We start from the raw sequence: 60,048 nt of genomic DNA, 5'->3' as shown, positions 1-60,048 counted from the left end.
AGAGAAAAGGCACAAACTAAAAGAACGGACAGAGAACGAAATACAAGTCACCATGTACTCACTTGTTAAACTTGCTGGATCTTCTCAACCAGAATGCTTATTAGAAACCCTGCTCCAACACTAATTCTGGACAGGATAGATAGCGCGTATACTGTATGTGCGAATCTTGCCTTGGACACAAGTGGTTCTTAGTATTCTCCGTGCTGAAGAAAGCGAAAAGCCTTCTCTGCTTGTGTGGTACAGTACAGTATCCACCTAGCACCTGTCGGCTGTCTGTCCACGGGTAGGTTCCCGCCACGAGCAGCGTACGGCAATCCCTTCACGGTTTCGTGACACCAGCAGAAACTTTGAATGTTTCATGTGGCATGAAATTCACCCGAACGATCTTGCACTGAAAGACAAACATGAAATGTGACTGCCCCCTGTTATTTCCCCGAATGAACTGCATTTATCTTTTATCGTGATTCCTCAGACAAACTTAAAAGATAGCAAGATCCGGAATTGTCGGTCGCAGTCCACACGTCCACACAATAAATTACCATCTGAAATTCAGTCAGTCCACTTCTGCACAAATCGTGTTGATTGTGTACGTAGCGACGTATGCTTATTTTGCAGACCTTAAATTTCATGAAAAATATATTCACACGGGAGGCAAAATGCAAGTTTTCTTTTCTGAAACAAATTTCATATATCTCTCAATGATGTATCGTTCCAGCGTTTATGTGTGTTTTTTTTTCATATAAAGGGCTTAAAATGGAGATAATCAATGTGTAATATGTAACAAAGATACTGATTTAACAGACTAGGTCTTAAACGTCAATGAATGTGGTTGTTTCGGCTGAGTGAGTGCCAGAGTGACCGCCTTGTTTTCCATAACACAAAAGAACGGGGTATAAATGCCTCCACCCATAACACAACCTGAAAAAAAAAAAAGAAAACAACCCAAAAATGTGATTTCAATAGCTCGGGGTCTCGAGATAACGTCACTCCGCTTGCTCGGGGACAACGGACCATAGAAGGAAAAGCAACTTTTGCCTAAACTGTATATACTTCAGGAATCTTGTCATCTCATCTCGTGACGTCATTCATAGACATTCCAAACTACTAGTAAAGTTGTTGCTTTCTTGATCATGTCACATTCAGTATATTGGAGGGGTTGGCGCAATATCATGATCATTTTGGAATTACATAATTATTATTAGCATCATTACTATCATTATCAATGCTGTCATGGTTAGCAGTGGGCCCTATGTATGTGGTTGCATAATTAGTGGTTAGAAGCAATAGGTCATAACCATACTCTACTTTCGTTATTACTGCTACATTCTTTCAATATTATCATCAGTGTATCTTCACGAGCATTAACATCATTTACTTAGCCACAGAGAATTGACAACTGAAATCCAAAGAGAAGATGTACAATATACAAACTCTATCAAATCACACAGTCATTATATAGTACTTAAAGTCGACAATATAACAGTGTACCCTGATGAACACATCCTTCATGTTTCAATGTCTTCACATTCACCACAGAGGAGAAACTATTTCACAAGAGTATTACATTTTTACCCGTTTTTCATTTCATCATTTAATTCCGTCAAAATCATTTTTGCTTTTTATAGGAAGACAAATGGGGATCACCCTTTGCAAATGACGTCATAGTCAAATGAAAAGAATGGAACGTATAAACAAAGATTCGGATTTTTAATGTCAATCTACTAGTATGTTAAATTTTTGCGAAATGTGAAGTTGTACCGGTCCTTGTGGAAGAAGTGTCACATGCAAATTAGCATCTTTAGCATCACTAACTAAACTATAAACCAAAGGAGATACATGTACTAAGAGAGCCTAGTACCTCCTTGCTTTAAAGGGAAGGTAAACCCAAAGAGCAATGTGGATTGAGTGAAAGCAGCAACATTAGTAGAACACATCAGTGAAAGTTTGAGAAATAATCGGACAATCGATGCAAAAGTTATGAATTTTTAAAGTTTTGGTGTTGGAACCGCTGGATGAGGAGACTACTAGAGGATATGACGTATGAGTGGACAACAATTCAAAGAAAATATAAAGGAAATTCAACAAAAATTCATTTTTCTAGAATTATGAAAGAGCAATGGACCAACCGCTTTCAGAAAGCAGGGGGAATAATTGCTACCCTTAACATAATGTCAATATCAAGTTGATGGAATTTGTAATTTTCATGAAAAATGGATTTTTGTAGAATTTTCTTTATATTTTCTTGGTATTGTTGTCCACTCATACGTCATAACCTCTAGTAGTCTCCTCATCCACCGGTTCCAACACCAAAACTTTAAAAATTCATAACTTTTGCATCGATTGTCCGATTTTCTTCAAACTTTCACTGATGTGTTCTACTAATGTTGCTGCTTTCACTTAATCTACATTGCTCTTGGGGTTTATCTTCCCTTTAACAGAGGGGAAACCCCATGGTATTCCAAGAAGGATAGGGAGCAGACAGCGGAGGAAGAAGACATATTATTAATATTATTATTATTATTATTATTATTATTATTATTATTATTATTATTATTATTATTATTATTATTATTATTATTGTTATCATTATTATTATTATTACTATTATTATTATCGTTATCATTATTATCATCATTATCATTATCATTATTATTCATACTATCAATATTATCATCATCATTATCAGAAAAGGAAGAAAAAATGGAGGAGAAAGAGAAGGAGAGCAGGAGGAGTGAGTACAACAAAAGATATGATTGAGTCTTTAGTTTATATGTAGCGATATATAGGGACTGTGCTTGTGACAACACACGATGATAGTGGAAGCAAGGTGATAACAAAATAAAACGACACCGATAAGATGATTGTGTACATCTCATGCATGTCGATTCTTGGGATATTAGTCTGTCTTCCAAGTTTCTGTTGCTGCTTGGAAAAGGCAATGATTATGACGATATATAATAACATGATAAACGTACATTTTTAAGGAATGAATTAGAAAGTACACTGGAGTAGACCCATATGTAAAGGTACGGTTTACCTTTGGGAGCAGTGATTTAAAAATGCTTGAGTTATCACATTTGATACGCATGTGTATGTCAGTTGTATCATAAAACATAATAATATAGAGCCTAACATAAAGCCTAAAATATAAGGAGATATCACTATTTTTCGCATTAACCATGTAGACAGTAACCTTAGCCTAGAAACAAATTTATTATAACTGTTGTTCACATTTTGTATACAGAATTTTACAATACTATGGGCCAATAAATAGATGCAGTCTTTTAACCATCAAAGTGCGTCCAAATTGCGGCCTGGAACAGAGAATAATAAGAAAACGTTACTCCAAAAACATTATCACGAAGAGGTGATTGAACTTCAGAATTAGGGTCGCGTTTTTCATCTCCAACTTGGTTTTTGGACCCAGTTATCTAAAGATATGAGTCATTCCCAAGTCTGCGAATCTGAGCCCATCGAATAAAAGGCTTGAGGGGAGTGTCAAAACGTGGTATCAGTAACCATGGCAACAAGGAAGGGTCAAAGTCAAAGGTCAGGATCTTCCACTTTTACTGGTGTAGGGTGTTCTACCTTTCGTGGGATTGATACTACATGCGGAGAAAAGGGATCAAGCGCATAACTTCTTCGGATTTCAATTTATTTTGGTATCATTCTCTACCTATCACCTATCACCTATCACGTCGCAACAGGTCACTATTACAGTCTATAATACAATATGTTTAATGTTATATGCTCACCACTCCTGATCTATTTCCCAGGCAAAAATCATCCGATATCTTACACAAAAATAACAACATAGACCTACTTAATATCTGTGCATATTTATGACCGTCTTAACGTGTAGAATGATAATTCTGATCTAGACTTTTAAGTGAAAGAAAATCGACTCGATTTCAATGCGTAAGATGTTTTCATGTTGCGTAATAAACTGTAACATTTAAAATGGCAACCAAGAGAGTTTTAATTTCTTTCTATTGAAACAATTTTCCCATTACAGTAAATAGTATTAAACAGAACATAATAAACATAAATGTATATTCATTACAGTGTGAGAGTATGATTTTAGGCGGGTTATTGGGTTGTCGGCATATCCCATTTTGACTATTAGTTGGAAAATGCGTCATTCCTTTAAGCACTTTACCCTCGATTGGCATGTACGTTTTCTTCGTTTCTTATCTTCAAACTTGCATTTCTTTCTCATCTAATTATCCATTTTTCTTGTATAGGACTAGCTTTGAGGTTATGAGAGGTTTTCGACAGAAAAAAAAATGACAAAAAATACGAACAGCTTAACTACGAGTGGTTCTAATGGAGTTTAAAGAAGATTCAAAGTTTGATGATATTTTGGTCAAATTCTGCATAATTTTTTTATCCATACCTCGGCTGTATTGAACAGGTCAAAGAGCAAAGATAGTGTTTATAACTCATTGTGATTCGGAATGAGTGTAACAACGAAGTCGACCCAGTTCGACGGAACACGTCAGAGCTGATAGAGGGCGCAAACCTAATACCCATGGCAACACAACGATTCGTACGTCTGATACTTTCTTATGTGGACACCGCGCATCAAAATAAGGAAATTCAACATGGTTAGCTCCAAGACTAAGCCGAGTGATAAAAATATTGTTTTACTCAAATCCTAAAAACATTGGTGGATAGATTCCTAGGAAGAAATCTTCTCATCAGTATGAAACTTCTTCTCTTCTTCTTCTTTTTGTTTTACCGTTAGGAAACCAAAACCCCAAGAGAAATGTGTACTGAGTGAAAGCAGCAACACTAGCATTATTAATAGAACATATCAATGAAAGTTGAGGAAAATCGGACAATTGATGTAAAAGTTATGAATTTTAGGAGTTTTGGTGTTGAAACCGTTTATGACATCATGTGTCGACAACAATTATGAAAATATTATGAAGAAAATTCAACATGCTTTCACTTTTCTAGCATAATGAAAGAGCACTTGACTGACCACTTTCATAAAGCAGGGGGATTACCACCCTTAACATATGTCAGTATCAAGTTGATGGAATGTGTAATTATCATGAAAAATAAATTTTTGTGGGATTCCCTTTATACTTCCTTTATATTGTTGTCCACACATGACGTCATGAACTCCAGTAGTCTCCTGATCCAATGGTTCCAACACCAAAACTTTAAAAATACATTTACTTTTGCATTCATTGAAACTGATTGACAAATTGCCCTACATCGACGTAAAAAATAAGTTGCAATAAAAATATCTCGACGGAAGAATTTCATGAATTTTGCATTGATTGTCTGATTTTCCTCAAACTTCACTAATGTGTTCTACTATAATATTGCTGCTTTCACTCAATCCACATTTCTCTTTGCCTGTTAGCTATATTATGTTTTTCATTTTATGTGTGCCCTTCACCGAAACTGTCTCAATCTCATCCAAATCATCCGGACAAATCACTTCCACCATCCAGGCGAAGCTGAGTGGTTACCAAACTGGCATTTCTTATCCTTCACATCGATTTCTATCGATTGTTCCAAATAGTGATATGCTTGTAGGCTAGGCCTCGTCAATAAAGGGCCGTCAGTATTGTTTTTGTATCTTTATGTCCATTAGAAAATGAGCGCATTGCTAGTTTTTGTTGTGATGTACAGACAACCCCTGGCATGTCTTCAAAGATTTTGGTATATAGGTTTTTACTGTTTCTTTTGCTGTGAAATTGAACATAATTTTGAGCGTAAATGTCTGAGAAAAAGAAAATATGGGAACAATCAAGGTGAAATGTTCTTTTTTTTCACACCCTGCATTGTACGACCAAGAAGGTACATTGTACTGAGTGAGCTCGCCTAGTATCTATCTTTGGTATACAACACACACTCTGCCTTCTAATGCCATCTCTCTCTCTCTCTCTCTCACTCTCTCACTATACATGTACTGTGTATAATAATACTTCCGGAAAATATGGGTATAGACACGAACTCGGTTCATTAAACATCGAACAATGCTTGCTTTGTTTCGTAACAAAATAATTACAATTTATTTCTCCGCCAACTGAGGCAAGGCATGTCACGTCGAAACTACATTGTAAAGTACTGGTACATATATGCATTGTCTCTCACAATTTTCACTTATTATTATACACCATGGAGTAAAACACACCGTAGCACATTTCAAGTCTAATCTCTTTCTCTTTCCTTTTTTTTTTTGGTCCCATGCTCGTCAACCAAGCAGCCACACGTAATTCCATACAGTATACATGTAATACATTGGTATTTCCCTCTTAGTTTTACATTAGGTCATTTACATCCCTCCAACCTTAACAATGTTGAAACATCAAGACACAAGAAAGACTAAAAAGGGAGCTAAAAACTCAAAGTGGCTGAAGGATAGCGATGAAATGTTATACATTGTACTTGTGTCATTCGAGTCTGGACACGTCGAAAAAATCAACACCAACATTGGTAGAACAATCTACAATTGGTAACATTGATTGCAACATTCGAAAAAGCATTAATATGACACATGTTATAGTTCTCTGGGTGGCATTTTATGCTATGAAAGATAACTGTGCGCACACACAAAGTTGGTGTGTATACATGTAGGCCTATATAGTTTTGCACCTTTTTTACCCTGTTTACAAACGACTTTCATCAAGCTGTGCACCATTATTTTTACAACAGGAAGGTAAAGGAAGAATCCCTTTCATCTTCCCGTTCATAAACAGCGTGCTCCGCCATGGTTGATTTGTATCATTTGGCGTGTCGTTTTTATAGGTTATGTAGAAAGATATAAGACCATTCATCATTAACAAAAGGATAAATGTTTCTCGCAGGAATTGCCCAAGAAAAGTTAGTGCGACATAAGACAGATCAATGAACATGTAGTGCAATGCTTTGGAAGAAAACACGTCCTGTTGCTTTCCCCCATCTACTCGTACTCGAGTGGTTGGCTCTGATTCAGTTACATGGTATAGCTTGACCCTCGCACGTTACAGACGACACCTTCACGAGCCTTCTGATTACAGCTATGTACAATGATTGTTTGTTTGTGCGTGTGAGTGCGTGCATGAGTAGGCATTTCAGCTCCCGGCATAGGCTGGAAATTCTTTCATTTTGCTACACTTGTATTTAGTCTCATGCAGTTTTGGTCGATTTTCATTGCACGAAAGCATATCACACTATTCTACAAAACAGTTCACCTGCAGTATATTTCGAATAAAACGTACACATGTATATTGCATTATTGTGTTATCCATGCTGTATACTACTTTTCGCATGTGTCCATCGAAGTTCAAGACATTTTAGTTTGGCCAGGATAATCACGCTGGTCAGTGTATCAACAATTCCATGTCTATTACGCCAAAATTGGTTGACGACGTGTGCAGATTACGATACCATTTTCTGCAGTACGGCGCTAGCATGGCTAAAAGTAACAAAAACAAGCAAACTGAACATGGCGATTCCTAACATTCATTCAGTCAGTGCTCTGCTTGACGTCACATTTAAATTACGTCTTGATCTATCATACACACTGTACAAGATGAGAACTACATGATACATCCCATGTAATAACAAAAACTCGACAGAAGCAAACCTATTGAAGCCGCGCATCTGTCGATCCGTTGATCTGTATACTTACATAACGCAATACGTGCAGGCACACGTTCTAAACAGATCATTGATCAACCTGATACTGAAAGTTTAAAACAGAGAGCAATTATGACAAAAAGTGGACAGATTACTGAACCCCAAACAATCCGAACTCTTCCTTTCGATAACTTTCATTCCTGTCGTACATGATAAAAAGATCCCCGTGTAATACTAAGACATGATAGTTTTGCAGCTTATGAAAGGTACATACAGGCTGCTGTAAATAGAACTGACGCTCTGAAACATACACTAAATCATATTACATGTACTATAATGCATTACAACATGGAAAATTTAAAAACCTCTCGCACTCACCAACGCTAAAAGATCAAAATTCTATTTCTTTTTAAACTGGGCATGACTGATCAAAACGGCGTGTTGTTTGTCTGGTTGTACATTTAGTGCCTTTATCAATACATGTATTATGGCTACAGACATCAATTAATAAGTGGTTTGAATCTTGATTTGTAATTTTTGGACTTTCTTCACATGATGACAAGGCCGACATCACCGAAAACAAATGAAACAACCGTCAAAAAGAATCGTAAAAAGGCTGAAACACTGAATATCAGTGGCGGATCCAGAGGGGGGCGCACCGGGCGCGCGCCCCCTCTTTATTTTTGGTTAAAACAAAAGAAATAAAAATAAAAAATGGGGGGGGGGGGGGGGGCTGCGTGCGCCCCCTTTAATTTTGCAAAGGCGCTTGCCTTTACGGAATTCCTGGATCCGCCCCTGAATATGAACTTGGTTTGTACGAGATAAAAAGCAGTCTTAAGCGTAATTCTGTTATAGAATTGCTTTCGTGCTGTAGGCATTATGATGATCTGTATAGTGATACTACCAATGAACTTAGAAATGGGAGATGAACAGACAGAATACAGACTGAGAATCAATCGAAATTATTCGAAATCAATCTCTCCGTTTCATGCTATTGTTGAAACAGATTCGCAGTTAGACATCGCCAGTATTGCTACGAATAATTCCGTTTCATGATATCGTTAAAACAAATTTACAGTTAGACATCGCCGGTATTGCTACGAATAATTCTACATGTTTACTTTGTAATCAATCAAACTTAGCATGTCATGATGACATGACGATCATGAGATGTGATCCTGCAGCATTCATTATGTCAAAACATGGAATGGGCATGTCATTTAATACTTTGGTGAAATCACCAAGCATGAGATGGTAGCGTGCAAGGCATATCATGACCTCGAGACAAGTCATATTCCTCCCTGTCGCCTATGATGTTGTCATAACTCACATTTCTCAATCACTTCCTTTTTTTCATCGTCCTTTCGGCAGTGAGTTCGTTAACCGAATACATCTGTAAACTCCTGTACTCAAACGACTTGAAGATTCTACAATACTTGAGTCTCAGAATCGAGCCTTTCTTGTGAAAGTCTATTCGTACATTACAGATGATCCCTCTCGGGATAGGTATCATTACCAAGAGACAGATATTGCACTGAACTGGCAACGTAATAGTGGAGCGATTTTTGTTTGTCAGAGTCATTCCTCGACGGGGGAAATTCCCTTTCTCTCTGATATGTCCTCTCAGTTTTAAGAATTTCTTCGTACTTCTGATCAAGACTGAGTGCAGATCTAATGTGTTGGTCTGATCGACGCTTCTCTTATCATACTTGTTGCTATAGAAGAGCACCTTAGAATAAAAAAAAAATTGTGTTTGCAGCATGACATGCAAAATTACAACAATTTTGACATCTATAGCTAACTTCTTGCATTTCTATTGCATGTGAGGTAAAATGCGTAATTATTGTACAACCATCAATTATTACTGCACATCTATGTATTAGTTGTATATACATTGAAGGCTGTATACATAAAACTATACTTTATACAATGTGTTGATATCAACTTCCAGCGTGGATACCTTTCACGTTATTTCAGTCCTGTGCTTTACTAAGGCAACAAAATATGGTTAAATGTCATGAAAGTTTTGAGATGAAACTGAAATGATCAGTTAATTAGCGTCAACAAAAAAAATCATGATATAAATAAAACCTCATGAAACTGTACAAACATAACAGTTCGCATATAAGAAGTGCTGTAACGGAAAGACTAAAACTTTCTACAATCTTCACATGATGGGAAGTACAATGTATACCATAACTAATAATTATGTGCAATACACAATGAACATGGATATACCTGTACATTGACAAGAAATCACTTCACTGAAATCTCTTATGTACATGTACTAGTATTTGTTGCGTGCCTGCATTCGTTTAAACCATTCCACCTTTCATCTGCTTTAGCATCATCATCATGTATCACTTTCTTCCCGTGATGTTGCTAATATTGATTGTGGATTAGTTTATGGTTGAGTAGTGTATAATTCGAACGACGCCTTTATGATGATCAAAAAATCAGTCTCTCTGATATCCATAATATCTTGGGTCATCGTACTCGCCCACGATCATATCAATGCCCTTATTGTTTTTCAACCTGCAAAATTCATATGGCAGTGCTACGGCGAGAGAGGCATTTTTCAGTCTATTCATCCTTAGGTGAATTTATGAAAACACGATATGAAAGATAGAGATAAGATATAGATAAGACAAATGAAGACAATGTGTCTGTAATACAAGGCAGTGAATTATATCACGACTCTATGTGTTACTGCGTGTTCTTCCACACATTATACATAGAGACATAATACATCGATCAATTATATAGAGTGTTATGGAGACCAGGACAACAAAATCGACTTGTTCACTGGGGGAAAACAAAATAATGTTCTGTATGGTTTCTTGCATATAGATTGACTATATACGACATGACATTCCCGGTTTTTTTTTTTTCTGTTCAGCATTACGTCCAAGATGGAATAATTTCACGTGAAATGGAAGCAAACCTTCGAGTTATAATCTTTGATAAAACAGAAGTCTAACTCACTATGCCATGAAAAAAAAAAAAACTATTAGCATTTTGTACTTTCCAAGGTTTATCATTCGAGGGCATGTCATAATTATAATCATCACTTTCTTCAAAGCTCAGAGTATACTCCGTGTCACGTGTCATCTCGTGACACGGGTGAACTTTGTATCGCTAACATTATAAAAAGAGCAAACTGTAAAACAAAAAAGAAGAAAAAAAAAACACACACAATATGACGAGGAGAGGAAGTACTGGGAAGAATTACACTGTATTCATTTTCTCTATTGCCGCAAGTGCTACAGAAAGTCAACTCAACTCAACAAAATAATGAATAAAAAAATCAGCATGAGCTCTGCAAAAAACGTCAGTGGACATGCACATATTACTCATGATGATGATGATGAGGATGGCTTCTTGTATAACGCCGGTATCCACCTTTGATAGGCGCTCATGGCTATTGATCTAGAATGTCTCAACTTCAACTGTTCAGCCAATATATAATGTTACTGGTGCGTTACGACCTTCAAGAACTTGTACAATGTCACGGCGACTACTGGCGGAAGGTGGGGGAAAATATATCATAAGACAAAGAAAAAACAATAACAAACAGAACAAAGAGGGCTGGAATGTAAAGGAGTTCTGGTCACGTGGCAGTGGTCCTTGAAGTGGAGTCGTTGAGGAAGAGTTGTCGCACAAGTCTACCCGTGTCCTTGGGACTGGTCACCGTGTAGCTTGTCGTTCTCGGGTCGTGGTAGAGCTCGTAATCATTGCCACCCTGAGGGATTGAGGACGAATCGGACAATGGCAAATAGTATTTAAGCAAAATCATAGCTGCTGTTGTTGAAGGGTTTGTGTGGGATTTTACTTCTGTTTTCTTTTATAAAGTAAAATTTTGACATTTGATGAGCTTTGAATAAGTTTAATGTTTATAACTGAGACTGAATTCGAGTCAAGTCATAACTTGAATCGCTGCTATGACCCTCTCGAGCCGAAGATAGACATGATACACGGCTCTGGATCCCTCGGTGAAAAAGCGCCCTCATAGTAATGTTTTTTTCAGAAGGTGACACAATCGATTTTCAAGATTTTCTTGTACTTCACGTTATACGCTAGTTTCTCCGTTCACTTTTGTTCGTTCAATGTTTACTTCGTGCCAGAAACAAAACTAAATCATTATCACAAACTTTGCAAGAGGAATACAATAATGATTTTCTTCGATAAGGGCTATTTCAACTTACGATAGACATGCAGAGTGAGCAATGACAAACAAGATGTTGAATATTCCTGACACACTTCTACTTGTAATTCAAATTTGGTGGATAATGTTTGACTCATTGAGAATTTCTGGCTAAAAGTATATGGGCAGAGGTGACTCCAAAATAGTGCTATTCACTGCGGAGTTAAGCCCCTAAGTGAATGGTACTTTTGAAGGCACCGAGGCCCATATTTTTTACCAGACAATCGAAAGTAGGCAGAGCATATTTGCTTTATATTTTGGATCAAAAATGTAAACATAAGAAGGCGAAAAAATGAGGCGAGAAGTCACGTGGTGGATACCATATGGAGCGAAGAACGAAGCAGGGCTCTATGTCAGGATTGCTTTGTGGTGACACAATTGCTTTGTTACATCACAGAGTGACAGTATGAAGCAGCGCGAGATGTCAGAATTGCTCTGTGATATCACAATTACTTTGTTACATTAAAGTGACCGTACGAAGCAGCAGCGCGCGATGTCAGTATTGCTTTGTGATGTCACGATTGTTTTGTCCCATTTCAGAATACAGTGACCTTACGAAGCAGCGCGCAATGTCAAATTTGTTCTATGATGTCACAATTACTTTGTTACATTTCATAAAGTGGATGTGACCGTACAAGACTGCAGCGCACGATGTCAAAATTCCTTTGTGATGTCACAATTGCTTTGTAACAGAGTAAGACATTACGAAGAGGCGGGCGATGTCTAAAAATTTTGTTACATTTTACAGTGACCGTACGAAGCGGCGCGCAGTGTCAGAATTGTTCTATGATGTCACAATTACTTTGTTACATTTGATAAAGTGACTGTACAAAGATGCAGCGCACGATGTCAAAACTGCTTTGTGATGTCACAGTTGCTTTGTAACAGAGACAGTACGAAGAAGCAGCGCGCGATGTCAAAATTATTGCTTTGTTACATTTTACGGAGTGCAATGACGTGACCATACGGAGCGGTGCGCGATGTCAGTATTGCTTTGTGATGTCACAATCGCTTTATGAGATCATGTCAGAAATAGTATACCATGGAGAGTGAAACTGGCCAACATTCTGAAATATTCGAAAATAAATATAATCACATGAAGCTCTTTCAGTCAGCACTAGAGGATTCATTTCTTCATCCAGAATATAAAGCAAATATTTCAGCTTAAAAACATAATTTACTATTCCCTAGTCACCAATACAAGACAACACAAAATAACTATAAACTCAAGGCAATAGAACCGTCAAATGAAATGGACATTCAAGCGTGGAAAATAATACTTCTGTCGCAAGTCGGTTCTAGGAGGCCATACATTATAAGTGGGCTAGTATGTTGTTTTGACATCTTGAGTCTAGGCAAGACTAACCTTGGCTGTCATATCGCCAAAGAAGTAGATCTGGTCGAACTCTGACCCCAGGTGATCTAGGCATGATGTCTTGTCCCAGCCAATCGGAAACACATCAAAACTCGTCTGACCTCCTGTGCACAGAATAGATAGATAAATGAACGTTCAATGTCATGGGTGTGAAACAAATTTGATCATACCACTCAGTAACAGCCTTTATCGGTACGCAAATGTTATGAGGTCTAAAAAAAATAGTTCGACGTGTTTAAAATGGCGATGCACTGAAGAACGTGAATGAAACCCAGCGGAGTATCTACCCAACGGAAAAAGAAAATAAAAACATAAATAAATAAAAAAGACCCCAGCTTTTTTTTCCTGTCAGACGATTTGTGGAGAGAAGTGGCAGCAAAATATGTGAAGACTTTTTGTTTGTTTGTCATGACCCAACGTCATTTGGTCAACCCACCCCCTGAGCCAAAAGCTAGATCCCCCCTGAAACCTGCAAACAACCGGCAACCACTGGCGATAATCATGAACAGGAGTTGATTTCAATCTCCACCTTGACAAAGTCACTAGTAAATGCCTTATGCACACATCAGAATACTCGCGATACGCTATCAAAAAGAAGTGTATCAAATTTGTAGGAAAATATAAAACGACGATACAAGGTAACTTACCTATACAGAATACAAGCCCGCTATTTGCAAAGCGTTTCTGCAGTGTGTTCACCATTTTCTCACGAACTTTGTGCGTCTGCGTGAGAGTAGGTATAGAGAGAAAAGAAAGAGTGAGTTAATACAAAGCGTTCTTCAAAATCCTTAATTTACTCTTTCTACACCAGTCCTAGTTAATATCCCACAATAGGAAGGTAATAAGAGGTGACGGCGTCTTCATTGTATACGGGACTATCCACTTTCTATAAGAGGGTCCACGATTCTATAGGAACTTCTGGGTGTAACTAGGGTGGGATTAAGTGGGATAGAGCACACCATAGTGGCGACCTGTTTGAATGACTCCGTGGGAAGGAGAAGGGATAACATATAGCACATGGTAGCGGGTTTGCGAGGTACATAGTATTTCGTAGTGGCTTGATAGTCTCGATATCAAATAAAAAAGGGACTTCCAAAGCCAACACGTGAATATCCCCCCCCCCCCCCCACAAAAAGAAAGAAAAGAAAAAAAGAGAGGGATCCTTGATGAGGTTCATCGATCTGAGATACAAATGAAAAGTTAAATGTTTCTGTAACTTTGACAGCGCCAAAATCGTACATAATCTAGGCTAACGTGCATACATCATGGTGATAAGAAAGACAACTTTTATATAACATCTAAGGGTACACATCTTTAGGGAATATACAGGTGGATTCCAATAATTCAAAGCGATGACACACCTTGTCGTACTCGCAGAAAATTCTCCTGTCCTCGAACGTCAGATTACATCTACCCATCGGTGCGATGTTGATCATTCCTTTCCTGTATTCCACGAAGCAACCCCTGTCGCATGAAAGGAGAATGTATATCAGTACAGAATCTTAACAAAAAGATACATACAACAGATATAGATAAAGGATGTACATGTGATGTACGACAAGACATTGACTATGTTGATGAAGAATAAGCATGTGGATCAATTGGAACATTTCGTTAAAAGATTCATATCGTATGGAATAATATCAATGTGCATTGCCGATTGAATACACGTCATTCGGATTTAGCCTGGGACACTTTGTAGGGTATCACGATCAAACGTTTACAAAAAATCTACTCTTCTTCTTTTTTTTTCACATGCCTTGCGATATGATAGAGGGAATGCATATTACATAACTTGATAACGCCAGAAACCCGAAACGGGTTATTGCGCAACACATCCGCTCCAAACTCCCTAAAAACACAAGTCGATACACGATCTAACCTGGAAACGAACCATCATTGGCTTTACGCTATCATTGTTCCTGGTATATTGGATAAGTGAAGTTCACCTTGAAATAGTAACCTGTGCTATATGAGAGACAAAGAGACACACGCATTGTATTAGGAAATGCTGCATGGTGCGACACATCCGAAAACAACCCCTGAGTAGTTGCATCCCACACCTTGACGGTCTCTTCAAAAGTCACTCTGTCTACTCCTGAGGTCTGTTGGTTACGATGTTGCAGTTACTATGGCAACATCTTTTGAAACTAATAAGATGTTAGTATTGCACACCTTGCGGTCGTTAACGCAGTTGTTGCAATATTCACATTACGCGTAGACATGAAACGGGTCCCTATATGTTATGTAATATTGATATTGTGTACGTAAACTTTTAGCAAAGTTTGACTTAATGAATAACATGACCTCCTTCTTCTTGTCACAAAAAAAAAAACCAACAAAAATAATAAGAACCTCCTTTAAGAAAGATTTGGAAACAATACATATATATCTGATTCATGATAATGTATCTTAAGAAGCATCAACAGGATTCATCTCCTTAATCTGAGCGTTATACAGCATGGGACAAATGCCGTCATTGTAATGTCATCTAGCGATTTAGAAACATTCTTCATCTTGCGAATTTGCTGAAAAATATGTGATCATTTTCTACTGTTGTTTCACAATGTAACAATTCTTGTTCTCGTTTTCACTCTGGATGTACACATGTAGGGTCTACATTATTGTACATAGTCCAACCAGCAATGAGCCTTCCCTTCTTCCTCCTGTATGTATTTTTTTTTTTTTGTCTTTTATCGCCGTAGACGTTAAATCAACAAACACTTAAAATTGTAAATGTTTATAGAACAAACACTCACGGTTCACGCGCACATCACACATGCAAATCGTGCATGGATACTCATGCTTTGGCATTGTATTTACATGGACGTCATCTGTCCTCAACACGAACTTTTCGTGAAATAACAATAGTTTATAGTTTATCTAGAGTGTGACCGATCTTTAGACTTGACAATGGAAATTAATGTTTTGAGCAGCTGGGGGCAAAAGTGCCAGTGTTAACCTATTATACTTTGGTGGTGGAAGCACCTGTGTAATTTACTGACGAGGGTCTACCAGTCTGTTTATACATTGTCTTGAATTGAAGCGGGAGCAGAGTCTTATGAATTGTGTAATGCTTATTAAGCGTAGATATTCAATCTCAGCACTCATTCATTTTCTGGAATCACAACTTTGTGAATCCATATGGCGAACACCTGCTAAACAGGTCCAATATGTTCATCGATGCCTCAAGTTGATAAAAATGTGACCAAAAAACAAAAACAAAAACAAACAAAGAAACCTTGTTTTACGTATATCTTTCAAAAATATATGAAAACAAACCCACCTCTTCACTGGTAGCTGGATATCCGCTAAGTAGTGCAGAACAAAGTTGATAACTTCTTGTAACTTGGCCTCTCCCATCTCCTCTGATATATTCTACAAGGTGTGAACCATACAGGTAAAATGATCTGGTGAAATGTTTATCTTAGTTCGACAGGCTGTCTTCACTGATGATCATCATTAACATTTACAGCTCTAGTTAGTGTCTGTTTATTTGGCATTACGGAATTCGGAAATCCTAAGTCCTCAACCGACAAGAAATATTTCAGTATAAACACTACAATTAATTTACCGGAAATGCCATTTCCTCAACCGTGACAGGCATAACATAGTGTGAATGAAATGCAAATAAAACCAGACAGATGTTAACCGTGAAAATTATGTAGGCAAGCCGCCATTTCATGCCCTGAATTGTAAAAGCTATATATAGAAAAAGCGTGTTATTTCAATTATCTTAATCTGTTCATGTGAAGCTGTTTCTCGGAAACGTTCGTCCTATCCAAGGCTCGCCTGCTCTCTTCGTCAAAGTCACATGATTATTGTTATTTATTGTTTGTCATGCACAGAGTTACAGTACAATAATGACTCGAAATGAGAGGGGATCGACAACCTTATACGATGCTGAAGATTGCGCACTCAGCGTCACCTAACAATTGTCTTATCATTTTCCTTCTTTATTTTTTATTTTTGCACAATCAGCACTCACGCAGAACTATTGTTGACGTCTCTAAAGTGAATTTAGCTCACAAAGACACATTTTCGGAAAACTGTAATCAGACTTTTTTGTTTTAAAATGTATTTTACTTCGGTATGCAAACGGCACACCCATACACAATGTTAAATATAAGTCTTATTCCTGCTATATACATCAAGAGTATAGCTGAAATCAATGTTATAGACAGGTTTTAGATTGTATTGTCGGAAAACAAGATAGACACGTAGGCAGGCTGTCAGGTAATTTGCATATTGAAAATCATCACGATGCCAAAATAGATGGTGATGCTGTGCAGTCAGTGGAATTTTGGAGACATAGGGATGTACGGATTTTGGTAACTTATGCAGCAAGGAAAGCTCTACAGTAAGCCACATTTTACTTTTTAATTCTATTATGATTAAACTGATGGACAATACAGAGAAGACAACATCCGGGGACATTCGTCGTTGCATCACTGACCTTTTCAGCAATCACGTCCCCATTTCGGTAGGCCACTGCGCCGTTCTCAACGAACACATAGTCGAATCTCTGGATGAGTTCGTGCCCGAGTTGGCGCTCGGCGCTCTTGAGGTCGGAGCCCGTGATCAGGCCGATGGGACACTGCTTCTGGAGCTCGATCAGGAGCTCGCGCATCTCCGCGTCTATTTTCTGGGGAGAGATAAATTCAGCGACCATGAAGACAAGAATGAAAACAAACAAACCAAACAACAACAAATACACACACATATCAAAACCAAAATAACACAGAAATCTAACGTGAATGTGAACTAAAAGAAAAAAAAATAAACATCGCCACTATAAAATGAGCAAGCAATAGCAAGCATAAGGTCATTTTTTTTTTTACAACAGTCATAAAACTTTGATCAACTAGACCTATAGCAGATCTATGTTGTAGATGTCCACAGCCACCGTGCTGTACAGACACGCAGGCACGCACACAGGCACGCACACAGGTACGCACACGTAAACACATACATAATACACATACGAAGGTAAAACATCTTTGAGTTTTTAATATGGGTGCATCTACAAGACCCAAGTATCATTCAATGCAATCACTCATCTTTATTTTTGCATTTCTTATTCCTTTAAATTTGCGAGAAAACTACGGAACTGTTTATTTGAATAGACCCCCCCCCCCCGGTAAATTGTGATTGACATGAGAAAAGAGACAAAGAACTTTGCTTAATTTGCAATCATCTGAAAATTCTGAAAAAACCAGAAATTTTCACGTGCATGAAACTTTCGCGAATTTCTAAATAGGGGAGCTAATTTAAGATTCGCGAAAGTAAAATGCACGCGGTAAGTGTTTTTGTCGACAGAATGCATTGAATGCCAGTGACAGTTCTTTCTGGTTTTACCGTACCGTGCATATAATTTGTCTGCCTTTGCTACAAGACATGATGGTAGCAGTGGCTATTGACAACGCCGCAGAATACAAAAAATCGTAGGCACATACATTGTACAGACACGCAAAAACGAAAGCACGCAAAAACGAATGCAGACAAGCATACATCGAATACATACAATACTTCGTCATATACAAGTATAGCAAACTATGCAACAGTCAATCAAATTAATGCAATAATTCTAATATTCAATCGCGATCTTCGAGCCAGCAGTTTATGGTAAAAACGTCAGGAATAAATTTCGCCTAAAAATGTCTAACCTATACTTACATGTATACAATATAAATAAAATCCCTGAAGATACGCAAAATCATGGATAAAAAACCTAAATATTATTGCATTTACGATAACACTTTTAAAAGTGATTAAAATCATGAAAGACTGTTGATAATGAATAAAAATCATAATACTATGACAATGAAGAGAAAACGACTACACATATTAGTATGCAGAGGGAGGAGGAAGAATGGAAGTCAGAAAGAAGGAGCTAACAGCAAAATATCGTTGTGAATAATAATCAGTCCATCTAGTAATATTTCGTGACGGAATTGTAAAATTGTAAAAATACGATTAATTTAGTTCGCGCCCTCTCTCCCCGCTGCACTATACCACACGGTCCGGCAGCGTATCGATCCAGATCCAGATCCAGATCCAGATGCCACGCCAGCGCTTAAAAAAAGTGTGGCGTCGTTTCCTTCAGTTCTTGCTCTTCATCATAACAACTCGTAAAACATGACAAAATGCCAAATCTATCGCCATCTAACACTTGAAAGCAGCGAAAATGTTGGTGGGGAAAATATTTTTGTTCTAAATTACTTGTCTCGTCATACATGTGTATGTAGATCATGGTATTGCCGTATACTAGTACACTGTCTTGTAATGTTATGCATTTCCCTGTGAGTTACTACAGTGTGGTACGAAGAATAACAGGTTGGGTACGTGTGAAGGTCGTCTGAAAGTCACGGAAGCTTTTTCCAGCGCCGTGATGACGTAGTGACACACCCACTATTTCGCCCCCAACATCAGCCAATCAGCGTCCCGCACACCCATCAGCCCGTAACCGAGATTGCGCCTTGTCGCACGCTCTGGCTGCTCTGTGGCTTTTGTAAACTAATCGGTGTTTTCAGTATATCCGTGTCCAGAAAATTCCAATGCCTATTAACACAGCATACGTCAATAGCAAGTTTGAAAGCAACATGTTTTGCTTGGATTTAGACTTGGAATGTCCAGAAATATGCAGAAGAAAAACGCACTTGAGCTCTTCCGAGTTCGTCTCAAAATATCACGCTCTTTGGTTTCTCCTGTCTATTTTCCAGAGTGATAAAAACAATTTAGTTAATTCTTACGATAGTTATGATGACAGTTGTGTGCTGCTGATAAAAATCCAATCCTTGTTTTTCAAGCAACATTGAGCCACTCAACATCCTACATAAATGATAAAGGACTGAGACACATCTCAACCGATGTATGTCAAGTACCCTGCATCACAAGGAGGATTTTTATAATACAATTGTACACTGTACAAGTAGGCCCTACAAGTATTATGTTACTTTGCATGTTTTTCCGTTCTTGCTCTGTACTGTTCATTGTATATCATTTTGAATTACATGGTCACGAGAAAAATGAATCCTAACTCAGATTAAGCAGGTTCTATGCGTGTCAATCAAGGAATTTCAAAATAAACCTGTGCAGCATCTGTTGATTATCAACACGCAGCACCATGTAGTCATCCTTCATGACATAAGCAGTGTATTTTACGAGGAAGTCTCATGCGGAGTCATGCGGAGTCATGCGGAGCATTGAAAACCCTGTCTTATGGAGGAAAGGAATTTGTCTCTTGTTGTGTTGGCATCATACTTAAGAATTTGTGACGTCTACGATGCACACAATTAGGATTTCCTCCGTGTGTGTTTATGTTTCAATTTGTAAAGAGGCACGGAAAGTTGAATCTGAATCAAGACTTGAAGATGGAGTATAATTACACTTTGTACATTGGAAATTAAGATAAGCAGGAAGAGATGAGGTATACAAACTATTGTAAGAAGGGAGCTTTGAATGTTAGAGAATGGAGCACTGGTAATCCGTATACACGGAAAAGAAAGGAAAGAGAAGAAAAACAAGGAGGCAGCTGGCCAAGTTTCCGTTGAAAATTACTCTCCATCCCACACACATTAAAACAGGCGTAGTACAATGTACACATACGTAAACACACACACACTCTCTCTCCCGATTGGCTGTGGTGAAATGGAATCCATAAATCATGATACGGTAGGTGGGAGAGGAAGCAGATGTTCACTGTGTAAACATGATTTGCCGTCACGTAATATTATCATATTATTTTGGTCAAATTAGTGACAATCTCAGATAAGTAACAATTTTCACGATTATTCCTATGATCATTGCGCATTCCGGTATCAGTCAAAGAACTTTTTTTTTTTTAAAAGGATGTGATATTTAATATAAGCACCTTAGTAATTAAGCCTCTATTATAATTTGTTGCCGAACTGCGCAGTCATTTTCAGAGCTAGATGTTCAAAACGATAGTGAATGCTGCTATATACCTCGTGCAACAGGAAATAAACATCTCAGACAACTCGAAGGCAAGAAAAGAACATAGATAATTTCATGATTCGGTAATCAACTGATAATTTCATGATTCGGTAATCAACTGACATTCATCATTAAACAACGATATTTGCACGGGTTCGTGATGATCCTGATTCATGGCCTGTGGCAAATCTCTTCTATTAATATTATATCTCATAACTAAATGTCTGTATTATACGTTACAACTTATAATTTTATTCTCACCTTGCGTACTTGAGTGATCGTACCATCCATGTCGAAGAGACAAATCCTCTTTAGACTTCTCCTTCCCATAGTCATTTATCTATTTATAATTTAATCCTGAAAAAAAGAATCTCTCTGGCTTTATGGCAGTTACGGAAGAGCAGTAGTAGCTAGGTGTGGGCAACAATTCATGGAACCTCAGCCAAAACTGCAGACGAGATAGATGTTGAGTTCGAATATATTCCACAATTCCTCCACCGCTTTGAATTGCCTCCACGCTAAAGCGCTGCCAATGAAACGCGTAGGGACGAGTTGCCGTACCGATCGCGGCAGAGCTCCGAAAATTCTGCGTCCACAGAGTACACCAGCGCACTGCCTTCGTCAGTCGCGGCGGATATCGGCAAATTTCGTAGTCATACCAGGCGGTAAAAACGAAATGCTTGCCTTTGAGTAGTGTCACAGGAGTAATGATAATGGATCCATGGAAGAAATAGCATAGTCTGATGCACTTTTACATCATTGTCTGCCCAACTTTACCAGCGATGCTCGCTTCCTGTGGTCTCCACCCGCTACCAGCAGCCAGTCGTATGCGTCGGAATGAACGCTCGCCGCGAAAGGCGAAATCATCTGGGTCAGGTACACTGGCGTGGTATACGACCACGCAGTCCTGCGTTCCGACCGAACGGATTTCTAGTACATGACTGCACACCGCCGCGGCGCGCGCCCTTCACACTGACAATAAAACAAACGTTGATTTCGCGCGCGCCGCTTTCTTCACGGAACAGGTTCCAGGCTGTGATATTATTTTTCTGCTACAGTACATTGTAACATGTCATATTGACCAAGTATTTTGCGCGGCATACTCATTTTTTAATGATGAAAACATTAAAATTCAAAGTGAATTATTCATCAGTTTTATAATTTCAGTGGAAATTCAGAAATCCACGTAAAATGCATGCAAGTCACGCAGTGCATCTACACGTCTACAACGAAAACTGCCACGAACAAAGACAACGCATCCAACCGTGTTGTGCGCTGCTGGTTGTATTGTTATGACGTAATTTAGAATCCCCTAAATTGATGACGTTGCCTGCTTCGGATATTTTGACTGGTGTGTAGGCGTTGTTTATGTCCGACGTCAAGTATACCTTGCATGATAGGGCAAAAAGTATGACCTGTTTTATACGGAAACTGCGAATCAAAACAGTCACTTTAAACATAGGCCCTACTATTACGGTATGTAAAGTCTTAAATTGCATATCGAGTTTTATGTGCGCTTGGAGAGTGATAGTTATGGACTCAAACCCTCTGATAGTGATATCGACAATATGAAAGTAGTGATGATGATGATGATGGTAATAGTAATATCATTATTATCATTATTATCACTGTTATTATCATTATTATTAATATCATCAATATTATCATCATCATCATTAAAAAACAACTCTGAAGAACGTACCAGCCTCAATAAAAAAAGTCTGCATGCACTTTTATATCAGCACATTGACAAACACACACACACACACACACACACACACACACACACACACACACACACACACACACACACACACACACACACACACACAAGCAACACACGTAAATACAAGCACCTTCCATGATAACATGTTCTAACTACACGGCAATTCTCACAAATCATGTATGTATGTATATTCCATGGAATTATTTCACACACCTTGGCTTTATAGTTACAATCATGAGGTGAGACAACTTTATATGAAATCACAGTGCACAAGCCAATTATATCTGATACATCTCAATTTATTTAATTCATTGCAAGCAATATATCAAGATCAATTCCTTTCAATGAAAATGCAAACCAGATTACAGAATGGATCACAAATTAGTAAGGTTTAATCTACTCTATATACCAATACAAAATTGGTCTTAGACTTGGTCTCTTCATTGTCTTCTTTGCCATAATTCATTCTGTGTACCAAACAAATCACACTGTCATATCTGGAATGTAGAATTCATTACAGGGTACAATATGAAATACATCAAGATCCAATTCTGAAATTTCTTGCAGCTCATGTGTTCTACACCAAATGCTTTAATTATGTGTTTATCCGTTAAATCGATCAAACTTGAATTACAAAATATTCAGCACAGAGAAACAACATAAAATGGAACAATTTCGAGTTCTGTGAACATATTGGTATTCTTCCTACATTGTAATAGTTTTTGAAGATTAACATGGAGTAAGAAAATAAAGCTTTACCCTGCAAGTTGAATCAAGGTTGCATTCTTACATTCTTATAAACTGGTATCACAAAGTGTGTAGGGGCTGTATTAATGGACTGCCATTTTACCACTCACATGGCAGTGTTTATGTTGTGTTTGTCTGTTGCAAAATCCCTGTAAGTTGGACTTATTTTTTTTTTTGTATTGTTGCAATGTCCTACTGTGTATGTATCATTCCTGTATTTTTTGTAAATGCTTTTTATCAGGATGTGGAAAATAAATGAAATGAAATGAAAATGAAATGGCATTTCTTACAGAATCATGCATTCAACAGCAATCATATTCCTACCAATCCTCTGCTTTTCATCTTTTCTTCGTCTTCGAAAGTTAAATAGAATTAATTCATGCCTCATGAATTATGCTAAAGATCAACATTCTCTCACAAAGTACATAGTACCTAGTATAATGCATAATAGAAAGACTGACTATGGATGAGCTACATCATACGTTAATCAATCAACTCCAAGACCATCACATTTCTGGTGGTCTATTTTGTATAATTTTTACAATTTATTTTTCATGTTTCATAAGGTAGCATAAAATAAATGTATTCTCTTTCATTTGAGCTCATTGCTGTTAATGTATAATCATTTGTATCAGTTTCAGAGATCTAATATAAAGGCCTCAAGATTCCTAAATGTGAAAATTGAACTGTTAAATGGGTGATGCAGTTCAGAGAAGCAAAGTTTTGTTTTAAATTGTAATTTGTTTGTTTTTTGAACCTGGGCGATTAAGTGTTTCCAAGTATTTTTTAGAATTTATTATAACTATATATATATATATTTTTTTTTTTTGTTGGCAAAATAGAAAAGGCAGAACATCTAAAAATACTAATTCTATAAGGAGAGAGAGAGAGAGAAAATAGATAATTTCTGCAGCAAAATCACCCAGAGACTTGATGGGTGAAGGATGCACTGGAGAAAAAAAAAAAGATACAATTTTCATTAAAACACACACACACACATTCACATGGTAATTTCTTGCTAAGGACAGCCATGAGAAAACAAGTGCTATTCAAGGGGTGGATCCAGGAATTCCATAAGGGGGGGGGGGGTGGGCCTTTACAAAATTAAAGGAGGAGTACGGCCCTCTCCATTTTTTTTTCTTTTTTTAAAACAAAAATAAAGGGGGGGGGGGGTGTGCCCGGTGCGCCCCTGCCTGGATCCACAACTGCTATTCTATTCAGGTCAGCAATCTCTTTGCCACCATTTTTTTACAAGCCTTGAATTGATTCATCACATTTCTGCCAGAAGTGTTTCATTGGCTTCAAGCAGGGCACTTTCCCTAGTTTGGATTGTTTGGAAGTGTGGTATGAAACACTTCAACTTTATTGGTACGGCGTATACATCACATTAAAAAAAAAAAAAAATTGTCATGAATATCAGTATTTCAGAATAATTACAATGTGAGTTGTCCCTCTTAGTAATGCATGAACTACTTCTACAGTGGAAACTCGATATAATGAGATGGTCGGGACCGAGTCATTTTCCTCGTTATAGCCGATATCTCGTTATATCAGTAGGCATAAAAAAGCATGACATAAAGACATTAATTTGCACATGTGGGACTACCCATCATCTATCAATCAATACTGATAACTTGATAATGTGTTTGAGGGAATTACTCACCTTTATGGGTAAGAAGATGTTTTTCACCAATGAAATCCAATATCAAGAATGTGTTTCTTATTAATTGTTGATGTTTGAATTTGTAATTTCATATAGCTTGCGATTGTGTCAAGATCGTATGTGGATTGGTATGTGTGGTTATTGTATGGGTGTGTGTTGTGTGTGGAATATGGTCTGCACAATGCCGTGTGTGTATGCGAGACATTCTGTATGTACAATATGACTGCGTGTGTGTGAAGATGGGGAATTCCCTACGTAGAAAGCCAATCACAGCATCAGATTGCCTCACACCTGCTAAACGTCATGATCATGTCATGTACATGTATACATATGGCCGTCCCACCACATTTTTGCATGTATTAGTGTGCGCGCACACACACACACACACATACACGTACAACATGCGGTGCTAGCTGGAGTGAACTGAAGAAAATGTGTGTGTACAAGACAGTTTTTGGCGCATCGAGCTTTACAATCTCGGAAGGTGATACATTGTACAGGCGAAGTAAAGTTTTACCCGAAGACATTTTGCTTTACCTCGCTATAACAGGTTTGATTGGCTATGTTTTTCTTTGTTTGGAAGTCACAAAATTTATCTCGTTATAGCAGTTATTTCGTTATAGCCGATCTCGCTATAAGAGTAGCATTTTACATAGACTTGTGTGGAAGGAAATTTGGGACGGGGAAAATTTCCTCGTAATAACCGATATCTCGTTATAGCAGTGTTCGTTATACCGAGTTTCCCCTGTACTGATAGTTTCAAGCAGTGGACAGAGCTTGACAGTAACTTTTTTCTCTGGTGGCTTTTTTGTTGTTGTTGTTGTTGGGCCCTGGTGAATTTACACAAGAGGGCTACTTGTCCTTAACTCTTGTTACAAGATAATAAACTTTTCACACTGGGATGCAGAGACATAAAAACATTACCGGTTATCTCTAATTTTGATATCAAATACAAATTTAAGACAGAATAAACAGAATAGAAGTACCAAAAATACAAATATTATGATATAAAAGAACAAAACAAAAGGAAACATTTGCAGTCTAAAAATTCATACAACTATTAAAACAAAAATACTACACCCTTACAACTATGTAGATCTGAAACTTGATAATACCTGATAATAAACAACTTTTAAACCATGAGAGAATATTACCTGGTACCAAGTTGGTACATGGATGAAAGATCTGCTATAAAGAGTAGTCTTTGCCTTCCAGAACAGAGTACATAGTGCCATATTATATCAATGCTCATCACAAGCTCATGTGTATTCACCAATACAAAGCATATACAAATGAATTCGACCCTGAGCGTAAAACAAAATTACAGAATATGATGTGATACCAGGAAAGTGGAAATCAGTCTTAGAAAGCTGAACAATATCTGAATAATGTTTAGTGCTTTATCATCAGCTGGACTCCATCATTACCTTCACCAAAAAGGTTTAATATTAATTATTTTATTTCATTTTATTTTTTTGCTAGTGTTGGTTTTTCTGTCTGTTTGGTTGCAAAATAATTCAAAAAAGTTGTGAACGAGTTTTGACGAAATTTGCAGGAAAAGTTGATAATAACACAAGGAAGAGATGAATATATTTTGGTGGTGATCGGGAAATTTTGAAGGATTTTAGAAGGATTTTTTTGGGGGCAAATTTGGGTCAACAAACTTGGGAGTTCAAGCTGTGCGTATTTGAGGTTTGCATATGCGCACTGAGCGCACACTCGAGATGCAGAGCAGGCAAAAGCTGATGATGAGGTATGTAAACACAGCTTTTTTAAAAAATCATTTATGGGATATTGGGTAGTTTTCAGCAAGTATGTGAGTGGAAATGAGCTGCTTGGTGGAGGTCTGCACTTTCTGAGTGCTTTTGTACTTTTCTATGAATCTCACCTGTTCCATATCTCCCTTAACATACATATACATATATCTCACATCATTTCAAACCCATATACACACCATGTAAATCTCTTATATCATATTATACCTCTCATTCTCAGTTCCATATAACATGAAAGACATGCCAGTCACATTACTAATGCATTAATCTGTGGCCCCTCATAACAGCGCCCTACACACTAGTCACTGCATTTTCTTTCTAATTTTTACAATTTACACTTGAAAGTTTTCCACTCTGCAGGCGTGCTGCATATGATATGTAGCATGACTTTGGCCATGCTAATTTTTCACAAGCTAATCATTTATTTGATTGATGCTATCCTTGTAGATGGACAAGGGTCATATTACAGCACAGAACTGCACCTCAACAACATTTCTTTTTGTGTGTGTTTTAAATTAAAAATCTTGATCAATATATAGTAATCACAAGATTACACAATTCTGACTGACATGATGTCATGGAATAAGGGCGTATATCCATATTATTGCTAAATTTGATGTTGCTGAACCTAAAAAAAAAAAAAACAGGTTTACCTGAGGTCTTTTGGCATTCATCCGAAGCAGCATTGAGCTATGTGTTTGGCATTTTCAATGTGCAGGCAATCCTGATGCAGTCTTGATTCAGGTGTAAGTCATTGATCAACCCACACCTATCTTTATCTGCCATTCTTAAAGGACAAGTTCACCTTCATAGACATGTGGATTGAGTGAAGACAACGATGTTAGTAGAACACATCAGTGTTTGGGGAAAATCCGACAATCCGTTCAAAAGTTATGAATTTTTAAAATATCTGTGCAATCACTGCTGGAAGAGAAGACTACTACAGTGTATGATGTCACATGCGTACAACGATATAAGGAAAATAAAAACAGAATTTCACAAAACTTGACTTTTTGAATAAAGTGAACATTTCCTCGACTTGTTACTGACTTATGTTAGGGGTAATATTATTCCCCCTGACTTCTGAAAGAGAGAAGTTGAGTGTTCTTTTATTATGTGAGAAAAGTGAGAATATCTTGAATTTTCTTTATACTTTCTTTATATAGTTGTACTCATATGACATCACAAGCTGTAGTAGTCTTTTCATCCAGCCGTGACTGAGCAGAAACTTCAAAAATTCATAACTTTTGAACAGATTCTCCGATTTTCCTCAAACTCTCATTGATGTGTTTTACTAATATTGCTGCATTCACTCAACCCACATGTCTATGAAGGTGAACTTGTCCTTTAACACACAGCACACACACACACACACACACACACACACAAAATGTCCAACAGTTGTTTTTCGTTCGAACAGAAATGAAAAACGGGATAATTTGTCACATTGCATATAACTGAGAGACAATATTTTCACTTTGTGGAATTCACTTTTTTCAATTGATATTCATGTCTATTTTGAACTGAGCTGAAGGAGGAAGTTCATTTCATTTGTTTTTGGAATAGTTTGCCATTAAATTTGGATTATAGGTTGAACAGTTTGGAGACCTGTTCCTTGGTGTCGGCAGGACTTGTCACAGTGGATCCTTTGGTCCTGGAATCCATGAAGATCTCATGGTCATTGCCACCCTGAAAAAAGAATAGCAATACAAACAAAATAGCACAAAAAACAACAACAAGCAAACTAAACCAAACAAAATAAAACACCTTACCACATGTGACAAATGCTCTGATGTTATTGTCTTTTCTCATAATGTTTTTCTTACTCTTTGTACATGTATGACACAATGTGCTGAGTTTACATCATTTGCTGACTATTGCTGGTTACCTGTGGTAAACCACCAAAGGATTAGCATCATTTCCCTCTATCTGGTTTGGGGCAGATCACTCCACAAGGTCTGCACCCTGTTCTTCATGAGGAAGTGAAGTGGGATCTCTTAAATAAAGGGATGGTACAGTATCGGTGGAGATGAGAATTGGGCTTTTAACTTTTTTGCGAGATACCAAGATAACACTTATGAAATAGTACAGAGCATACTATTTTAAGAGGAATTCAAAGTTTATTTGATGAAAATCGGGTTTGGAATGACTGAAATATCCAAAAACAAAGTAAAACAAAGCGATCGTAACAAAATGTGGGTCCCACACTTTATTAGAATCGCTCTATTTTGGATATCTCAGCCATTTCAAAACCAATTTTCATCAAATAAACGTTGAATTCCTCATGGAATTACATGCTCTTTCATATTTCATAAGAGGTTTCTCATTATCTCACCAAAAATGTTAAAAACCTGAAATTAGGTCTCAACCAAAACTATACGATCTCTTAAGCGCTTGAGTCATGACTCTAACAACCGCCATTTTATGTCCTTTTCGAGGGACAGAGTGTTTTTGTCTCTTACTAGAGGGGATGGTATGACTTCAAAAAATGAATTATGGTATACTCAGTGGGACTTGAATCCAAATCCATTTGATTGGAAGGCAGATGCGCCACTGACTGAGCGTCCTCACTGCCCTTTTTCAAAATGTGACACAACATTCTCATAATGGTATTTCACATGTCTGCTTTTACTAAACTCTGGATATACAACACAGAATCATAGAGGTTTCATCCTGACCTATATGCTGATGTGGTTCACATGAAATATTTAACACCAAACATACAGTGTTTCAGACTGGGAAAAAAATCCAGTTCAATAATCGTAACTGAATGATGCTGCTAATAGCACCATCTGCTAACTGCCCCTCTCTGTAAGAGATTATGTTACATACAATATGAACTAGGTGTTACAAAAAACATTCCCCACTTTTAAAAACTGTATATCAGATAACACTGGGATTGATATAAACAATAGCTGAAGAGTGCACAATTTTGTTGGAGGTAATTTAAAAATGAAAGCATAAATCAATTTCATTAAATTCAAGATTTATTTTTAAGACAGGATTCAGATTTTGCTCTATTTCAACCCTCTGTACAAAACTTGTAACTTTGCACAGGGGTCATTGGGTGTGTATGGGAGTGTGTGGTTTAACATCCAGACAATGGTCCTGAACAATGGCCAGGGTTTGAATGCTCTATTACATATTCATGAGAAATTCCACAATCACTGCTAGTCTTTATTCATCCTGAAATGTAGTGTATGCAAGCACATGAAAGCATGCATTTTACCTTTTACAATGAATTCAAACTAGCAGTGCCCAGGGCAATCCATCATGAATTATTACCTCCGCCAAGGGGGGAGGTTATGTTTTCGTTACCGTTGGTTTGTGTAATAGTTAGTTAGTTAGTTTGTCAGTGTGCAAAATAACTCAAAAAGTTGTGCACGGATTTGGATGAAACTTGCAGGAAAGGTTGAGAATGACACAAGTAACAGATGATTAAATTTTCATAGTGATCCGAGAATTTTTATGGAGTTTATGAAGGATTTTCGGTATTTTGCAAGATAGGGTCAATGAACTTGGGAGTTCAAGCTGCCCATTTTGAGGTTTTCATGCGCGCACTAAAGTGCGTGCTCTAGTTTCTGGTGGGGCGAGGCATGCCGCGCATCTGAGGGTTTATGATGTAACAAAGGCTTCTATATTGGGAAATCGGGCGATTTTTCAGTGGGTGGAAATCACTGATCTCTATGGAAGAGCAAGATCATGGTGGGAAGTAGCTGCTTGGCGGAGGTCTGCGCTCTCAGAGTGCTTTTCTGGTTAATAAAGCATTAATGTGCCTTGGAGCATGGACGTACCTCCATGCTTGGAGCAAGAGAACAGAAGCCTAGTCAGCAGAGCTCTGAAAAGATGGTATTCGTGGTATTTCTGCTTATTGTTCTGGGTCATTGTAAGTACACACTGACATACACATCATTCTTTCCTGTATAAAGTTCAGTTTTGTACAGAGGGTTCAAATTTGACCAAAATCTGGAACTTAACTTTAAAATTAATCATGGATTTGATGAAACCGATTCAAGCTTTCATAGTTAAATCACCTCCAACTAAATTGTACACTATTCAGCTATTGCTCATATCAATGACAGTGTTCTCTGATATACAGTCTTCAAGCTATTTAAGGATCGAAAGTGGGAAATGCTTTTTTGTAACACCTAGTACATCTACACCTGCAGTTAAACATGTACATGAGTTCAAAGAAGCAAGTGTAGCTGACAGTGGTATATTTTGTCTTACCTCATATGTTTTGTCTCCAAAGAAGTAGATTTCCTTAAAATCATTCTCTAAGAATTGGAGGCAGTATGTCTTGTCCCATCCTTTGGGGAAGGCATCTATGCTAATTTGGCCACCTTGGGGACAGAAAAAGAAAGAAAGAAAGAAACAAATCAAATCACACACTGAAATCTGGGTACTCACAAAGGTAAACATATTGATGTAACCTTGCTTACTGTGTTAAGCTGCATTTACACCATGTTCCCGGTGGCCACGGCAGCCCCATTTGCCCGAAATGCAGAGCACCGTGGGTAGATGAGACATTCTCCTGTTTCCCCCCCTTCGCCTTCTAGTCCTCTCTGATTCAGTCCTCGCCCCTGTGAATATACAGCTATCAGACGCTGTTCTCATGGCGTCTGGTCAGGCTAGACTATCAATATTTTCCGTCGCGTTCCACTACGGACCGCTTCCAAGTTTTGTTACGGTCTATTCATTGTTGCATTCATGCTGTTTTATCACGGCATACGAAATTCCTCATTAGCACCGGGACAGTTTTTTGACAGTTTAAAAATCAGAGCGGCAATCATGGCCGGCCACGTTTGACAATCCCGTCTCACCCCATCGTTTCACATCCATCCCGTTCTTTCCACTGTGGCCTGAAACGAGGCTGCCATGATTGCTGGGATCATGGTGTAAATGCAGCTTTACATCATTACAATTTTTTTACACATTTTTCTGTTTATCAGAAAATGACTGTCATCCAGGCATTAAATAAGCATTTTCAGTTGTTGAACTTGATCGATAAGCTTCCATCTTATAAGGGGACCCCAAAATCTTTACAAGTTATGCTGATATGACATACATTGAACATGCATATGAACAGTAAAGATTCACATTGTAATCAAGTCCCCTGAAGACACTGTTTAACAATGTTTCCAGTTTGGCTGAATGATATCAAAGAGTGAAAATACTATGTGTGTAACCAGATTTATCATATATTCAATATTTCCCATAGACAGAAGTGGTAAAACAAAATCATTCTATGCCTGGTCTCTAAGAATTGTAATATACCACATTATGCCCTTACTCTTTACCTCTGAGGCAGAAATTATTATTCTGAAAACACTGACACACTGGAGTGCATGAGGTTTTTTTTTTCCCCCTCATGGATTTGAACATTGTCACACTGCTCAGTTAGCAAAGTTGAACAAATCTGAAATTGAGGCACCATACTTCTAAACAGAGGCTTTGAGCTTTGCCAAGGTGACTGTAATCAACTTGAAAACAGTTACGTGTAGTATGTATGGACAAGTGCTTGAACAGCCTTGCATACTTAGACCTAAAACATAATAATACCCACAGCCACATGAACTGGCAAAGCCACACATACACATCCTGTTGCGACATGCTGAGGCACGATTTATGAAAAAAAAAAAAGGATCTTGTGGCCGAAATCCTCCTCCTTTTGTGGTAACTGTGGATATCTTTTTTTAAAAGATGGGTACTGTAAAACACTGTATTTTCGCGGCGTGAAATTTTCGGAAATTGGAGCTGACGGCCTTTTTTGTGGCATGAAATTTCTGCAAGTTGCCTCTAACACTTAATGCATATAGTGTAGACAAGAACTTTCATGTGCCCTTTAATTTTGCAAAATTAGTGAAATTAAATGCATGTGAACATTCCTCGTTTTACAGTATCACATGAATGTTGATCATAAACAACACCACAGCAATCCTTGCGACAGATAACATAGACTGTACATGCTATGAAAATGTGTCTTTTCAAAGATGCATTCATTGATACACACATATGTACATATCAAAAAGAACATGTGTGTGAAGGCATACTACATCGGTGAACACACTGCATAAAATATTATCCAAACATTTAAATGTGTGCATAAAACAGCATCCCCGCTATGACAAAGCACATTTCACTCTAAGCATGTTTACATTATAACAAAATATTCATCATCTGCTGATTGCGATTAAAACTTTCACAATATATGATGTCTATCAACACTGTCTACTGTCAATGGTATTTCAAACAATTATGTGGTACCGGTAATAACATTTTCAGTGTGTGTGATACACATATTGTACAATGTAGACCTACTCTTTAACCATGGCAGATCAACTCTTGAGCCAATTGAAAAGATAACTCACTATTTACTGTCAGGTACAGGAAATGAGCGAATGACGGTGCAGTTTTTTCAAGGATTTAGTGATTATTTTCAAAGTAGTATGTATGGGAAAGAAAAAGAAGTCAAAATGCGATGTCATTATTATACCGGTAGTTCCTGCAGGTATTGTTTATCATCATTAAGCCAAGCATCATAAATCATCACCAGAATGTATCCCACGCAATAAAGCCAGTCGTACATGTTATTGTAGTTTACGGTCAGTCCTGCTGGCAAAATATTTATACATTATGAACACTCATTTCATGCTGAAATTTCACAAAACACAATAACTCCATCTTGATATAAAACAATAGAACATCGATTTGATGTTGATGCTGACACACCTGACTTTAGCAGTTCTTGTTACATGTTTCAAGGGTTCATAATGTTGGCTGTTGAATAGCTTACAAAGAAGTTGTGGTTGAGCAGAAGTTTAATAGCTTCTAAAGGTTGTGGGATTGTTAACTAAGTTCCTTTGAGGTATTGATGTTACAGTTTAGCTTAAAAATCAAGCAAAACAAACAAATAAACTAACACATAACCCCAAATTGTTGTCATTACTTCATTCAACACCACTGACAGTCCAGTGCAATGACATGTTCTCAGACATTGTATTCCACCTAAAAAAAATAATAATAATGGGTTGTAGAAGATGAATCACACAAAATACTTATAACCAATAGACGTTTTCACATCAGCCCGATAAAAATCCAAGCTCGAGATATTTTTTAATTTCCCAAGTCAGAAAATAGCATGCTATTTCAAAACATCGGGCTGATGTGAAAACGCCTATAGTCCCTTCAAGCAAGAACAGGTGTACTACATTAACACCTCTCCCTCTCTCTCTCTCTGCCTCACACACAAATACACAAACACACACACACACACACACACACACACACACACACACACACACACGTATGAAAGCTTTCACACAAAACAAAAAACTTGCTTGTCATCTGATCACACAAATTCTGAAGCACGTTTCTGAACACATCTGGAGGTACCAAGTGTTTGCACACAGAAAGAGTGATGTCTCCTCTCTGATCCCTTGTAAAGGATATTTCAGACACCTGTTCAACTCTTTGGCCCGAATTCACAAAGGTGGTTTAAACCTTGGCCCCGTTTCATAAAACTTGTCTCATATCAATAACAAATTATGATAGTTGTTACAAGCTACTGAAATCCTTGCATCTGATTGGCTAAGAGCAAATTTGTCACAGAAATGTGGCAGTTGTTACTGATAAAAGGTCTAAGAAATGGGACCCTGGTTTAAACCAAAACCATGGTACAAATTTAGACCTTTGGTCTAAAGCATGAAATAGGCATACCTTTGGAATGCGCGCACGTTTGTTACTGGACGTCTGTAGGCATGTGCGCAATCTGTCAATCATATTTATGCAGAAGAAATTTGCATAAACCACAGTTTAGATTTAAACCAAATTTGTGAATTCGGGCCTTTGAGTACCACCTTCGTACACCCAACTCAGTTGACAGCAGGCAAACTTTGCTTATTTTGGTCAAACACACATCTACTCACTAAGAGCTTGAGAAATACAATGTAGCAGTATGCCACAGTACATTAAATGCATCACAGCCATAGCTTCATCAGAAAATCAACATCAAAGCAAGGGTTGCAATGTATCTATGATAACTTCACTCTACTGCATTTCTAGCATACATGCTGTGGTATCAAACTTGTTACATACTGCAAAACAAGATATTTTCATGGCATGAAATTTTCACGAATTGGAGCCGACAGCCTTTTTTATGCCATGAAATTTTCATGAGTTGCCTCTAACATTCAATGCATTATACGTACCATAGTGTAGACAAGAACTTTTGCGGGCATTTCAATTTCGCGAATCTTGGCTCTCACGAAATTGAAATGCATGCAAACATTCCTCCTTTTACAGTAGCATTGGAAAGTGGAATTATTTCCAAAAGCACTCATGCATTTCAGCCTCAGAATAAAGTGGCACACAGGGGGTAGCACACAAAGAGTTTACGATCTCCAAGGCCTGGCAGTAAAACATGCAACTTTGGAGACATTTGAGTTTGTTTTATAATCATGTGCAAGTATACCCAAGTACCTGTGTGCACCTTACACATGAGATCAAGACAGACTCCACATCCTCAAAATGTGTTTCAGAGGTCAAACTATGAAGATATCAAGCATGCACCCAGAACTGAAGAAAGCTTGATTACAAAACACCTTCAGACATCCCCTGCATACTCGAGACACTGGATAGAAATGCATTCATAAAGAACACGATTGGAGTTTGCATGCAGGCTGACACAACTAATTAGTCATTTGGAATAAAACACATTTACTGACAAGTTTGTTATTTGTGCGAAATGGAAGTCTGCATTATAAAGAAGCTGATATGCTACCTGATCACACTGATCTTTTTGCATTTTACAATACTTTTAATAAAATGATAATAAGAGCATGCATGCTGCAGTGCTTTTTGATGAAAAGAGAATAAAAGACCTGCCATTGCAGTTTCAGCTTTCTTCTTTTTTTTTTTTTGGTCTAGTTATAAGAAATTATCTTGTTGGAAGTTGTTAAAGTAATTTTCCATATGATAGGTATTCTGGGTGATGAGTTTTATTCATGAGATAATGACTGTTCAAATCCTGAGTAAATGTGGTTAACAGCAGATATAATATTCTCTAAGATATGATTATCATCTTTATTACAGTGTTCATTGCATGGGTAAAATGGTATGAGAATCAATTGCTAGATTCATGAGGAAATGTGCTGCATCAAGCGCATATATATCTGTTTGAAAAAAAAATAGATATTTTTTTTGGTATGTGCCAGTATAACCCCCTGTTCAGACGCAAGCCAGTTTATACCAAAACTTGATAAAGAAGCGACATATAAATAATCATCGTACAGACTATAGCCGACAGACCGTCCAGACACTAATCCCGACCGTTCTGGAAAACGTCGTATAGATGTGCAGTTTCTCACTGCGCGTACTGTTATGGTCACGAGTGACAGGTGTAGGGTCACATTTCATGTGCACTCCCATTAAGCCCTGCCCAGTTATACCATTCTATGGTCGTCATACGTTCAGACGCATTATGGACATGTTGGAATGCTGATTCATTATCAAGTTCTAGTTCAAAACGATGCTCTGACCGTCGTTTCGCTACACGTCATTTCGTTAATCAGCATTCAGACGTATAAATTCATCGTATAGCTATACCATTTTGGTATAGCTATACCGTTCTCATATAAATTCTTTGCGTCTGAACACCCTGTTAGTCATGTATATCAGCCATGTTACAGGATATAGTAGTGCATGTTTAGATAATCATGGCTAGCTGATGAAACAGCGCAAGTTTGATGTGTTTGTAAAACAACACAAACAATAAAACCACACACACACAAAAAATACAACTACAGTCTGGAGACTAGGCAAGTCCACAGACTAAACAGGGCCAAAGGTTGTGTCATTGTATCCAGGGAACTTGCATGAAAGATCAAACATTCTTTGCCCCAACAATACATGCCCCTGCAATGCACGCACATATACACATGTGCACACATGTGCACACACAGAGTCTTGTCTGATGCAATGTTTACAGGTGAATGTAAGTTTGCAGTTACCCCAGAGACTCCAACTCCAAGCACCTTCTGATCTGGAGATTCTCCCGCCTGAAACCTCTAGCAAACAGGAGACTCCAAGTTGATGTGTGCGAAACGCGAAGTTCCTAGGGTTCTAGATGTTCTCTGGTGCTATCTAAGGCTTATTTTTTCAACATACGATAGCAATAAGAAAGAAATCCTTTCCACCGGGAGACACAGAGCCAGGGCGGGAGAAATCAAATCTCCAACGGGAGAACGGGAGATTTTGCAAAAACGGGTTTTCGGCGGGAGATCTCCCTTCGAAAACGGGAGAGTTGGAGTCTCTGTTACCCACATTACCCAGGGATGTTAAAATCAAAGAGCATTGAAGCTCCTTGTAAGAAAAAACAAAAACAAAAACAAGGCTGTGGCTTTAAAGAGATTTTATTGAGGCAGCATTTGTGCTAAGAATGAGTTTTCCCTATAGCAGGCCACAATGGATGAGAGAAATAAGAAAGAAAATATTCTCTTTGAATTTTTACCAAATATACATGGAATTTTTCCTATGACCATAATATCTGATTATCAATCATGGTCAATATAAATATCAAATAAGTCATCTTCAATCTCATATCATCATCCCTCCAGTAACCTGGAATTTTGTCCCTTGAAATTTGAAATTCATGCTGTCATCAAACAGTGTGGCCTCTAAATCAAACACGCAACTCCACATACATTGTACACCTCTATACGAGTACATACAACATGTAGAGCGTGTGTATGTATGCGTATGTACAATGACAACGTGAATACAAAGTTGTTAATAAAAGGTTCATAATTCAATTGCATTGTACCCAAAGTCAAGAAAAACTAGAATAGAAAACATAAATGGAAACCATCTCTGGATCATGACTGGCCACGCATGATTTGATGGGTTTAGAAGACACATTATTCTTCAAATTTTGCATTCAAGCTCACAAAATTCCAAAGCATTTGAAGCGTGTGTAGAAACACATTAACAAACAAATTCTTTGTCAAGTGTGGAGCCCGTCAATACATACAGTCTAATGGCAAACTTGATATGAATGTCGTATAAGTGTTATTAGCTCTGACAAGCAATTATTACAAGCCAACAAACCATAACAATGCATTTTTCATGGTGTCTAAGTTTGAAGCAAGACATTCCATCCCAGACACATTACAAAATTACTGCAGTTGCTAAATATCTTTGTGGGGGTTTCATTTTCGTCACAAAACTTTGTGAAGTTAACAACCCATCAAAACATCTCCCTCCAGGCATACAAGTACAAAGCATGAAAGCTATGTAAGTACATTCAACATTAGCCTACAATGTAGACGGAGGATGCAGCTATGGTCTTTACTGTCACACTTAACGTCTGATGTGGCGAGACTACAAACAGTGGATGTGTGTGAATGCTTCCAATGTTCACAGTCTCGCTGCATCAGACGCATCGCTTAGCAAAGACAATAGTCTCGCCACATCAGATATTCAGTGTGACAGCAAAGACAACAGCTGCATCCTCCACCTAGATTATAGGATGATACAACATGGGCATGCAATAGATGTACACAGATGCCTAGCCTACCACTGACAAAATGTACGCAGGTGTACTCCCAATTGAGAAATACAACTCGTCATCGGCAATAGTCACATTGCATCACCCAAGGAGGCTGTGAATATCACTTGAAGGTCAAAGACATCATAGCATGATCATAACGTGATGACATGGATGACACACATCAGTGGACCCTGTATTGAGATAGGACTGTCTACGAATTTTCAGGGAACGCCATAGGGAAGAAATACTATATTTCATAAAATGAATATATAGCTCTATGTGTGTGTCACTTTTGGGCATACATTGAGCCACCTGTTCATGCTGTCCTTGAAGGCAGGGGTCTCTTCTCCCCTTCATCTAATCGACCAAAAAGAATATATGACCGGTTACTTTGATCTCAATCCCTCCATTTATTTTTTTTTCTCTGAACTGTATTTTCTCTGCAGTAAAGGTTACTAAGGTAGAGTAAAGTAAAGATTGCTTTGGTGAATTAACAATTGTGTAAAAAGTACAGATTCCTAATTACACCACAGAAGGGTTGTTTGGATAATACTTTCAGCGCAAGAAAAGTGACCAGCAACCATTAACCCGGCATGATGAAGTGCTTAGTTTCAACCCAAACTCACAATATTCTAACTCCTTTGTTCTTTCTCAAATCTCTAAAAGTCATAATTAAAGGTTTTATGACAAACAAATGCATGTTGATTTGTGTTGATTCATGATACCCTCAACATCACTTTTGCAGTGAAATGAATATCTGGAAACAATCCATATATCTTAAAATAATTTTTCTTTTTTTTTTCTTCAGATTACTTGGATACACCCACAAAAACACCCTTCCAAATCAAGATTCTGGTTGTGGCCTCATCTGCTAATCATTGCTAAAGTACTAATATGTTTAACAAAATACATTGGAATGCACCTTCCCCTCGACTCAGCATAAGTTGCATGTTTCTGTGATATTAATGCGACTAACAAAAGATTTGGCGAGGGAACATGCGAATTATGCTCGGTATCAGAAAGGATGTATTCCAATGTCTTTTGTTAATCATAATTAGTACTTTAGCAATGATTGACAGATGAGGTCACAACCAGAATCTTGTTTTTTTTTTTTTTTTTGTGGGTGTATCCAAATAATCTGAAGAAAAATAGAAGAAAAATTATTTTAAAACATATGGAATGTTTCTAGATATTCATTTTACTACAAAAGTGATGTTGAGGGTGTCATGAATCAACACAAATCAGCATGCATTATTTGTATGTCATAAAACCTTTAACCCGTTGAGGAAGGACTGATTTTGCTACAACACGCATTTCCGATAGACACCTGCCCGACTATACTTGGGACTCCTCCTGAACGGGTTAAGCTACGATCATCTCACCTATTGAGAATACCAGGCCGTCCTTTGTGAACTCCTCTCGTAATGCCTGCACCATCGTGGTCCTGATGCCATGAGCCTGAGAAAACCACAGTTTGAAAAATCAGTGACACCATGAAATGACTTTGTCATCACACTGCAAATGGATTCAAATAAACAAAATAAAAAGAAAGATAGAAAGAAAAATCTCTTTACACCAACCTTGGATTTGATACATTTGAATTGAATTTTCAATGCAACATGCTATCAAAGTTTAAAAGTTTGCACAACACAGGCTGCACAGACTGCACTATAAAAAAAAAAGGAGAAGGAGGAGGAGGAGAAGGAGAAGGAGGAGGAGGAGGAGGAGAAGGAGAAGGAGAAGAAGGAGAAGAAGGAGAAAAAGAAGAAGAAGAAGAAGAAGAAGAAGAAGAAGAAGAAGAAGAAAACAAGACTCTCATGATGTTATGTCCTCCACATTTTGATTGACACGTTTGATGTATCCATACCAGGCATATCAAGTCACTAATTAGATCCAGTGACCATTTCCCCTTGTTTGCACATCTGTGGTAATGCTATCCCAGTGGTAACAGCTGTGTATCATCCTATACTTTATGCCACATGCTGCTCTCACTCCATCAAGCATAGGAATAGAACAAATTTGATATGGATCAAAGGAACCGTGATAGTTACATAAATTATGGTACCTAGCCAATTCAGTGATCCATATGGATTACACTTTATAGATCTCTTACAACACCTCTTTGAAATGTGAGTGAATATTTGAGTGATTGTTCCAAAATTCATTAATTATCACAAACATGAAAACATCACATGCACAGACATACCAGAAAGCAAACTAATAATTCATATTCCCTCTTCAGATGAAAGATGGATCTTGAGGGTATGAACAGTCCAGAATGACGATAGAGTGACTGATAGAACAAATAGTGCAACCCAAAAGCTCCTTGAGTCCCCCACTGACAGCAATAATTTGTTTGTTTTCTTTGGATGGAGATTGATGAAATATGCTATTTCTTCAAATTTGTGCAACAAATCCATACTTTGAATTCATTGGGAGAATTTTATTTAATATTGACAGAACTATATTGAATAAGTAATTACATACATTGTGCATTTTATAAGCTGTAGTCTGCTTGTGATATTTCATGTGTGAACAAGTTGTGGTGTCATATGAAGACCCATGTATTGATATCTGTGAAGTATGGTATGAATGATTCCATGTCCGACCTTTCATTTGGACAGTCACTCTATCATGACAAAGGCCTTACTACCGTGTCGTCAAAATCAAGGAACAGTGCTTACTTACTTTCTTTTTAAGGAAGATTTAAGATTTTTAAAGATTTTATTTTGTCTATCCATGCCAGGAAAAAGGAATTAGGTTTCATAAACACTGAATTGTGTTTTCTTCTCTGGATTTTCTTATTTCTTATTTAAATTGTCTCACTTGCTAAATATCAGAATGTTGTTCTCTCAGTGACAAATAAGCTTAGTTTAATTTAATTATCAGCATATAATGCATGCACCAAGTAAGGTGGGAAATTGGTGCATTATCTCTGAATGTCAAGTTCATGTCCAAATATTTCTGTGACGTACAAGTAACAATGCTGGCACATCCTTTGCCTAACTTACTGTAATGGAAGAATTATTGGCACTATGTGGTTACAGTCACACAATAGTGCATCCTGGCACATAAAGTCAATTTAGAGGTAGATTAAATTAGTCTGTGGCATTTAAGGTTTGCCAAATGTCTTATCTCAGTGTTTAGTGTTCAGCTTTTGGTGTTTCTCTCTATACTGTTACGGGTTCCATGGCATTTGTTCCTCCCACAACTGCTCCCATGAAATATCTGCACGCAAAGCCAAACATAAATTCTACCCACAAACATAATCCTAATCCTCACATCAAACTAAGCCTAAAACCCTTTCACAACCCTAACCATAACCCTTAGTCAACGGAGAAAATAAGACCAGAACAACTGTCACAGTGTTTAAGCAAATGTTGTATCACCACTGTTGGGGGTAGGATATGGGAAGAGGGAGGGCATAACGAACATTGCAGGTATAAAGTGTGCTTCATTGGCTGAAAACCAGTGCATTCAACCTGTTTTATTTAGTCCCTTCTAGCAGTCTCCATAGTACAACTCCTCAATAAATGACTTGCAAATTTCAATGCATTCAATCACATCCCATTGTCTCAAAAGACATGAATGGCAGAAAATGGCAATGTGCCAATCAAAAGTGTAAGGAATGCATTTATGATGTGACTGATATATTTCAAAAAAGTCTGACAGCACAGTTTATTCATTTAAAATTCAATAAATTAACTTCCTTTTTTTTGGGGGGGGGGGGGGGGGGAGGGTGGTGGGAATCATGGCAAAAAGCATAGTGGTACTTTCCCTTGCTTTGAAAACAGTGGCAGACATATGTTTTTGCAATTGCATTAGCCACAGACATTATCGGTGCAAGTCTAAATCTGTGCAAACTCCCAGGAAGGTTTCTCCTATACATCCAAGATTGTTTATCATGGTGAGATGTACCTTGTCATATTCACATAAAGTTATTCTGAGACGTACCTTGTCATATTCCGCAAAGACTTCTCTCTCTGCATAGCTGCAGCTCCTACCGATGGGGCATATGTTCAACATGCCATTCCTGAATTCAATGAATGTTCCCCTGCAAAGTTCAGTGGATAATCAATGAAACATATAAACATTATAATCATGAAAAATGCAAATAACCAAAAGCTATGTTAGTAATGACAACAACATAATGATAATGCTGATGTTAAAGATGATGATGAGATTATAGTAATACGATATTACTACTAATACTCCTACCACCACTTGTAATACTAACAATCATCAGCATCACTATACATGCATGTAAAAATAGAGAAGTACTTCTCAGCATCACAATACATACATCTAAAAATAGAGTTGTACTCATCAGAAAAAAACAACAAAGATATAATTTTCTTCAATACACTATGAAGGCAAAGACCTTTTCTTGAAGAATCTACAAAAATCAATTATCTATGGAACTCCTGGAAAGTCGTGACGAAATTGCTTAGTGACAAATATCATCACGTAAAGCCACAAGCTGAAAGATGGATGCAAAGCTGATAACATATAACTGAAACTGCCCTATTACTTGTTCAAGTCTACTTGCATTTCAGTTGATTACAGGGGCAGATCCAGGAACTATGTAAAGGCGGGGCACAAAAAATATTCATGGTGCCACTTCCAGGTTAAAGGGGATGGCTAGTAACAGATTAGTGGGAATCAGTGGGAATGCTGGGGGATGATTGTTTCAATCCTTGTGTGATTCTTTTAAAAGTACATTATATATCTACTGTTGTGTGAAAACTATTTGCTTCAGAACGATCTCATATTCAAGTAATGTCCAGATTCATGCCCCGTCACTGACCAGGCACGCTAACTTAGAAACATGAAACTGCACATTACTTGAATATGAGACCATTCTGAAGCAAATGATTTTCACACAACAATAGATATATAATGTACTCTTAAATGAATCCCACAAGTATTGGAACAATCATCCCCCAGCATTCCCACTGATTCCCACTGATCGGTTACTAGCCATCCCCTTTAAATTAGATGACAAGTGCTACTTCCAGGTTAAATCAGATGACAAGCCAAAAAAAAAAAAAAGGCTCTCGTGCAATTTGTTCGTTTCTCGTGCCGCTAAGGGTTTCATCGGCTGACAAGCAACAACGACAAAAAAAGGCTTCAGTGCAATTTTCTGGTGCCAATACTATCGGCTGACAAAGATGGTTTCTTTAAAAAATTAAAGGGGGGCACATGTGCCATCTTTTCTTTTTATTTCTTTTATTCTAAAAAAAAAAAAATTAAAGGGGGCGTGCACCCCCCTTTAATTTCTTTAAAGTAAACCATCTTTGTCAGCCGCTGCCACTGGATTAGAATGTTCAGAAGAAGAGAGAAACAAAATGTACACTTCCAGCTTCCAATGACTTCTCACCTTTTCATGGGTAATGTGATGCCTGAGAGATACCTGAGAGTGAAGTTGATAAGTTCTTGCAACTTGTCTTCACCAACAAACTTTTGTATACTCTGCCAAGAAGAAAAATAAAAGGAACGATGACTATTGTTGCACATCAACAAGTCAAGGATGTCACCATCTATCATGAATGTGATGGTAGATTCTTAGAAAATGTTGAAATATAATCCTCACCTTTTTCAATGTTGCTAACTGTGGAACATCTTAAAAACACTTTTACAAATTGATAAAAACACAAGAAGAAATGTGTGCCAACACTTACTCTTTTTGATATATTAAAATTCTGTTTTGATATAAAACTTTCAGAGCACTAGTGCAAACTGGGCATCATTATAAATCTTTGTTTGATACTTTAAAACACTCAAAACACCATCTCAGACTAAAATGGCATTTGGTACATTTACAAAGAGTACTGCAAGTCAAAAAAAGTTCCTAGTTTCAGCGATAATGGGTACAGAGACTGTGTGTCAGTTATCTGTGTTTGTTTGTTGATTACTTTCATTTGTTAGGCAGCTGAAAGTCATCTTCTGTTTAGTTTTCTTCTTCTTGCATCATATTGCAGAACATAAGTAACCTACAATCATTTGTCTCACATAAAACTATTTCAAGACAATCAGTACCATCATCCAGAAAGCATCTGCTTCATATTGTGCAGCATCACTTTCATAAGTCGTACAGTGTATTAAACTTGACTGCTACTGTTGTGCAACATTTTTCCATTTAAAAAAAAAAAAAAAAAAAAAAAAAAAAAAAGCTGTTACTGCCTCACCTGAATTGCGAACTGTTCACCCTTCTTCAGTGCCACCAGGCCATTTTCAGCAAAAACAAAGTCAAACTGACGAATCCTGTCCATGCCACCCATTTGCTCACTGATTTTTGCAAGATCTGACCCTCCGACCAGACCAACAGTCATTTTCTCTGTTAGCTTGTCCAAGAACTCAACCATATCTGGCTCAATTATCTGGAGATTTAGAATGAAAACAAATATGCAAGTTGTAGGAGTTACTGAGGGTGATAAAAATTTGATATCAAATGAATTGTGCATACTAGTGTTAACTTGAATTGGATGCAGATTGAACGAGGCATGAATCAATTAAGATGCTTTAAGCAAGTACATTCTTACATATTCACTTAGTATTTTTAACACATGATAAAAGATGTCATCATCTATTCCATAAAAACAACTAAAGTCACATTCTGAAAAAAAAAACAGAGAAAGTAAATTGGCATACAAATCACCTTTCCCCAGCTTTAAAGACCTGCAAATTCAGATTTTGATTGAACCAAGATGACGGTTAGCAAAGGAGAGGATATGCATAAATATTTGCAACAACAAAGATCCACACACTGAGCTGACTGTGGGCAATAGTTGATTAGTCTGTAGGCCAAAGCTTCTGTTTGTTTCATTGGGGGATGCTCAGCCAACAAGTCTGGCTCAAGGAACCCCCTTCACAGAGATGTCAAGGCCAGAGTGTAGCTGGGCATGAGGTTTTGCATGTGCCACCACAATGCCAGCAACAGAAGCAAGAGAAGGGTTGGGGGGGGGGGGAGGGGTGTTAAACTGTAAATCATACTATCTTGTGCATACTAAATGTAATACATTGGCTTATTCTGACCAAAAAAAAAAAAAAAAATGTATATCGTCTCAAAACGTGACTCACTTAGTCTCGGTGGTAGGAAATCCATGTGTTGTTTGTTTTTGTGTGTGCGTTTTGAGGTGCATTTTGAGGTTGTGAAAAAACTTGAGAGATGTGACAAAAAAAGCTTGAGAAGCATGTGAGCATGAGAAAGAACCATGTATAATGAGGTCTGAATCTCACACCTAAGGCGCAAAACTTGACGTGTTTGTCCTCAGATAAAGTCTGAATCTCTTCCATAGACAATGCATAGAGATGATGCACAGCTAAATTTCAGCTGCCTTTACACCTACGGAAGGGGTAATCCAGTCTCTCCAGTCAGCCAGCCAGCCAAGTCGGTCTGTCTCTGTTGCTATAAAAACGGGGCTTGACATTAGAAGGGACCTGGTGGCCTGGGGCCATCACAAATACGATTACATGTCACTATTGTCAGGCCCCCACTTTACAAGAAAAGATATGTTTTGGTGGTCCGATTGTGAATCTGGCCACCAAATTTTATTGTTTGGCCACCAAAAGAAAAAGTTATTAGTTAAGTGTCGAGCCTTTGTATGAATTTTCACCAATCAAATCTTCGATCATAATATGTTAATTAAATAACTGGCAGTTACTATCAACTACTACTAGACTACTAGCTAATTATAATTCGTGCATTAATACTTAAAAAATGACATTAAATTTAAATGTTTACACATAAATCTTTATCACTCAGCAGACACACAAATTTCCTTGACATATCAGACTAGAATCTACACAAATTCTACACATTTGGAAACTCAGCGACAGCGACATCAGGGGCGTGTCTAGTTTAATATGCAATGACCAATACAACTGTGACAATGCATTTGCACGCACGCTGGCTGAGCTGAGCTGGGTTATATGGTATGGTAGGAACAGCCGACACAGTAATCATTAGATCGGACTGAGTAGAACTTGAGCAGTGTAAACGGAGCGAATTGCCGAACATTTTTACCCGTCGTCAAGAATGTAGGTTCTACATACAATTGCAATTCCATGTATTGCAATGACAACTTACCTTTCGAGATGCAGTGAGCGTTCCATCGACGTCGAAAAGGCATATCTTGGAGGTGTCACGAGCCATGTTGATAACTTGTTGCTTCTTCGTTCCGTTGAACTATCGTGCAGGTAGATGTTGCGCGATCTAGAGGGAACGAACTACAGATAACTATATGGTATGGTATTGGCAGCAGGTGCGCGATCGCGAGGTACTAAGTATTTGGGTACTTATCCTGTCGATCGGGTACTTGTCCACGTGTCACTTATTTTGTTTACCTGTAGGTACGAGTAGCAGGTGCGTTGAAGCTTGCTCGAATGACGATCGAGGTGTGTTTTGATACATATCAGTATATGCTATTGTTTGTTTGGTGTAGTGAGAGTGATGTATCTCTCCAATCAACGAGAGATTGGCGGAAAAATACAAATCAACAAATTACCACACACCACGGAACTTCTGGCCTCTCATCACTTTCTGATAGAATGTATAGCTAAAGTTAATGATTAATTGTATGTTATATCGGGTTCAGCCATTCCTTGGGGAAAATTCATGATTTTTTTTTTTTTTTTTGTCATCGACAGAATTCTTCATGTAAGTCATCAGTTCTTCATGCATCACCTTTTTTCTGTTTATTGAACATTATAGCTCATAAAATTCTGAAGAGGATCCATGAATACAGGTGACGACAAATTTGGTTCATTTATTTTTCTCCCCCAATTTGGTTCATTTATTTTTTTTTTCTCTCCCCCCTATGATTTTTAGCTCTTAATGGTGCAAGCTGGTGCATACTTAAGTGACTATTTTCACTTATTTTGAAAGACAAAAGAGAAATATGCCTTCAATTGCAACTCTCACTTTAATCCTTTAAGCTATGCTCCCAATGCGTGGGAAAAATGGATGCCATGCGTGAGATCGTGAGACGTACCCTAAATGCTTGAGTCTCACTCACAATGCGTGAGACTTGGTAGCTCTGCGATTTTTTTTTTTACGTTTCTGCTCAGTCACTGCTGGATGAAAAGACTACTACAGCTTGTGATGCCACATGGATTGTGTTTGTTTGTTTGCTTTTATTTCTGCATTCAATCAGATGCAATTTGAATGCAAACTTCCAAAAGTACAAAGACAAAGAATAACAAGTGCAGTGAAATAAATCGATAACAGTACATAAATAGATACACATAGGTGATTGCATTGAGCAATGTAGATACACAGAAACATAAAATAAGATATACAGTATTTTTCAGTAAACACGCAGAGATCATTGAATGCAGGAGACCACCATCATAAGCGATTAAGCTTGAAATGGATGGAGGCCTCATAAAATGACTATCCAACGACATAACTCTCTTGGAGGAAGGTGATCAGGTGAGTGCAGTGCAGTTGCAGGTGAGAGTGCAAGATGCAGTTGAAGGAAGAAAATAGAGATTGACAATAAGATGATAATCTATACTATAAATATTTGTTAGCTCAATTGGTTTGGAGAATATACAATTGTATCAAATATCGTTTTAGTGAAGCTTTCAAAGAATAAATACTTGAACAAAACTTTATATTATCCGGGAGATTATTCCAAATGTCCGGACTCGAATGTCTTATAGATTTATGTGCCACTAATAATTTGGGATTCAAAAGGTGGAAATTTCTACATATACGAGTAGGGTACGAATGGACAGAAGTATTGAACCTAAACATGTTATCAAACGATGATGGAAGTTGATCATGTATATATTTAAACATAATTACTGCTACTTGAATAATATTCAAATCAAAAACCTTCAATGCTTTAAGCTCATGAAATAAAGAATCAGTATGAGCCAGAAAATGCGATGCTGTACAAATACGTATAACTTTCTTTTGTAATTTGAATATAAAATTTATTTTGGTAGAGCCGCAAGTACCCAATACAACATTGCAAGGGAGAATTAAGGAATTATATAATAGAAATAAAGTTGAACGAGGAAGAAAGAACTTCAGCTTGGAAATTATCCCTATATTTCTAGAAATACTGTACAACGATATAAAGAAAACATAAGGAAAATTCAACGTATTTTCACTTTTCTCGCATAATAAAAGGGCTGTTGTGCACTTTTACGGCCCTATAACGATTGACTTGCCTCTTTCAGAAGGCACGGGGGATAATATTACCATTAACATACGTCAGTGACAAGTCGAGGAAATGTGCACTTTTTTTTTCACAAAATAAGATTTTGTGAAATTCTCTCCTCCCCTATTTCCCTTTATCGTTCTACGCATGTAACATAATATGCCTTCTCATCAGTGACTGAGCAGAAACTTCAAAAATTCATATCTTTAGAACGGATTTAATTGTCCAATTTTTCCCAAACTTTTACCGATGTGTTCTACTAATAGCTGCATTTTCTCAATCCACAGGTACCGGTATATATAATCATATGAAAAAGGTGATCTGAACCCTAATCCTAATCCTGGACCTAATCCTAACCCTGACCCAAACTCTAACCCTAAACCTTACCCTAATTTTTATTCTAACCTTATCACTACTCATTATTTAGAGGGGGTACTTAGTAGATTATTGTCCTCGGGGGTAGTATCCCTGATACGCTCTCAAACATGCAAGTCGAGTTCTCTCTGATTTTATGCAAGAAATGGAATATACTCTACTCAGTATTTCATACTGAACCGTCTGCTATAAAATATCCGAGGCGAGAGCGAAACTGCGCATCCATCAGGAAATTACAGCGAGACCATGAGCGAGACCCCCATGCATATGACGTAATGTGTGCGCGTCGAGGATCCCCATTACGTCATCAGAGGCCGCACAGCTCACAGCAAGCTCAGTGTAGTGTGAACAAATGTTTGTGTGTGATTGGATGTGTTCCAGTGCTTTTTAGTACAGTATTGCTTCGTCGCGTAGACTAGATCTAGTTGTTGCCTTGTTTTTCAGAGAAAGACAACAGAAAAGGCATTTTAAGTGTCCAGAACTGAATAGGACGCGATTAAGCTGAGGCCAGTGAGGGTGAAGCAGCAAGTCTTTTCATTATATGTCCACATTTTATACCTGAGACCAACAGCAACAAGGTTAGTAGAAATGCGTTTCTTCCCTTTTTGGCTCTTACAAAGTAGAGTCTAACGTTAGTTTCTACGGTCAGAGACAGAGTACTCCGACGTAACGTTAGAAATCCGGCTTGCATTCTTATCTTATAAATGATCACCATTTCTGGACTACCGGTATGCCCGTACCATGTCAATGTGGCATGATTTATGACTATGATGGCCCGGTTTTACATCCTTCATCGTTCAATATCACACATCATGTGACAAGTGAATACAGTGAATTCTATCACACGCGCGACGCGATGTGAAACTTAGTGGGCGTGTTTTACTTTAGTCAGAAACAACAAACTTCAATGAATCCATTCCCATAGACAATACACGCAGGCTGGCTACAACGTTAAAAATATATTTGCAAGGGTTTCAGTTAAGTTCTGTAATTACGACAAAAATTGATTTTGTTCGCTTTGCTTTGGGAGAACTGTTAAGGGAAAGAGTTCCTTATGTCCCCCACCAACTTGCACAAAATAAACAAACCACTACGTTGTTTCTAGACGTCTATTCCCCCTTACTAATAATAAATTAAATAAAGGTTAGGGCCTACTGTATGGGAAGTCTTCCCATTAAATGGCATAACCTTTATTTAGTCCATTATTAGTTTAAAAAAGTAGCAATCTATCCATTTTTTGCAAACTAGTGGGGGGGGGGGCGACTAAGGAGGTGAGGGGAGACTAAGGATCACCTGCGGCGTCTGTCCGTCCGTCGTCCGTCCGTCCATCGTCCGTTCGTCGTCTGTCCGTAACGCTACAAAAACTTCAATAAGTCGTTACTCTGGGCTTCAATTGCAATCAAACTTCGAGGGAAGAGGGGTCATACAAAGTTTCACATTTTACCATATATGAAGGTCACCTCAAGGTCAAAGCTCACAGGCAGGGGTCAATGAACTTTTAGAGTCCAATGTTAAGTTTTTATGGCGCGTTTCTATTATGGGTCATAACTTTTGATCCATAACTCCATTTGTGACTAAACTTGGATGGTAGATGTTTGGGGAGTGGATGGTCACCACTAGGTCAAAGGTCACAAGCAGGGGTCAACAAACTTTTAGAGCCCAATGTTAAGTTTTTATGGCGCGTGTTTATTATGGGTCATAACTTTTGATCCATAACTCCATTTGTGACTAAACTGGGATGGTAGATGTCCAATGTTAAAGGGTGTGTACAGTTCTGGTCGAGGTGAAGATTTAGCTTTTAAGGTTTTGTGAGATATTCAGAAACCACTCTATGAGATGTCAAAGAGCACGCGGTTCTAAGGGGTATCAAAAGTTTATGCGATGAAAATCGGTTTTGAAATGGCTGAGATATCCAAAAACAAGGTGAAGCAAAGAGATACTAATAAAGTTGGGGCATGTCGCCTTTTATTATGAGCACTTTTTTGGATATCTCAGCCATTTGAAAACCAATTTTCATCAAATAAACGTTGAATCCTTCTTAAAATTTCATGCTCTTTCATATTTCATAAGAGGCTTTTCATCTCACATAGGAATGTTCAAAACATGAATCCCTACCTCAACCAATATTGTACAGTCCCTTTAAGTTTTTATGGCGCGTTTTTATTATTGGTCATAACTTTTGATCCATAGGTCCGTTTGTGACCAAACTTGGATGGTAGATGTCCCTTGGGGAGTGGATGGTCACCACAAGGTCAAAGGTCACAAGCAGGGGTCAACGAACTTATAGAGCCCAATGTTAAGTTTATAATATATGGCGCATCTGTATTATGGGTCATAACTTTTGATCCATAGGTCCGTTTGTGACTAAACTTGGATGGTAGATGTCCCTTGGGGAGTGGATGATCACCACAAGGTCAAAGGTCACAAGCAGGGGTCAACAAACTTTTAGAGCCCAATGTTAAGTTTTTATGGCGTGTTTCGATTATGGGTCATAACTTTTGATCCATAGGTCAGTTTGTAACCAAACTTGGATGGTAGATGTCCCTTGGGGAGTGGATGGTCACCACAAGGTCAAAGGTCACAGGCAGGGATTAACGAACTTTAAGGGCCTAATGTGAAGTTTTTATGGCACATTTGTTTTTTTTTTTGCCATAAATTTTGCCCCTTTAATGTTTTTTTTTTAATCTGTTATATCTCTTTTTTAATCTGTTATATCCCATTCGCGTACAATTTCTTGTACGCGAATGGGCGAAACACATTATGGCACTTGCCTTGTTTCTACTCCCATATGATACTGTGACAGCTGCTGTACTGCTGTGTCAATGTACATACATGTACACGAGGTGAGATGAGTGAAAACAATCTGTTTTTGCTTAAGATGATGACAAGGATTTAGCAGTGACTGAAATAGGATCTAGATAGATAAATATAATGTGGTTTATTGTGATATTTGATGCAGTATTGCTATTGCTGCACAGTTAACAGTGACATCATCACATGTACTTCACATTTTTGCAGTAGACGATTCTCATTTGTGGGATACGTTGTATAATTACCAAGAAAATGTAAGTAAATGCACAAATGTTTTAATTTCTTCTTCAACAGATGTCTGATCCATCAGTTTCACCCCCTGGCTATGATGACACTGGTAAGCAACAGGGCATCAGCAACTCCCAACTGCCCTATAAGTATAAAAGAATGAAGGTCAAGGTCAAGGAGCTTTTGAAATTCAAGTGCATGGCTTTATCTTTTGGTAGATTTGATAGAAATAATGCTACCGTTAGAATGCAATTTCTCTGCTTTTAGATGCAGGCACCCTGTATGTCTGTCTTTACATGCACTGAAATTTAACTCAATATTAAATGTTGTGTTCTACAACTTTATTCACCGCGACTGAAAATGCACAAGTTTGAGTGCATTTTCAGTCGCGGTGAATGAAGTTGTAGAATACAAGCAATCAGATAACAGTTATCTGTGGCTGAATTTTTTTTTTGTCTTCTTTTTTTTTTTGGGGGGGGGGATAGATATTTACAATGGCAGAGTGTACACCCAGCAAATGCTGCTATGAATGAAACTCAGTAAAATGATGCCATAGCTAAGTAATATTCAGAGGAAATCAAAGAAGTTGTGACCATCTGGATGTCATTTCCAAATTATTAAAATTACAACAAGTGTGACAGCAAAATCTTGTAGTCTCCTCATCCAGCAATGGCTGTACCAAAACTTCAACCTCCTATTCATTGACATTTTACCAGGCCAAGTTTGTTATTTTAAATCAAGACAAGCAGTTGTACTGAATACAGTAATACACATTTTTATGTTTTTTAGTCTAACATTTTGAAAATATTGTTCAAGAAAGGCTGCAGAATGTGTCAATTTTCCCTCACGGCCTCGAAACTCATCTAGAATTCAGCCACTTACTTGATGACCTCACGTGTACGACGCATTACGCCGCTGACCGTTGCATATATGAGTTTGCATGCATTTTCAGTCGTGGTGAATGATGAAGTTGTAGAATACAAGCAATCTGATACTTTGTTATGTAAGACAATCTTGACCTGAGTCTACCAGAGAGATCTTGAAACCAGGAGTGATGACAGTGACAAAGATGATGGAGATTTAGGGGATGGGGGAGGTTAGGGGATGCGGAAGACTGCGTGCAAGCGGCAGAAGTAGATCCCCCGGATGGTGGTGCTGCAGCAGCTAGCCTGGCCGCATCAGCATTGCTCCCCGGCAGGCCGGGGGGTTGAGGCCAATGAGAAGGGTCAGCTTGAGTGAATTCACTGGACAAACGGGCTGCTTCGTATCCATGTAGCACAAATGCCGAAGAACAAAATTGCACCAAAATCATGGGGTGTAGCTTATTTCCAACTACTCACATGAATTTGAATGAAATCGGTTGTGGGAAAGCACCACTGAAAACAACACGACCTTCATTACAGATCGCGGTGTACGCTGCCTGCACAATCTAGATTTTAGTGAAATTCAGGTTTCTGAAATTTGAGACATCCGCATGGACAGTCCCTGCCATGCATGGTTTGCAATTCCCATTCAGATTCCCCAAGGCGTACACATCAGTTTGCACAGACTATCTCTTGATCTACTAGTGTAGACTATTGCTGACTGTCAAGTACAGGGTGATACTGTCTTAATTTAATGTTTACATGCTAGGCCTATACCTGTATTGTACTTGTAAGCTAGTATGGTTGAAATACAAAATTAATTGTCATCTCAGTAAATAGACTGATTGTATCTGTCTCTTGTTAGTTGGGCTTCTTACCTAACCATGGTAGATCATGCTAACATGGTCAGTCCCTAGTACAGATGGATCTTCTCGTATAACTCTGTTGCTAGATGCAGAACTAGGTCTATGCTGAACAGCCTACTTTGCACCGATCTGTATAATTTTCAGCTAAAAACGCCCTACAGAGGGCATTTCAGCCCCATTGAATCAGTTCTAGTGGAACGTCTCATAAGCGTAATCTATTCCTTATTGATGTTTGGCTCACTAATCTTGTAAATTATTCCGAAAAATTCATATTTTTTGTTTTTCTTGCACAGCCACAGGTCTCGCAGCTGCCTCCCAAAACACAGCGCCGCTCAAATCAACTGCTGCTGTGCGTGGCCACTGTGCGCGTGTGCACGCTGTTCTGCAGCTTGCCGCTTGGCTACTGGTACTTTGTAGACATACGTCATCCAAAAGAAAGCCGAAATCGTAACTGTCGCTCAGAAAAGCAAAAAGAATACAGCTTTTTAAGTGCGTCTGATTATGTCATGGATATCCTTTTGGTATCAAAACTGATACAGGGTGGTCCACAACTTGAAATTTGAGCATGGTGCAAGCTCAGAATCTGAGAATATTGCAGAAATTCAATATGCGCGGAGCGCACCCAATGAGTATGTAGTACGCAATATTTTGCTGCTTATCTCTCTTTGTGCTGCTTACATTCAATGTTCTCTCTCATGTTTTGCACACAAATGTCTAAGTACCAGGTAGTTTGATGTTTCTTATGTTATGCATATGTTTTGCACATTTTTGAATACTTTTACTTTGAGCTTGTTGCAAATTCATGAGGATGTTGCATAGCATGTTGCTGGCTTTTGAGGATGTTGCACAAGAATTGTAGCATGTTGCAGCGACATGCTAAAACCCCTCGTGGACCACCCTGTGATATATTGACATTGTTCATACTCTTAGCTTTATATCAGTGTATAATTTGCCATACTTCAGATACACCATTTCAACAGGTAGTCGGTCTAAAATATTCATAACTTTTGATATTGCAATTAAAAGAAGAAGAAGCAGGGACATTTTGTTAAGTACTGTAAAAGTGGATATTTTTGTGTAACTGCTTTTTCGCACTCGGCCCGATAAGAAGAGTTTCGCGTGTTTTTAAATAAGCGGAATCAAGACTGTAAGTACTAGAGCATTTGGCATGCAAAAATATTTGCATGCTTTTATTTTTGCGCTAGTTTCTGGTTGCGCGAAATTCGCGAAAATTTCAACACCACATAAATTTCCACTTTTACGGTATGTCTTTGTTCCAGAGGGTGCCAGAGGCATTGTTACGCATAGTTTGACAAAGTTGAATCAACTGTGATCTTACTTTATTGCCCTTTCAATAGTGTGAACTCTCGTGTAGGACAAGATTTGGTTAAAAAAATGCAAGTAAACTTTGAAAAAAGCATGCTGAATGTGGTCCTTAGGCCAAAGACCTTACACGTATTTCAAAATGATTCCAGGATTGCACTGATTAGCAGATATGAGCAAAGATATCTTCTTACGGACCACCGTCATTAACATTTTGATTGACACCAACAGTCCTGTGTGCACTCTGCCCCTTCATCCACTGCCCTGAGCTAACTTCATAACTACCTTATCTTTTTATCTCTGCAACACTAGTGAAAGGAGACAATCCACCTCAGAATGTTCCCCCACCGTATACCCAGCAGTCGGCTGGCCAGCCTCCGCAACCTGCAGGATATCCGCAGCAGCCACCAGCTGGTTATCCTCAGCAACCACCTGCTGCTTATCCACAGCAGCCACCAGCCGGATATCCACAGCAGCCACCTGCCGGATATCCACAGCAGCCACCAGTTGGATACCCACAACAACCTGCAGGTCAAGGGGTTGATGCCTCAAACGTCGTCATCGTGAATCAGGTACATAAGCTAACGGGAAAATCAAACCTCCGTGTTGGTACACTGTCCAGACTTCAATGTCTCAAGCAACACCTACCAATCCTTCTGCGACCATCCTTGGGCTTTTCAAATTTGTGAAAATTACTTTGAAGTAGGCCAGTGTAAAAGATCTAGGGGAGACTAGGCAATGGAAAGTTGGCCTGATTCTGATATATTAGGAAATCCCTGTAGCGAATTGTATGTAGTTCTATTTGCAGCATGTATGCAGCCAAAGAGTCTTGACTGGAATTAAATGTTGCTGATGAGTGTGCACTTGGGTGCACTTATTTTCGCTGACAGGTAAATTTATTTTAGCAGATCTGTGCCAGCCGTGTTTTCTTTTTTTATGTACTTCTTTAAGCAGAGAATGAAGATCGATTCAAATGTAGTACTACTGAATCATGATGGCTTGGCAAATTTGCATAAGAGATTCTGCATAATTGTGTGATATTCTTCTAGGTTTATCCCCCCCCCCCAAAAAAAAAATAAATAAATAAAAAAATAAATATAAAAAAGAATAAATAAATAACTGTATCACCACATGATCAACTGTTGCCTTTGTTTTGACTGACACACGCAGAGATTTTGCACTCTAATCCATAGACTCTTCTTTTCCTTTCGTGTGTTACATAATGTCATGATCTTTGTTTTACTGTACTTTCTCTCCCTGCAGCCTCCTACAACATTCACGACAATCCAGCACACAATTCAGTTCCGTGATGCACCGGTCAACTGTCCCTGTCCAAACTGCAACAACCAGGTAACCTCAGTGGTGAGGAGGGAGGTTGGAGGCTTTACTCTCTTGATTGCTGGGGGCCTGTGCATTGTTGGGTAAGTAAATTATCTAAGCCTTCAATGTGCATTGCAAGCCTTAATCACCTACAAATAACACTGCTTGTCTCCATAACATAGGTCAATAGGGAGTCAAATTCTTAACCCTTACTGCGCTTTGTTCGATGTTTGAAATGCACGCTTGAGTGCTTTCAACACTGACTGGCACAGATGTCTGGAAACAAATTGTCAAGGAGCTGAGATAACCTAGTCCCCCAGGTCTAGGGCAATTACCCCCTGGACAATTACCCCAGATTCCAATCCTAATCCTGAACCGAATCCTAACCCTAACCAAAACTCTAACTCTAACCCTAAACCTAACCCTAACCCTAAACCTAACCCTAACCCTGATCTTTTCTCTAACCTTATCACTAACCAGTATTTAGCCGTGGGGTAATTGTCTTCAGGAGGTAATTGCCCTGATATGGGGTAAGTCCGCAGATCAGATATTCATTCGCTTTTCCAGGTGACAACAACCAGATGAGAGATTAAGAAATGAAAAAAAAGTAAAAACAAGTCAGCAATGTATAATAATAATAGTAGATTGGGATTGAGAGCTTTGAAGAGGCTGATTGTTGATCTTTTGACATGATTCCATTTAACCCTTTCTTTGCCAATGAGTCAAATGTGCACAAATTTCTAACACAAACCCATGGACAGGAAATAAACGTGGCACATAGAGATGAATTAGTTTTATGGTTAATTGGAAACAAATGGTCTACCACACTTGCCCATGGATAAAAACAAAGAAAGCACGCACCAAGCTTTTTGTATGCAGTTGTTTGTATGGAAAAAAAATTGCATATTTGATTTTGAATTAGATTGAATGATACAGCTCTCCCTAAACTTTTTCCCATTCCTCCTGTCTCCCCTCAGCTTGTGGATGGGCTGTTGTCTGATTCCGTTCTGCATCGACCAGTGCAAGGATGCCGTGCACACGTGCCCGGTCTGCAACTACCAGCTGGCCCGCTGGTCTCAGCTCTAAATGTGGAGATTGACACAGAGCTACACCAGTGTGCCAGTGAGTTGCAGATCAGGGAAAGAGGCTGGGACACCTAGAGAAAGGAGAGTTGGAATGAGAGGCATTCTTCGTTGGATGGAGTCCTCATATCATTTAATTTCAATGTGAGATGTCAATAGCTGTGATATTCAGTGAGCAGACTTTAGGTGGAAATGGGATGGTGGGAGGGAAGATAGATAATTTCTTGGGTACAAATACTTGAAAAAAAAAGTCTGTAAATAAAAAGTGATTATCATAGCAAAAAGTGTAATGGGCTTATGCTATAATTGCGGAAAATAGATTTATTACACTTAGTATAATCAAGAAAATAGTGTGCTATGGAAAAGAGATGAAATGAGAGGGTTCCATTTTTTTCTTACATACTAAGAAGTCCAGGAAGTATTCAGTGGGTCCAAGCATAGATGGCCCTGGTCCAATAGAGCACCTTTCCTGCTCAGCAAACTTCTAATATCAACATTTTATAATGCTGAGTACTTAGAGTTACACCTCCGTTGTGGCATCAGTAGTGTGACATGTGTCTTGCTGAACTGCAAGGACTAGTTCTTGATCATGTCGTTTTTTGCATTCCATCCAGAGCAAATTCCTCACACTGGAAACATTTCATTACACTCAAGACAATCCTCAAGGTCATCCATAGCATACTGGTTAATGACCTATGATATGTGCTAACTTTGTAATTTATCTAGTTGTCTTCAACATTGTATAAAATATGAACATTTATACCTTTTCTGTACCTGCAGTACTGATTTATGGCTGATGAAAGGCTTGTTTAGGGGCTGATTTGTTAGACTAAGTTCTTTGTTTGTTTGATGTGTGTGTGTGTTTTTCTTTAAAGCAAGTAGCAGGCAGTGATATTAACCTCCATTACTGAAAATAAAGTTTTATGACTGAGTGTACCATGAAGTGCTGATTGCTACAGTTCAGGGAAATACCTTAGAAAAAGAATTTTTATATACCATCCTTAAGTGCTGAGAAGAAATATAAAGAAATATACACAGGCTGAGCACAAAACAAATAAATTGTGTACATTTCAAAGCTGATAAAGACATGACAAATATCTTTTATACTGTTTCAATGTTGCATCAAAGTATGCAAAAGAGCATGTTAACACTTGATTAAAATAATCACAGGCCTGTTTCATGTTGTGTAATAAGTTTTGTTATGTCGAGGTTGTGTAATGCTAGGTATTGTCACTCAATAAACAATCATTTATAAACTGCAGTGTTATCTAAGGCATAGCCAATTTTCTTGAATTAGTTGACAAGTTAATGTACTCTATAAGTACCAGTATTTGAACAATTGTAAGATTCCACATTTTCCATTTTATAATGTTGTACATAACTGATAACTGAACCAAAACATAATATACAATGTACCTCTCTTTCAAACATGTAAATGCACAAAGTTGTACTACAACTTTTTTTTTTTTTTTTTAGAGAAACGTAATGTTAATAGTGTGTATGTGTCTTGTATTTTAAAGATATGGATTAATTTGGGTGACGAAAGTTATTATTTATTATTTTTTTATCTTTTTGTAATTATGCTGCATTAGGAGCTTGCAGATGATTTTGAATTATCTATGATTGGTACTCAATAGTGTAATTCCATAAAGAAAAAAGATCAGAACCCTGAACCAAATGTCTGTGCAGCTGTAGATCTACTTTCAATTAATTATATACCCTTACGTATTTTTTTTTTTATGTTGGGGAATATTTATCTTTTGTATATATGTCATTATACCTGAATTGTCTGTTGATATGGGCATATAGTTAATGTCATCCACATACTACTCATTCATATACTGTGTACCACTGTAGCATTGTGTATGCTGTCTTTAACAAACTCTGTTTCTTTGTTTTTTCCACAAAGTGGTTGTGTTACATACACCATTTGAACTTCAGTTGAACGAATTGTCCACACACTATAGTGTGATGTAATGTAATACAGAAGTATTTTCATAGCATAGCTTTGTCACATTTTGCATACATTGATTTATTTTTAACTTCAGCAGGATATAATGATAAGTTGTATTTAAATATACATACCAAGATTCAATCCAGTCATGCATTTTCTACACAGTGTGTGATTAAATTTGATCCACCTAATGTATTCAATTTTGTAGACCTTGTTCCGTACTACCAAATAAATCAATATACCGGTACATCAATACAGTATTGTTGTAGAATGCAAGAGAGATACTATTGTATGTTTAGATATACAGTATATGTATTTATGTGATGTATTCATATCACAGAAAAGGTCTTTCAGAAAGAATTGTGTGCCTCACTTTTTTTTTGAAAATCTGGTGAGTGTAACCAGCAGCTAGTAAAGTCCAGTACAGAATGAACTATGCTATTAAACAGTGTTGTTTTTTTTTTTTATTCTTATTTTGC

General features: G+C 37.9%; 2 protein-coding genes across 2 annotated transcripts; one reads left to right on the top strand and one right to left on the bottom strand.

Moving 5' to 3' along the window:
- Positions 1-11,191: 11,191 nt before the first annotated feature.
- On the bottom strand, positions 11,192-46,734 carry LOC139734758 (uncharacterized). Its single transcript, XM_071645553.1, has 14 exons — positions 46,665-46,734; positions 44,764-44,955; positions 43,956-44,047; positions 42,530-42,629; positions 39,958-40,033; positions 31,258-31,370; positions 28,625-28,716; positions 21,894-22,023; positions 17,617-17,805; positions 16,447-16,538; positions 14,522-14,624; positions 13,808-13,883; positions 13,152-13,264; positions 11,192-11,323 (listed from the first exon to the last, which is right to left on the bottom strand). Exons 1-14 carry the CDS (start codon positions 46,728-46,730, stop codon positions 11,192-11,194), a joined length of 1,566 nt encoding a protein of 521 aa, XP_071501654.1. The 5' UTR covers positions 46,731-46,734.
- A 6,573-nt stretch (positions 46,735-53,307) lies between these two features.
- On the top strand, positions 53,308-59,074 carry LOC139734757 (lipopolysaccharide-induced tumor necrosis factor-alpha factor homolog). The gene is made up of 4 exons (XM_071645552.1): positions 53,308-53,386; positions 55,526-55,785; positions 56,477-56,634; positions 57,511-59,074. Exons 1-4 carry the CDS (start codon positions 53,308-53,310, stop codon positions 57,617-57,619), a joined length of 606 nt encoding a protein of 201 aa, XP_071501653.1. The 3' UTR covers positions 57,620-59,074.
- The last annotated feature ends 974 nt before the right edge of the window (positions 59,075-60,048 follow it).

The sequence above is a fragment of the Diadema antillarum genome, unplaced genomic scaffold (genome assembly GCF_040938485.1).
Source record: "Diadema antillarum isolate AM-2024a unplaced genomic scaffold, OU_Dant_1.0 seq00000546_RagTag, whole genome shotgun sequence".
NCBI lineage: Eukaryota > Metazoa > Echinodermata > Echinoidea > Diadematoida > Diadematidae > Diadema > Diadema antillarum.
Note: the sequence above shows the minus strand (reverse complement) of the source record. Positions and strands in the feature narration are given on the sequence as shown.

What these genes read in the sequence shown, in the direction of transcription:
- LOC139734758 (XM_071645553.1), bottom strand. Translation starts at nt 46,730, where the DNA reads ATGGCTCGTGACACCTCCAAGATATGCCTTTTCGACGTCGATGGAACG. An exon ending in ACAGGAAGCGAGCATCGCTG is followed by an intron (nt 17,806 to 21,893) that starts GTAAAGTTGGGC and finishes ATCTCTCCCCAG; the next exon opens with AAAATAGACGCGGAGATGCG. An exon ending in TTTTCTGCGAGTACGACAAG is followed by an intron (nt 13,884 to 14,521) that starts GTGTGTCATCGC and finishes ACTCTCACGCAG; the next exon opens with ACGCACAAAGTTCGTGAGAA.
- LOC139734757 (XM_071645552.1), top strand. Translation starts at nt 53,308, where the DNA reads ATGGTGGTGCTGCAGCAGCTAGCCTGGCCGCATCAGCATTGCTCCCCG. An exon ending in GGTTGAGGCCAATGAGAAGG is followed by an intron (nt 53,387 to 55,525) that starts GTCAGCTTGAGT and finishes CTGCAACACTAG; the next exon opens with TGAAAGGAGACAATCCACCT. An exon ending in ACGTCGTCATCGTGAATCAG is followed by an intron (nt 55,786 to 56,476) that starts GTACATAAGCTA and finishes CTCTCCCTGCAG; the next exon opens with CCTCCTACAACATTCACGAC.